The sequence below is a fragment of the Rhinatrema bivittatum genome, chromosome 8, assembly GCF_901001135.1.
Source record: "Rhinatrema bivittatum chromosome 8, aRhiBiv1.1, whole genome shotgun sequence".
Classification (NCBI taxonomy): domain Eukaryota; kingdom Metazoa; phylum Chordata; class Amphibia; order Gymnophiona; family Rhinatrematidae; genus Rhinatrema; species Rhinatrema bivittatum.
This window is the reverse complement of record NC_042622.1, coordinates 260467718-260539359: the sequence shown is the minus strand read 5'-3', so window position 1 is coordinate 260539359 and position 71642 is coordinate 260467718. Positions and strand designations below refer to the sequence as shown.

Here is a 71642-nt window from a genome sequence, read left to right as displayed (position 1 = left end):
GTCACCCACCCTTCATTGGCGGCCTCTTGACTTTATGGATCCACAGTGTTTATCCCACGCCCCTTTGAAGTCTTTCACAGTTCTGGTCTTCACCACTTCCTCCGGAAGGGCATTCCAGGCATCCACCACCCTCTCCGTGAAGAAATACTTCCTGACATTGGTTCTGAATCTTCCTCCCTGAAGCTTCAAATCGTGACCCCTGGTTCTGCTGATTTTTTTCCTACGGAAAAGGTTTGTTGTTGTCTTTGGATCATTAAAACCTTTCAAGTATCTGAAAGACTGTATCATATCACCTCTGCTCCTCCTTTCCTCCAGGGTGTACATATTTAGATTCTTCAATCTCTCCTCGTACGTCATCCGATGAAGATCCTCCACCTTCCTGGTCGCCCTTCTCTGTACCGCTTCCATCTTGTCTTTGTCTTTTTGTAGATACGGTCTCCAGAACTGAACACAGTACTCCAGGTGAGGCCTCACCAAGGACCTGTACAAGGGAATAATCACTTCCCTTTTCTTACTCGATATTCCTCTCTCTATGCAGTCCAGCATTCTTCTGGCTTTTGCTATCGCCTTGTCGCATTGTTTCGCAGACTTCATATCATTAGACACTATCACCCCAAGGTCCCTCTCCTGCTCCGTGCACATCAGCCTTTCCCCCCCCATCGAATACAGTTCATTCGGATTTCCACTCCCCATATGCATGACTTTGCACTTCTTGGCATTGAATCTCAGCTGCCATATCTTCAACCACTCTTCCAGTTTCCTTAGATCCCGTCTCATTCTCTCCACTCCTTCCGGCGTGTCCACTCTGTTGCAGATCTTAGTGTCATCCGCAAAAAGACAAACCTTACCTTCTATCCCGTCCGCAATGTCGCTCACAAAGATATTGAACAGGACCGGTCCCAACACCGATCCTTGCGGTACACCACTTAAAACCGCTCTCTCTTCAGAGAAGGTTCCATTTACCATCACACATTGTCTTCTGTCCGTCAACCAATTTGCAATCCAGGTCACCACCTCGGCACTCACTCCTAAGCTTCTCGTTTTATTCACCAGTCTCCTGTGCGGAACCGTATCAAAAGCTTTGCTGAAATCCAAGTATATGATATCGAGTGCTCTTCCTCGATCCAATTCCTTGGTTACCCAGTCAAAAAAGTCAATCAGATTTGTCTGACAGGATCTTCCCCTGGTGAATCCATGTTGCCTCTGGTCCATCAATTCTCCGGACTGTAGATAGTTCACTATTCTCTCTTTCAGCAGTGACTCCATTACTTTTCCCACCACCGAAGTGAGGCTAACCGGTCTGTAGTTGCCAGCCTCCTCCCTGTTCCCACTCTTGTGAAGCGGGACCACCACTGCTCTTCTCCAATCACTCGGCACCACTCCCGTTTCTAGGGATCTATTGAACAGGTCACACAGCGGACCCGCCAGAACATCTCTGAGCTCCCTCAATATCCTTGGATGAATCCCATCAGGCCCCATGGCTTTGTCCACTTTCAGGTTCTTTAGCTCTTCCCACACATTTTCTACTGTAAAAGGATTTATCTATTCCACTTCCCTCCAGTTTCTTGTTGTGTAGAGATGGTCCTTCTCCAGGGTCTTCTTTAGTGAACACAGAGCTGAAGTATTCGTTTAATATTTATGCCATTTCTTCGTCTCTCTCCACACATTGATCATTACCACCTTTCAATTTCACTATACCACTTTGGACCTTTCTCTTTTCGCTGATGTATCTGAAAAATGTTTTGTCACCATTTTTTATCTCCTTGGCAATCCTCTCTTCCGCTTGACTTTTTGCCAACTTGATTAATTTGTCTCCCTCAGTTGATACAAATATTCTTCTTTGTGCTCCTCCCTTTGGGATCTTTTATATTTCTTGAATGCTGTTCTTTTAGCTTTAATTTTGTCAGCCACCTCCTTTGAGAACCAGATAGGTTTCAATTTTCTTTTGCTTTTCTTTACATTTCTAACATATAGAGCAGTTGCCTTGATGATTGCTCCTTTTACATTGGTCCACTGCTGATCCACATCTCTCTCGTTCTCCCATCCTTTAAGTTCTTCCTGCAGGTACTTCCCCATTACCTCAAAGTCTGTGTTTTTGAATTGTAAAACTCGGGTCTTTGTGGTTCTTTTCCCTATTCTTTTAGTGATATTAAACCATACCGTTTGATGATCACTGCTGCTGAGGTGGGCGCCCACCTGGACATCTGAGACATTATCTGCATTAGTGAGCACTAAGTCGAGTATAGCTCCTTCTCTCGTGGGTTCCAACACCATTTGTTTGAACAAAGATACTTGCATGGCATCCACTATCGCTCTACTATTTTTAGTTTCTGCAGATGGGATTTTCCAGTCTACATCTGGCATATTTAAGTCACCAACGATCACCACTTCTCCCTTCTTACCTATCTTATGGATGTCTTCAACCAGATCTCTGTCCAGCTCTTCCTTTTGGTTTGGAGGCCTGTAAACCACTCCAATATAAATGGATGCTCCGTCATCTTTTTTTAGGTCGACCCATAGAGCTTCTTCCTTACCCCAACTTCCTTGTAGCTCAGATGCTTGGATGTTGTTTCTGACATAAAGAACCACACCTCCCCCTTTTCTATCCTCTCTGTCCTTCCTTAACAAGTTGTAGCCTGGTATTGTTGTATCCCATTCATGAGATTCTGTGAACCATGTTTCTGTGATAGCAACAATGTCCAATTCTGCCTCAGCCATTAGGGCCTGCAGATCTGGGATTTTATTTCCCAAACTATGAGCATTTGTGGTCATAGCCTTCCAGGTACTCTCTTTAAGGTTATTGCTTTTCCTGGACTCCTTATGAGATATTAGTTGAGATTTGTTATTCACTTCACTCTTTCTTTTTGTAATTGTGCCACTGTTGACAGAGTTATCCATCTCAATTAGATTTTTCTTTTGGTTATGGATCTTGAAATACTGCATGCATTGTGTTTTTTCTCTCTTTTCTGGTAACACTTCAATGTTTTTCTCAAGAACTTCTTCAGTTTTTAATATAGTGGAGGCTTGTTGTTCTTTTTGCATTTGGTACATTGTGTGTCTCCTCATCACAGGTCTAATTCTACCTGAGCCCACTGTATTCCTGGATTTTAAAGAACTTAATGACCTGTTTGAGTGGGGGGGGTGTACCTGTTGGCTGCCCATCTGTCAAGAATGGGTGACTGTGGGTCCTACCTGAGCCTAATGAATCTCCTTTTCTTGACTCCTGTTTTTTTTGTGATATTGGGGAATTATGTTCTGAGTAATGCAATGTGGGTGTAATACTTTTAATTGAAGCTAATTGATCTTTAATCTCAGTCAGCTCCTTTTTCAAGGAAGAGAGTTGTGCACAAATTGGGCAAGCTCTAAGTTTCCAGATGCTTTCCCTCAGAATAAAGGCTCCACAGCAGTTACATTGGATAGTCCTCATCTTGGTAATTTGTGATTTGTATTTCCTTGACTGTTACCAATGTACCAATTTATCTCGCTGCCAATGGTAAGTTAGGCAGTCTTTATTAGAAAACAAGCCCCAGGGGTGGGTGGGTAGAGGGGTAGGGTGGGATGGAGTCAAACTGTTTAGCCTGGGACAAGCTGAGTAAAGCAGGGCACTACTGGACGGTTGTCCAGTAGTACCCTGATGTGCTACTGGCCCACAATATGGAAGACAATTTGGCAGGACACCCAATAGATTAAATTTGTACCCTTGGTGGATGTTGGACAGAACCCACTGGTCCAAGCTTACACTGAGCCACTGGATCACAAAGAACCGCAGCCTACCCATGACTGGAAGGTCCATGCTCCCTGTGGCCCAGTCAAAACCCCATCCCTGGAGATGACTGAGGAGCCAGCTGGGGCTTGGGGGCTCTCTGCCGCCTGGGATGGCCACGATAGCCCTGATGGTATTGACAGAAGCAAGGAGGCAGAGGATAGTAATTTCTTTGGCAAAAGAAAGATTTCCTTGGCCCTGGTCTTGAAGGACTCCTGGATGAGGAGTACTGGCAGGGAATTGTTGGAGGATTTCACAGTGGTCCCAAAGTTGGGCCACAGCATCCCTCACCCTATCTCTGAAGAGATTCTCTGCAATAATGGCACGTCAGCAAGTCGTTCCTGTATCTCTGGTCAGAGATCCAAGGTCCACAGCCATGCCATTCTGCAGGCACCGATTCCCACTGCATAGGCTCTCGATTTCATCTCAAAAATCATTGTAGGTCTCGCAAACCTCGTGTTTTCTGCACTCCAGGCCCTTGTGTACCAGTAGACAGTTCCACAAATTGAAAAAGCAGTGGTGTAATATATGCTGCACATTGTCCTTGCAATAAATATTATATTGGTAACACCATTAGACCTCTACACAAGAGAATTATTGAACACAAATGGGCCATTAATAGGAAATTAAATGGCAGACCTCTGGTGTAACATTCTATCCTGGCTAACCACGTTTTTGATGATTACTAATTTGTTGTCATAAGAACATAAGAACATAAGAAAATGCCATACTGGGTCAGACCAAGGGTCCATCAAGCCCAGCATCCTGTTTCCAACAGTGGCCAATCCAGGCCATAAGAACCTGGCAAGTACCCAAAAACTAAGTCTATTCCATGTAACCATTGCTAATGGCAGTGGCTATTCTCTAAGTGAACTTAATAGCAGGTAATGGACTTCTCCTCCAAGAACTTATCCAATCCTTTTTTAAACACAGCTATACTAACTGCACGAACCACATTCTCTGGCAACAAATTCCAGAGTTTAATTGTGCGTTGAGTAAAAAAGAACTTTCTCCGATTAGTTTTAAATGTGCCCCATGCTAACTTCATGGAGTGTCCCCTAGTCCTTCTACTATCCGAAAGAGTAAATAACCGATTCACATCTACCAGTTCTAGACCTCTCATGATTTTAAACACCTCTATCATATCCCCCCTCAGTCGTCTCTTCTCCAAGCTGAAAAGTCCTAACCTCTTTAGTCTTTCCTCATAGGGGAGTTGTTCCATTCCCCTTATCATTTTGGTAGCCCTTCTCTGTACCTTCACCATCGCAATTATATCTTTTTTGAGATGCGGCGACCAGAATTGTACACAGTATTCAAGGTGCGGTCTCACCATGGAGCGATACAGAGGCATTATGACATTTTCCGTTTTATTCATCATTCCTTTTCTAATAATTCCCAACATTCTGTTTGCTTTTTTGACTGCCGCAGCACACTGAACCGACAATTTCAATGTGTTATCCACTATGACACCTAGATCTCTTTCTTGGGTTGTAGCACCTAATATGGAACCCAACATCGTGTAATTATAGCATGGGTTATTTTTCCCTATATGCATCACCTTGCACTTATCCACATTAAATTTCATCTGCCATTTGGATGCCCAATTTTCCAGTCTCACAAGGTCTTCCTGCAATTTATCACAATCTGCTTGTGATTTAACTACTCTGCACAATTTTGTGTCATCTGCAAATTTGATTATCTCACTCGTCGTATTTCTTTCCAGATCATTTATAAATATATTGAACAGTAAGGGTCCCAATACAGATCCCTGAGGCACTCCACTGTCCACTCCCTTCCACTGAGAAAATTGTCCATTTAATCCTACTCTCTGTTTCCTGTCTTTTAGCCAGTTTGCAATCCATGAAAGGACATCGCCACCTATCCCATGACTTTTTACTTTTCCTAGAAGCCTCTCATGAGGAACTTTGTCAAACGCCTTCTGAAAATCCAAGTATACTATATCTACCGGTTCACCTTTATCCACATGTTTATTAACTCCTTCAAAAAAGTGAAGCAGATTTGTGAGGCAAGACTTGCCCTGGGTAAAGCCATGCTGACTTTGTTCCATTAAACCATGTCTTTCTATATGTTCTGTGATTTTGATGTTTAGAACACTTTCCACTATTTTTCCTGGCACTGAAGTCAGGCTAACCGGTCTGTAGTTTCCCGGATCGCCCCTGGAGCCCTTTTTAAATATTGGGGTTACATTTGCTATCCTCCAGTCTTCAGGTACAATGGATGATTTTAATGATAAGTTACAAATTTTTACTAATAGGTCTGAAATTTCATTTTTTAGTTCCTTCAGAACTCTGGGGTGTATACCATCCGGTCCAGGTGATTTACTACTCTTCAGTTTGTCAATCAGGCCTACCACATCTTCTAGGTTCACCGTGATTTGATTCAGTCCATCTGAATCATTACCCATGAAAACCTTCTCCATTACGGGTACCTCCCCAACATCCTCTTCAGTAAACACCGAAGCAAAGAAATCATTTAATCTTTCCGCAATGGCCTTATCTTCTCTAAGTGCCCCTTTAACCCCTCGATCATCTAACGGTCCAACTGACTCCCTCACAGGCTTTCTGCTTCGGATATATTTTAAAAAGTTTTTACTGTGAGTTTTTGCCTCTACAGCCAACTTCTTTTCAAATTCTCTCTTAGCCTGTCTTATCAATGTCTTACATTTAACTTGCCAATGTTTATGCTTTATCCTATTTTCTTCTGTTGGATCCTTCTTCCAATTTTTGAATGAAGATCTTTTGGCTAAAATAGCTTCTTTCACCTCCCCTTTTAACCATGCCGGTAATCGTTTTGCCTTCTTTCCACCTTTCTTAATGTGTGGAATACATCTGGACTGTGCTTCTAGAATGGTATTTTTTAACAATGACCACGCCTCTTGGACATTTTTTACTTTTGTAGCTGCTCCTTTCAGTTTTTTCTAACAATTTTTCTCATTTTATCAAAGTTTCCCTTTTGAAAGTTTAGCACGAGAGCCTTGGATTTGCACACTGTTCCTTTTCCAGTCATTAAATCAAATTTGATCATGTTATGATCACTATTGCCAAGCGGCCCCACCACCGTTACCTCTCTCACCAAGTCCTGTGCTCCACTGAGAATTAGATCTAAAATTGCTCCCTCTCTCGTCGGTTCCTGAACCAATTGCTCCATAAAGCTATCATTTATTCCATCCAGGAACGTTATCTCTCTAGCGTGACCCGATGATACATTTACCCAGTCTATACATGCTTACCTGCCCTTGCCCCTTAGTGTATGTTGGCAAGACTGCACGGATGGTTAAAACCCGGATTATAGAGCATTGCTCTAATATCCGCTTGCAACGCGTAAAAGAACCCCTAGTTGATCATTGGCTTACAAAATCACACTCACTTTCAGATCTCTCTTTCTGTGTCATCGAAGTTGTTCCACGCCCTCCTCGGGGAGGTAATTATTCTGAGATACTTGGTAGGATTGAACAACGCTGGATTTTTACCCTAGATACAGTATCTCCGAAAGGTTTAAATCGCGAGATTGAATGGTTTTTATTTACTTGAAGAACACTGTCTAGCAGGATTGGTTGGTCTTGGTGCTGTTTGGGTGCCTCGCAGGAACGGTAGCCAATGAATGGAGTCTCCTGACTCACGTGGCTACCTCTCCTGCTGTTTTGGCGCCAATTGCGATCTTTAAATACCTGGCACTTTGTAAGGGCATTGCGCTCCCGGTTATCTTTATACGCTGCAAACAGGTATGTTAATCTCTGTTTAACGAATTATGGTCGGTTGTAAGTCCCTCTATTTCCTGACATTGGTTTATTTTCATGTTACAGCTCTCAGTTTGAATGCCTGAAGTGGTGATCCCCCCCGATGCAGCCCACGGCGAAACACGGGTCCGTGTCGGGGGACGCCATTAAACTGCTGCTTGCATAACTTTGTGGAGTTGCCAGATTGAAGAAATAAAACACTTTCACATTTTATATGTTTGTCAAGGTGCTTTGTCAGGACTGTATATTCATCTGCACCATCATTATTCTACGATATTGCATTAGGTGCAGTAATTGCTCATTGTGTTTTGCTGGTAATTGAAGTCTCCCATTATTACTGCACTACCAATTTGGTTAGCTTCCCTAATTTCTCTTAGCATTTCACTGTCCATCTCACCATCTTGACCAGGTGGACGGTAGTATACCCCTATCCCTGTAGTCTTCCCTGATACACAAGGGATTTCTACCCATAAAGATTCAATTTTGTATTTAGTCTCATGCAGGATGTTTATCCTGTTGGACTCTATGCCATCCCGGACATAAAGCGCCACACCTCCTCCCGACTGCTCCTCTCTGTCATTGCGATATAATTTGTACCCCGGTATAGCACTGTCCCATTGGTTATCCTCTTTCCACCATGTCTCTGAGATGCCAATTAAGTCTATGTCATCATTTACTGCTATACATTCTAATTCTCCCATCTTACTTCTTAGACTTCTGGCATTAGCATACAAACATTTCAAAGTTTGTTTTTTGATTGTATTTTTATTCTGCTTTTTAATTGATAGGGATAAGTTAGAATTTTTTTTAGCTCAGGTGAGTTTTTAGTTACAGGCACTTGGACTACTTTTCTAATTATTGGAACCTCACTGTCGGGATGCCCTAATTCTAATGCATCATTAGTATCCTTTAAAGATACATCTCTCCGAACCATGCGCTGCTGAGCGACTGTCGGCTTTCCCCTTTGTTCTAGTTTAAAAGCTGCTCTATCTCCTTTTTAAAGGTTAGCGCCAGCAGTCTGGTTCCACCCTGGTTAAGGTGGAGCCCATCCCTTCGGAAGAGACTCCCCCTTCCCCAAAAGGTTCCCCAGTTCCTAACAAAACTGAATCCCTCTTCCTTGCACCATCGTCTCATCCACGCATTGAGACTCCGGAGCTCTGCCTGCCTCTGGTGACCTCCGCGTGGAACAGGGAGCATTTCAGAGAATGCTACCCTGGAGGTTCTGGATTTAATCTTTCTACCTAAGAGCCTAAATTTGGCTTCCAGAACCTCCCTCCCACATTTTCCTATGTCGTTGGTGCCCACGTGTACCACGACAGCCGGCTCCTCCCCAGCACTGTCTAAAATCCTATCTAGGTGACGCGTGAGGTCCGCCACCTTCGCACCAGGTAGGCATGTTACCAGGCGATCCTCACGCCCACCCGCCACCCAGCTATCTACATTCCTAATAATCGAATCACCAACTATGACGGCCGACCTAACCCTTCCCTCCTGGGCAGTAGGCCTTGGGGAGATATCCTCAGTGCGAAAGGACAATGCATCACCTAGAGAGCAGGTCCTTGCTACAGGATCCTTTCCTGCTACATCTGGTTGGTGCTCTCCCATTATGAGACCTTCTTCCTCCAAGGCAGCACCAGGGCTGCCAGTCTGAAGTTGGGACTGGACTACTATGTCCCTGAAGGTCTCATCTATATACCTCTCTGTCTCCCTCAGCTCCTCCAGGTCTGCCACTCTAGCCTCCAGAGATCGGACTCGTTCTCTGAGAGACAGGAGCTCTTTGCATCGCATGCACATGTACAACTTCTCACCGGTGGGTAAAAAATCATACATGTGACACTCGATGCAAAAGATGGGAAGCCCCCCTCTTGCTGCTGGACTGCTGCCTTCATCTCAATTTTGATCAGTTCCTAGTTAAGTTTTAGGTTGCTATGGGAGTAGGAATGTGTCTAAGTTCCTTTAAATGTATTAGTGAATTCACTATATGTCTGGTAGTGGCCTACTGGGGTCTGATCGAATTCTCAATAAAGTTTTTGTTGATTTTTTTTTTTTTGTGAAAGTTGCACCTGCCTATAAATTAAGGGATGAGCTTGGGGTGGGTGGGCGAGGGGTGGGAGGGTTGGGAATTACAAACAGTCTAACTTTAGTTAGTCAGCCTGAGTGACTCACAGCTCCCTTGATTAACAAATGTTGTTCCCTATTCAAACCTAATCACACAACCTCAACACCTTTCCAAGGTGAGTAACTGAGCTGAACTATTCAACTTTTTTACTTTGGTATACACTGCTCCTAGCTTATTTCTAGCTTCTGGCTACTTTTTTTTTGGGGGGGGGGGGGGTTTGTGTTTTTTTTTGTTTTTCAATACAATGCACTCAGTTATTTATTAAATAAAACACTTAGCTCTTTAAAAGTCTGGAGGACACTTTAATAGTCAGGCAGACTTTTAAAAAATAAACACACTACCTACTGCTACCTTATTGACTGACTAAATACAAACAGTCTAATTTGTTTATTTATTCACTGCCAACCTACTGCTACCTTATTGACTGACTAAAAATACAAACAGTCTAACTTGTGTATTCACTGCCTACCTACTGCTACCTTATTGACTGACTATTTAAAAATGCAAACAGTCTAACTTGTTTTAGTCACTGACTGACTATTAAAGGCACAAACACACTAAATAATATTCCCAAATAGTTAACTTTGCCCCAATACTTTTAAAAAAGTCAATGTCAATGTCCCAAGCAAAAACTTACTGATTCCTTTCAGCCACCAGCAAGGTGATCCTCTCCTCTCATTTCTAAACCAGTGTTGAACTGGAGAGGAGGTAATATAGACTAAATTTTATTAAAATTAGAACAAGAATACATTTTTTAATTCAATACCTTACAATTCGTTGGACTCAATCAAGAAAGAGATCTTTCCATTTTTCTATAACCTGTATACACATTATAAATCACCGCAATTGTATTTGAACCATTTCACCGATATTATATATGTTCTTGTTGGACAATATTCGAATTCAGCGCGTATTATATTATATTTGTTTTCCTTATCCCCTTCCCGCTCCCTCCTGTTCCACCCCTCTTTCATCTTGTTTACCTCTGCGGTCCATCACCCCCTCCGTTTGTAATAGTCTTTTCTTCTTCTCCTTCCCATTCCATCCGCGTTTTTCTTTTTTTAATTTTTTGTTGTCATCCACGCTTACTGGCATGGACAATTTTATTGGTCACGCTCACTTTTCTATTCCTTCATATTGGCATGTATCTTTTTATTTTTTAATTTCATTTTTATAGATTTTCAGCATATACAAGTAGGCTAAACCTTACTATAAGTAAATGAAAATGACATATCATAAGTATCAGGAAAATATAACATTCACAAAAATCTAATCTAGATAATACATTTTCTGTATAGGAAATACATTGGAGCAAGGGGTACATATATTAAGGGAGATATAGGTAAACTGAAAAAAAAGAAATCGGCCTAATGTGGCTACGGCAACCCTTCTCTTATGAATATTGTCCAACAAGAACATATATAATATCAATGAAATGGTTCAAATACAATTGCGGTGATTTATAATGTGTATACTGGTTATAGAAAAATGGAAAGATCTATTTCTTGATTGAGTCCAACGAGTTGTAAGGTATTGAATTTATGAATCTTCAGACCTAGGGATTACCAGGAATCAAAGCACATGCTCATAGAATTAATAAGGGATTTAAGTTGTTCCGGAAGGAAAAACACAAAGCATTCAGTAGGGGGCATAGCCAGTCCCCTTTTTGCAAAAGGGGGATCGAGGTACTAAGGCAGGGGTCAGGAACCTTTTTGGCTGAGAGAGCCATGAACGCCACATATTTTAAAATGTAATTCCATGAGAGCCATACAATATGTTTAAAACTAAATACAAGTAAAATGTGTGCATTTTATATAAGATCACACTTTTAAAGTACAATAAGTCTCTGAAAATATTACACCAGGCCTTAAGACACCAATACATCTCCTATTGGGAAAACGGACCAAGTCAGGCTGCTATAGAGTCCTACACAGAAACTACACGCCAGCAGAAAACCTCACCTGAATCACGTGCTGACCCTCACCTAACATAGAATAAAGAGACCAAAACGCATAACTAGAAGCATGCAGAAAAAACTGAATTGGAAACCGCAACAAGCCAGAGTCTCTGTATGCAGTGTAACAAAGGAAAAAAGAAACATCACCCATCCTTATAAAACAAATCAAGAAATATAAAATCATCAGCAGTAAAACTGTACTAACAAAAAGAACATATTTCGAAACAGCTGATGAGTGGAATATCCAATAATTAAAAACTCATATAAAACATTTCCAGATACCAACAAAATATTTCAAAATAGCAGACACAAAGACCCAGTAATGAAAAATAATAAGGATACAAAATTTTTTTTGCTCTGCATACCTGCTCCATTAGCAGTACCTCCTCATGCACTACCGACCCCCAAAATGGGCTCGGAGGGCAATTTGGCGGGACACCCAATAGGCTCAATTGGTTCCCTTAAAGGACGATGGAAAGAGCCCACTGGTCTGAGGTTAGACTGGGCCACTGCTTTGTGAAGAACCACAGTCTGTCCCCGACTAGAAGGTCCAAAGTCTCAGGTATGGGTACCTGGCCTAGTCAAAACCCTGTTCCTGGAGTTGACTGGGCCTTGGGGGCTCTCTGCTGCCTGGGATGGCTGTGGGAGCCCTGATGCTGTTGATGGGAGCGATGGCGTGGAGGATGATACTTTCTTGGGTGAAAAAAAGACTTCCTCTGCCCCGATCTCCCCGATCTCCTAGAGAAGGAGGACAGGTCTGGAGTGCTGGTGGAGAGTTGTTGGAAGGTTTCATGGTGGTCCTGGAGATGGGCCATCTTGTCCCTCACCCAATCTCCAAAGAGATTCTCCCCAGTACACAGCACATCAGCGAGTCTTTTTGTGTACTTCCAGTTGGAGCTCTGAGGCCCTCAGCCTTGCCATTCTGCGAGCGCTGATTCCTGCTGCAGAGACCCTTGATGCCATTTCAATCAACATCGTAGGTTTCTCAGACCTCGTGTTTTCCGCACTGCAGGTCTTTATGCACCAGCGAGTTGAGGGTTTCCAGCCACCTCCTGCTCCTGCTTCCAGATGTCCCACGAGTACTGGCTCATGTAGAGCTGATAGGAAGCTATGTGAACAATGAGCATGGCCCCCTGAAACACATTTCTCCCAAGATCATCCATTGCTCTGTGGTCCTTCCCCGGGGGCACCGAGGAATGGGTCCAAGAACACTTGGCTCTCTTGAATCAAGCTAAACAAGCCACTGTCCCCACACCCCAATGGTGTAGCGAAACGCCCACCTTAGACCTTGTGAATGCCCAGAAAGGAGATCCTACCCTGGGAAAGTTCTATGCCTTCATTCAGGCTCCTGATGTGAATCTCCTCACAGAAGCAGATTGTCAGACAGATGAAAAGTTACAGCTCCTCTATGCTTCTAGAAATCAGTTTCAGATAGTAAAAGATTTACTGATATGGACCAGTAAGAATGGAATCATACAGTGGGTAGTCCTGCAGCCCTATAGGAGGATCATGCTACAGCATCTCATGATGAGCAATGGGCCGGGCACCGAGGTGATCAGATCACTTATGAAGCCCTGAAAGAAGTAGCCACACATGTACCAGGATGTGAAATCATAGTCAAAAGGCTGTCTCACCTGCTGCAGGTTCCAGCCCACTTCACCCGCACACAGAGTACCCTTATGAACCCAAGGTATTACTAGGCCCTGGTCTAATATTCAAGTAGATTGGGTGCGGCCAGTTGTCAGATCCTCTAGAGATAACAAGTATATGTTTGCAGAGACCTGCCTGTTTACTAAATGGGTGAACTGTATACCTGCCCCTAACAACACTGCTGAGACCACAGCCACCTTACTCTTGAATCATGTGTTCAGTCTCTGGGGTCTGCTTATGAAAGTAGACTTGGACCATGGCCCCCATTTTACTGAACAGTTAATTGAGCATATGCGGAAACTGTTGGGTGTGAAAAGTAAGCTCCACATATCATATCACCCACAATTGTCTGATCAGCATTCTAAAGAAGTAATACAACTGGATCCACATCAGGTAAGGACTGGGACATCAAATTACCCCTAGTGTGAATGGCTATCCGAGCCACACCACACTGTACTACTTGGTTTTCCCCATTTGAGATGATGACAGGAAGAGAAATGACCTTACCTATGCATTTGCTTTACAGGACACAAGATGCTAATTTGGCTAGTACTACAACTGTACATGAATATGTTACCAATCTGTGGGAACATTTGCAAAACACTTTTGCCTTTGCCCAAAAGAATTTGGAGATGAATGGTAGAGGTAGAGAGACCTATTATAATTTAAAAGCTACCTCTGGAGGTGGAGGAGTGAGGGAGTGTGGACTTTTTACCTCTATTCAGCTGCAGAGGCCATCTAGGGGTAAGGAGCTCTGGCTAACGCACAAGTTAGGCGGGGAGAAGAAGGCGGGCGAAGCTAGGCAGAAAGAAATGGAGGAAGAAAGAGGGAGACAGACGGAGAGATTATCAACCTCATAAATTTGTGGATGAATATATCGTGCCCAGTGATACTGACATTAACAATAAAGCAGAAGAGTAGTTCTCTACTGTTTTCAGATGAAGAGCCAGTCCCTGAGGGTGATCATCCTAGTGCTGCTGATGACAGAAGCAGAAGCTGCCAAGCTGATCAAGCCTGGTCCTTCCTCCAGCATCATGATGCAAGACACCCCTGGCTTCCTCAACATGCAGTCCCAGATTGTCAACCAGAATGTCTTTGTGTCACTGGACTCCCAACATGTGATCCAGAAACATTTTAACCTCCCTAACATGCATTTGCCTGCAACTAAAGCTTGGTTCAAGGATCATCTGAAATATGCTACCCAGAATGTTCAGAACATTCTTAGCTAATTGGACAAAATTATAATCCAGCCAGTTAGAAAATACTTAGACTGTCCCAAAAGGTTTATTGGACTAATTGCTGGATCCATTATCTTTTCTGTCCTGGGTTCCCTCTTTGGTGCATTCATATCCATTGCAAATGCAGTTTCCGTAAAAAATTTGCAAAACACTGTTAAAGAGTTGCAAGACAATAGGAAACGTATCTCTAAACAGATATGGCACCAACAAGAACAGTTAACTTCTCAAGGTAAAACATTAAGGGGGTCATTTTCTATAGCTTATCGCTTGCGATAAGCGACTATCGCACACGAAAAGTCCCTTTTCGCGTGCGATAGCTTGCCGGGGAGTGGAGTCAGGGCGGAGTCGGGGCAGCGAGGGGAGGAGGCGAGGCGGCGAGGAGGCAATCACTGCGATGTCTTCGCTGGCGGCGATAAGGTAAGCACCGTTATCGTAGCCAGTAGTGAACCCAATAGCACCACCTTTCACGGTGGCGCTATTGGGTGCGAAAGCCGGCAGCGATAAACCGCGATGGTGCGATGGCTGCCGGCTTTCGCAGGCCCGCCCCCCCCTTCGCCCTCCCATCCCCCGTTTTCGCTGGATTCACCATTCTGCATTAGAATGGTGAATTCAGGCCTAAGTAACACTGTCACCTTGGTTAACTTACATTCTCAAGCGACTGAGCATAATCAAGAGGACATTACCAGCATTAAAACAGTACTGAGCGAGGACCACACTTTTATCCAGCCCATTCAAGCGCTCGCCAATGACTTGTTTAGAGAGCTGGACAACAGCATGAGTAACTTAATGAAAGGTCAGATTCCATAGTCTCTCCCGATGTCATTACAGATGCTTTTGCTAAAATTACCCGAAGTAACATCGAGCCTATCCAGGTCCAGATTGCTTATCATATGGGTAATGCTGTACCTCTGTATGTGGACATTGAGAATATGGAGGTTGCATATGTTGCCTTTCATTTTACCTGAGAATGTTTACCAATTGAAACAAGTAATTAATATAGGTACATGAACAAACAATATATACCTACGTGTAGACACCCCTGCCCTTCTAGCCTATCAGAGCAACAACCCACAGCAATATTTAGTTCCTAATTTAGGCCTATGCCAACAAACAAAGAACATATATTGGTTGTGTGCCAATAAGCATTTCCTAAAGGACATTACAGAAGCTCTGTGTGGTTTGTCCTTGGACAATGGCCAAAAGAAATGTAAGATTACCATGACAAAGTATGATGAATTCTCTGAAACCAAGGTTGCTGTTGTAAATAATGTTTGGTTACCAATAACAAGCTCCTTCAGAGGGGTGCTAAGCTAACTAACAAGCATGATGTTACCAGTAAGGTTTTCTTAGTCACAGAACCTAAGAACTCAATAGTTACTGTAGGGGGGGTGTCCTTATACTACGTAGAACCAGACCCGGTTCCCACAGAGGTGGAAATCCTGGGTGTGTTTCGGGGCCATGAAATCAACTTTGATGAAAACCTAGTATATCTTTTACGCTATCAAAAGACAAAATGTGTGCTGTGATAACACTTATGAGTGGATTGTAATTGGGAACAAGTCAGACAAATGGAGATACAAACAAACAGGTCTATCCAGTACCGAGCGGTAGGAAGAGCTGCGTTAGTGCCCGGCGCACCCGCGGTTGCCGCACGCACAGTGCAGCTCACCTACCGCTCGATCCTGAACTATAATTTCATGTAAATGTAAACCGCGTCTAAGAAGGGTCCGTGAAGCGTTAGGCCCGCGCAACCCATTTTACTGGATAGAGCGCCTATACAGTATCCTGCGTGCGCGGACCTAACGCTTCACGCCACGCTGGTATCTGTCATTTCAAATGTCATTTGAAATGACAGATACCAGGAAGTCGGGACTGCCAGTCCCCCCTCCCCTCCCCCCGAAGCAGGGCGCGAAAAGCAGCCTTGCTCCGGGAGGAGGGGAGAAGGGACTGGCAGTACGAAGCGACTTACTTTTTGCAGCCCCCTCCGGACATCGGACGACCTCTCCTGCCTCCAGCTGCTCGCGAAGATGGACGCCTGCAAAAAGTAAGTCGCTTCGCCGCTTCACACTGTCAGTGTCTCTTCTTCCCTCCTCCCGGAGCAAGGCTGCTTTTCGTGCCCTGCTTCGGGAGGAGGGAAGAAGAGACACTGACAGTGTGAAGCGGCGAAGCGACTTACTTTTTGCGTCCATCTTCGCGAGCAGCTGGAGGCAGGAGAGGTCATCCGATGTCCAGAGGGGGCTGCAAAAAGTAAGTCGCTTCGCCACTTCGTACTGCCAGCCCCTTCTTCCCTCCTCCCGGAGCAAGGCTGCTTTTCGCGCCCTGCTTCGGGAGGAGGGAAGAAGAGACACTGACAGTGTGAAGCGGCGAAGCAACTTACTTTTTGCAGCCCCCTCCGGACATCGGACCTCTCCTGTCTCCCGCTGCGCGACTTACTTTTTTTTGCAGCCCTCCGGCCATCAGCAGGAACGGATCGTGGCTCCCCTGCCTCCCGGCGAAGATGGACGCCTGCACGGGGGAAAGCGGCCCCTGTGTGTGCAATTGGCCGCTCAAGACGTGACGTCACGACGTTTGGCGTCACGGCATGTGACGTCACGTCTTGAGCGGCCAATTGCACGCACAGGGACCGCTTTCCACCGTGCAGGCGTCCATCTTTGCCGGGAGGCAGGGGAGCCACGATCCGTTCCTGCTGATGGCCGGAGGGCTGCAAAAAAAAGTAAGTCACGCAGCGGGAGGCAGGAGAGGTCCGATGTCCGGAGGGGGCTGCAAAAAGTAAGTTGCTTCGCCGCTTCACATTGTCAGTGTCTCTTCTTCCCTCCTCCCGAAGCAGGGCGCGAAAAGCAGCCTTGCTCCGGGAGGAGGGAAGAAGGGGCTGGCAGTACGAAGCGGCGTACTGCCAGGAAGAAGGTCGATTGGTCAATCGAACCGACAAAGAGGCGGGAGGAGATCGACCTTTTGTTTAGAAAATACATCCTCATAGGCAGCATATGGAGGAGGTATGCCAGAAGAGGTGGTAACCAAAGGAATCGTCGAAGATGGAGTCATCTTGTGAAGACAGGATTGGTGACAGGCTGAACCCCGCTCTACCAGTTTTGCGAAGTCCAATTAAATTGGGGGGAATGTTTTTGTAACCAAGGAAGTCCAAGCACAATGGGATGGATTGACTTATCCAACACCAGTAACTCGAGTTCCTCAAGGTGTAAGGCCCCTGTATGTAACTGGACAGGTTCGGTGGTCAAAGAGGTATGGCCAGGAATTGGCTCTCCATAGATAGAGGTGATACACAAGGAAGAGTTAAGCGAACGGGTTTTAATACCCAGGAGTTGCACAAGACCTTTGAGGATAAAATTATCTCCTGCTCCGGAGTCTACCAGAGCAAGAACCGGAAAGGACCAAAAGTCCCAAATTAGTGTGACTGGAACTGAGAGTTGGGGGGCCGGAGAAGTTGCATCCAAATTCAGGGCCCCTACTGAACTTGGGCCCTGGAGTTTTCCCGGACGGATGGGACAATTTTGTAGATGGTGGCCTGGGGCACAAGCTGGCCTGTCTTCGCCGGAGGCGTTCTTCCGGTGTCAGTCGCCCTCGACCCAATTGCATGGGTTCTTTCGCCTTGACCACTCTGTTGTCACTAGAAGCAGATTTAGTAACGGGTGGTGAGTGGGAGCAAACCTGCACGGGCCTCTTGGGCATCCAACTCTCCCAGTGAAGCTCTTTAAGACGGTGGTCAATTTGGCCTTTCAAATCTATAAGGTCCTCCAAGGAGGGAGGGAGCTCCCGAGCACCCAGCTCATCTTTTAACTGCGAGGAGAGACCATCCAAGTAAATAGCTCAAAGGCAGTCCTTCTGCCAAGCAAGCTCAGTAGCCAAAGTCCAAAACTCTATTGTATAATCAAAAAGACTTCATTGTCCTTGATGAAGATGTAGTAGACTGGTGCTTGCTACAGCATGCCGCCCTGGATCATCAAAGGTCCGTTTGAATACAGCCACAAATTGAACCAGTTCTCTTAGCAAGGAGTCCGAGCGTTCCCACAGGGGGGAAGCCCAGACCAGGACCTTCCCTTCGAGGCGAGACAGGATAAACGTGACCTTTGTCAAGTCGTCCTGGAAGACTGAAGCAAATTGCATATAGCACTGGTTTATAAACCCTCTGCAGAGCTTGGAGTCGCCGTTGAAACGTGGAGGCGCTGTAAGTGCCAACAAGGCATGTGGTGATGATGGAGGTGGCTGTGGAGAAGGAGAAGCCAAATCATTGACGAAGGCATTGACCCGGGTGTGAAGACGATCTATTTGAAGAGGCCAGTGCCTCGAGGAACTACTGCTGTTCTTGCACCTTGGAAGCCAGGCCTGGGATGGCCTGGAGGGCACGCAGCTCCACCGAATCCATGGCCTTTGCAACCTGTTGCAAAGAAGGTGGATCCTTGGACTGAGGTGGGGTTGACGCAACCCGTAGGCAAGGGCCTAGGGGTCCCCACCATCAGCAGGCAGAGTGGGCTGAAGTTGGAGGCCACTGGAGCTTCACCTATACCAGCCCATGTTCCCCTCAGGTTGAGCCTTTGGGTGCCAGGGCTGGCAGGACTTAGGCAGGCCTCAAGGTTAAGTACAGGTAGTAGATGGTTCAGCCCAGAGACAGCAGCCAGCAGGTGGCGTGGTCCTATCCCGGACGGGATGTGGAACAGGAACTCAAGCACCAAGGAACTGAAGGTGCCTGAGCAAAGGAAGGCCAAAGCCTTAATAGTCTGTGTCCAGAGGATAGGGACAGAGGCGTCACTGTTAAGCTTGAATGGAAGCTGGCGGCACTTGGAAGGTGTAGCAAGCAACGTGGAACTCTGGACTCAAGAAAGTCTGAGGCGAAGTCGTTCGTAGCAATGGTCAAGGCACGGAGAAGGCAGACGTGGTCAGAAGTAGCAATGGTCAAGCTTGGAGATGGCAGGCAAGGTCAGGCGTAGCAGTGGTCAGGTTTGGAAAAGTTAGGCAAGGTCAGGCGTAGTGACGGTCAGAAACAGGAAGTCAATCAGCACTCAGAACATGGAACAGGAACCAGGAACTTGGAGAAACAGGAACATGAAGCAAGGCTCACGGAGAAGCAACGAGTAAGAGGAAACCAGGAACAGGAGACCAAGGAGACCTGTTGCAAAGGCAACGCTTCAGTGCGAGGCCTGAGCATTTAAGCACTGAGGGAACTGATGTCAGCATCCGAGTCTGCGGCCAAGTTCCTGCCGCAGGCCCTTTAAAGGTTTCACTGGGGCGCAGTGCCCCTGGTGGCGTCTCTCCACGAACCCCGCGGAGAGGCTCGACGGATGGAGGCATCCTGGCTGGAGGTCCTGGGAAGCAGAGCAGGGCTGGAGGTGCTGGCGGAAGTTAGAGGTTGGGACTGGCGGCCCACCGCTGCCAGCAACGAGGAGCTGGAGCCTGAAGCTTGTGTAGAGAGGTGAGAGGGCTGCACCGCAGGGCTGCAGTGGGCGGCGAGCGTAACAGGTGTTTTATGGCCTAGTGGAATATCTGTAGTGTTGCCTTTCATAGGTAGGGTTGTTGCTGTTTGAGTGCTGCCAGTCAATTCTGTTCTAGTTTTAGAGCTATATTATAATTGAGGGGTGGGGGGGGGGGGCACCATCAAAACTTTTCACCCAGAGTGCCATTTGCCTTAAATCTGGCCCTGGTTTCCACCTCTTTCAGTCTTGCGATAGATATTTTTTAGTTTTCCGTTGTGGTCTGAGTATCAGGATGTGAACTGGTTGGTGTGGACTGGTCTTTCTTTAAGAGGAGCCCCTTGATCCAGGATGATCTTGCATGACTTATTCCAGTGTTGGCTAATTCTTCGAAGTTCTTCAGATTAGTCAGGGCCCTAGACCTTAGGCGAACCTTTGGCCATGCACCCCCGTATCTCTGACTTACTTATTGAGGATGTGGGAGGGGCTCCCTTCTATGGAAGTATTGGCTTTCCCCCTCTGGGCCTTGTGCTGGTGGGATTTTGCTGCCACCAAAATTTTAGCATGCTAGATGATCATCTAGTTTGTCTAATGGAAGTACCAACCCTGAGTTTAGTTTTGAGAGATTCTAAGAAAAAAGGTCTGTTGATCTTCCCTATAATTTTGACCATCTGGTTTTGGGATTGTGGATCTTTTATCCCTTACCTGGTGTTTGGATAAATGAGATCACTGAGTGATCAGACCAGACATCTGGCGTGATGTTTATCTTGTGTATAGATCCACAGGCTTTCATTGAGTTGGCAGTGAGTTACAAAACAGTGATTTTTCTGCATTTTGCGTGGGAGCAACGTTCATTTGTTACAGGCCAGGGATTGTATGGCACTTAAGAAATTTGAGACTGCATTGTGTTTTGGGTCAGCAAAATGCCAATTGAAATCTCCCAGTTGTTAAGATTTTTACAATACTTGGATGTCAGACATGGAAAGTGGGGAAAGAGAATCCCGGGGGGGGGGGGGGGGGGGGGGGGGAGGTTACAGTTAGAGAACTGATAAAGAAAGAAACAGAAATTGAAAGAAGTGATGTTCTACAAGCAGTCATGCTTCTGTGGCTGTGTAGCATATTTGCCGCAGGAGTACAATAAGACTGAACTAGCTTAGTTATGGTGCAGGTATTTATTTACAGTGCTTCAAAGATACAAGAATCAAAATAGTAGCTCACTTTGCATCAGGCACAACTAACAGGTAAACGTCCACCATCTGGGTGTATCCTGAGGTCCTACTGAATCCCTGGGGCCTCCCCAAGCTTTCTAGGCCTGGCTTCTTCTTCTGCCTTAAGGTTGACTGGGTTAAAACCCTGAGTTGGGCTTTTAAAGATAGAATGAGGGAGTTGTCAGTCCACGCCATCACAGGCTGGTCATTGAGACATATCCTTACAGTGCAGACAGGAAAACTGGGCAGACTGGATGGGCCAAATGGTCTTTTTCTGTAATCACCTATTATGCTTCTATAACAATAGAAGTGGAGATTCTCCCAAGCTTGTGGAGCGCTAAGGAGGAGAAAAATAAAAGCTGTTTTTCCCAGGTATTCCTGTGCCTGCTAAAATTTTCCATGAAATCTGTGGTATATTTACCTGTCTTTCTCTCTCCAAGAAGCCCAGAGACCAGAGTTTCCACCCCTATCCTGCAATAAATGAAGTGGCCTTGTTGGAGTTGTTTTGGGGGCAAAGGCTAGGGAAGAAATTACCTTCAGGAGCCCCAGCAGCTCGATTTCCACAGAAGCTGCATAGTTGAAAGGGAAAGGCTGCCCCCTGGTGCCTGCTCTGCAGCAGTGCAACCCAGAAACTTGGTCCTACAGCTGTTAAACTTTAGGATCAAGAACAGGGTCATCCAGATTAACCTGGAGAGGCTCACTCAGGCCTGATTTTGCCAAGCTGCATGCATGGAAATGTAGTTTCTACTTTTTTTATGTGGAAATAAAGGTCAACAAGCAAAAAAGATATATAAAGTGATATCTTTCTATTGTACTAACTTAACACATTTTTTGACTAGCTTTTAGGAGCTGATACTCCCTCAGGAACAACCCATTGGGACCGATATAGACCCGCAGAGTGGCTAGTTAAGTTAGCCGGATATAGCTATCTGGCTAACTTAACAGGGTTATTGAGTGGTGCGGCCGTACCGCTGAATATCCCGGCTATCTTAAAGTTAGCCAGATAAGCCTATCCTGGACAAATTTAGGACAGCCTTATGGCGCAACCAGAGGTAGCCGCATAAGTTATATGGCTAACTCTGTTCCTCCTGGAAATGCCTCCCGCCTGCCCCTGGAACACCCTTAACTTATGCAGCTAAATTCTAGCTGCATAAGAATCCAGCTTTGAATATAGCAAGGTAGCCATTTAGACAGATAAATGTTCAGTTATCCATCTAAATGACTTCTGAATATCAGGCTCCCTGTAGCTTGCTGATACCAATTTATCTACCCCATGGCCTGCACAAGCAAATCTTTTTCAGTGGAAAAGAAGTTGGAGAAGAAAGGGTCATGATGTGAAGCTCCAAGGGGTTAAGTTCAGAAAGGTCAGAAAATACGTTTTAACGAAAAGAGTGGCGGTTGTTTGGAGTGCCCTTCTGGAGGAAATGGTGGACACAAAAACGATAACGGAATTCAAAAAAGCATGGGATATACGTAGACGATCCCTGGTGGCAAGAGGATGGGAATGAAGCTCTGAAGTAACCTGCACAGAGTGGCGGGCACAGTACCATACAGCAGTGTAGTAACTGAACTGAGCCTTCAGGAAGGCTGCGGGACCTCTATGCAGGGGCCACGGATAAATGCAAACTTTAGAGAGCATAGGGAGGATGGAGATTTTTTTTTTTAATTTTATTTTTATGCAATTAAAAAAATGAAAATACAAGAACTTCTTGCACAGAAATATGAGGTATATAGAAAAAGAGCAAAATACATCAATCCATTCCTTAGAAAAGGTAAAAAATAAAAATACCTCTAGGTATAGCCCTAGGTGGAACTTATTTTCTTAAGTTTCCCTGTAAGTGTATTGTAGTATACCAGGGGAATAAATTTGTTTTTCAAGATCCTCCTCATTTAGAAACCTTCCTGTTAGATAAGGAAAGAGGTTGAGTGACTGGAGCTGCAAAAATTGTAATTTCCAGCAAAATGTAAAATAATAATTACATGTTTCCTAGTTACTATTTGATGGTACCTCCCTTGATGTGGACTAGAAAAATTTTGTTTAGATGTTTTCTTTAAATATTGTATTTTTTGTTATTTCTATGGACAACATTTTGATCTTTGATTTGTTGACATTGTAAAATGTTTGAAAATCTCAATAAAATATAAAATAAATAAATAAATAAAAATACCTCACATATAGGAAAAGGGAGGGGGGGTGGGGGGAGAGACAAGAGAAAAATAAGCAGATATAAATAAACTACGAAATTAAAGAAAAAGAAATACTGAGAGAAAAAATGCCAACTACATTTTACTTGCCAGACTTATTAAGGTGGAGAATCTAAAAGCGCCAGAAGCTGAGATGGTTCAAAGAAAAGATAATTAACATTTTTATATCTAATAGAACATTTACAAGGATAACACAAAATAACTGACCACTTTTGGAGAGCACCTCAGAACGAAGAGAAAGAAATTTCTTTCGATGAAGTTGGGTAACCCTAATTAAATCAGGGTATACCCATACCTTTTGACTGTAAAATAGCAAAGATCGATTACGAAAGAAAAAACGTAAAACATTATCACGATCAGAAGAAAAAGCAAATGTCACTAGTAAAGTTCCACATGTGAAATCTCAGTTGATTGAGAACTTTGAAGAAAATTATGAAGCTTCTAAAGATGAATTATCTCCACGCACTTGTTCAGGCAAAAAATGCACCTTAGTTATTACAGGCATCACTGCATTTGTAATCCTGAGAATTTGAGAAACATAATTTCGAAATAATAATTTTCAAAATAATTCAACTGGAGAAACTTTTTTTATAACTGGAAAATTAAGAACTCTCAAATTTAGAGAGCGCATTGCAATCTCAATATTCTCAATTTTCTTTGAGTAAATTATATCCGATTGAACTAGATGTTGCTGAACTTTTTCCAAAGAGTTAACTCGAGTGTCCAACTTCGAGATCTTAATGTCTTCAGAAAATATCACATCAGAATTATGCTGAAGTCAATTATTAGTGTCCATAACAGCTGTAGTTAACGCGGAAATAGAAGACTCCAAATTCAACAAAGCATTCCAAACAGCTTCCAGGGTGATTACAGGTGGTTTAAAAAGTTTAAACTTACCAACCTGGATGTTTAGTACTTCTCCACAAGACTGGGGCTTCACTTCACCTGGGCCCTCGGGGGGAGGGGGAGCTGATATCAAGCCCAGAGGCGGGGAGATGATCACGCCAAGATCTCCAAAGTCGGGGATTTTTTCTCACCCAGTGCCTCTACCGCAGCCACAGTGAGAGACATGACGCTCCCAGCCTCTTCCATGCCTCGAATGCCCTCTGAAGGATCCAACGAAGTCGCAGTTCCATACCAGGGGGGGAGATGGTGTTGCCGGCACTCCCAGGCTAAGAGAGATCTCCTCAGCCAGCAGAGAACACTTTGCTCTCCGTCTTTCTCTGCAGCGGCCAGGGAGGATGGATTTTAATATGGAAGGGGCCTACCATCAGAGATGCTGGAGGCCATTGCTGTAACAGATTTTGGGCATGTTTGGCAGGATAGAAAAAGAGTGTGAAGGTCAGTTAAAAGATATAGGGAGAGGAAGTTGGTGCTGGGTTGTACATGGGAACTCGTGTGCATCTATCCAATGCATAAAAATCAAATGGGCAGAGTAGATGGGCCACTTCAGTCTTTATTGTCATCACTTGCAACCATATTTGAGGCTTCCTTTATCCTCCCTATGTTTTGTCTTTATTGTCTCCCCTTGCCTCTGCTTTGAAGGGAGTGAAAGACAGGTAGCTTGCAATATTGTAACCCTCCAACTCTGCTCCTACCTAGGGTTGACAACTTTTCCACAGACCAGGACTGGACCTCTTATTTGCATAAATTTTAGATCCTGCCAGTGAACTGCCTAAACAGTGTGTCCTTGTATGCATTAAAGGGCAATAATGGGCGGACAGGCTGCACACAAGCAACAGTTTATCTTCAGACTCTCAGGGCAAAGAAGGGGGCCCCCTGCCACTCAGCTGCTTCCCATTTCTTATCTCAGGGATTATTAGGAGGTGGAGGGCACACATTTTCTCTTCTGTCTCTCTCTCATACACATTCATTCTCTCACACCCATAATCTCAGAGGGTCAGAAGCATGCTGGGCAATAAGGGGAGAAAAGAGAGGAGCCAGGGCTGTTAGGAGGGACAGGCAACTGCCCAGGGTGCACTAACAGGCATAGGCAGAAAGGGGGAGGGAGTCACTACAGTGCACTATCGGCCCGGTTTTTAATGGCCCTTGCGTGTAAAGCACAGGGATTACGCATGTGGCCAGGCCTTGCACGCACCGTGCGCATTTTAAAAGGGACCCGGCCACACGCATATCCCCTGTTACCCGCACAAGAGCCAGGCCTCGGCAGAGGGGCGGTCCGGCGGGGTGATGGGGCTAGAAGTGCCCGGTACAGTGGCCATTTGCTGCTGTGCCGGCGCGCACAACTTGCTACAGCTCCTTTGGCAGGAGCAAAATGTAAGTTTGAAAATGGGGGGGTGGACCTAGGATAGGGTTAGGGGGCAGGCAGGAGAGGGGAAGGGAGGTTAGGGGAGGGGGAGGGAACTGGGGAAGCCTGCCGATGCATCGCTGTGCGAATTAGCGAAATCCCACCCCCTCTTGCATGTGCCGACTGGGATTTTATAATCGGTGCGCGCATGTTATAAAATTGCACATCGACGTGCACGCGCCGGGTAGCGTGCGCACATGGACGCACGCGTGTTCTTTTTTAAAATCTACCCCTACATGTTTTTGTTTAACACCAGATAAATTCCAAGTTGCTAAGAGACAAGGCATGGGTCCAGAGTGAGATGTCCGAGAGGAAGGTACAGCCTACAGAGGAGCAACCCAGACAGCTGCAGCTGAGCCTTGTGACCCTCCCTCCGTGCCCCGCCATTGTATCTCCCCTCTCCTCCCTTTTTGTCTCTGTCCCCTCTACGTCTCTCTCCATCTGTCTGTCTGTTTCTCTACCTTCTCCTCTGTGCCTGTACCTGTCCCGACGGGCTCACTGCAGCAGGGTGCAACCAAGAGGCGCATTGCTACCGAGCTTGGTGGAGCCAGGGGGAAGTGAGGGCAGCCCAGATATCCCGCCGTCCCACCCCCCGGGCCATCCAATCACAGCAGACGGTGAGAGAGGAGGCGGGAACCAGAGAATCGGGTCTGCCCCGGCTGCGCTGAGCCCCAGGAACTGAGGGAGGGAGTCTGCTGGACTCGCTTGTCTGGCACAGCAGCCTCACTTTCCCTCCTCCAACACAAACCTCCCTCCCTTTCCCTCCCCAGGGAGCTGTTTTTTTTTCACCTGTAAGGTTAAGAACATAAGAACATAAGAAATTGCCATGCTGGGTCAGACCAAGGGTCCATCAAGCCCAGCATCCTGTTTCCAACAGAGGCCAAACCAGGCCACAAGAACCTGGCAATTACCCAAACACTAAGAAGATCCCATGCTACTGATGCCAGTAATAGCAGTGGCTATTCCCTAAGTAAAATTGATTAATAGCCATTAATGGACTTCTCCAAGAACTTATCCAAACCTTTTTTGAACCCAGCTACACTAACTGCAATAACCACCTCCTCTGGCAACAAATTCCAGAGCTTTATTGTGCGTTGAGTGAAAAAGAATTTTCTCCGATTAGTCTTAAATGTGCTACTTGCTAACTTCATGGAATGCCCCCTAGTCCTTCTATTATTCTTATGTTCTTATGTCCTTCTATTATTCGAAAGTGTAAATAACCGAGTCACATCTACTCGTTCAAGACCTCTCATGATCTTAAAGACCTCTGTCATATCCCCCCTCAGCAAAAAAGCCTCTAAACTACCCCCTTTCCTCTTGCCATCCTTCGGGCAGTTTGATGATAACCCAGCGATTAAATTATTTTAAATGCTTCAAACCTGCCTCCCTATGCCCCAAAGGAATTATGGAGATTTCTGACTTACTCTCCTAGAATCTTTAAATGTGGCTGTAGTATTTCAGCTGGGAGATAGGGTGGTACATTAGACAGTATTACTCTTGTCCCTGGCTCTTTCAGGAGTTTAAGTTGTTTAACTGTACCCATGAATTGAATTTCCCCTGCCCTAGCTCTTTTCACTGCAGTGTCAGAGGCAAAAAGAAGAACTGCTCTCCATTTGCCTTCATAGCTGCTAGAATATCTTTTGGGCTCACCAGTTTTGCTACAGAGGAAGCATATTGGTGCGTGTTGGAACCTGGCAGCATGTGACAGGTTAGCAGGGTCTCGCTGCCAGGGTAGGTTTTTCCTCTGTGCATCAAGGGACTGTAACTCAGATTTCTCTGGTGGCTGTCCCACATCATCAGTACTGGTTCTCTTCTGGCCTTTTTCTACCATCAACCCTTGTTTGGCCTGTGTTTCGATTCTATTCTTCAAAATGCCAGTTGTTTCCTTTGGCCTTTCTCTAATACTTTCTGGAGTTATTTGGCACCTCCCCCTTCCATCAACGGTGACGGCTGTTCCTGGGCCTGCCCTGAAGGTAATTACCAGGAGCTGGGGACAGCCCGGGTATCTGGAAGGGAGGAGACACTCTGGATATGACATCACAGGCTCTCTGGGGACTCTTTTCCCCTGGGCCATGATATTAAGTCGGAGGTCGGAGGGTACTTTCCCGGTGCCTGAAGAAATTAGCGCCTACCTTTGGCTAGGCGCTAATTTCTGAAAGCAAAATGTGTAGCTTGGCTGCACATTTTGTTTTCTGAATTGCACGGGAATACCTAATAGGGCCATCAACATGCATTTGCATGTTGAGGGCGCTATTAGGTTCGGCGGAATGGACATACAGTACAGTACAGTACAGTGCGCTCTGTCGGAGCGCACTGTACTGTATCAGCCCGATTGTAGGGCATTGAGGCGTTTTGGTTGGTTCTATCCAATACTGCAAACCCCCTCCTCTTCTTCGGTTGAAGGGTTCTGCTATGATGACTAAAAATCAGAGATTCCTTTCCACCCCGTGCAGTGTATGTTGATGAGCAGACTGAATCCCCTGGTCTCTTTCCTTCCCTTACCTTTCTTGTTTGTTTTTTGAAAGGTATATTGTCTAGAGATGTGAATCGTGTGATCGTCTTAACGATCGATTTCGGCTGGGAGGGGGAGGGAATTGGATCGTCGCCGTTTGGGTTTTTAAAATATCGTGAAAATCGTGAAAATCGAAAACCGGAACACTAAAACATCCCTAAAACCCACCCCGACCCTTTAAAATAAATCCCCCACCCTCCCGAACCCCCCCAAAATGCCTTAAATTACCTGGGGTCGAGTGGGGTCAGGAGGCCCCCCCAAGCTGGCCAAAAGTCCCTGGGGGTCCAGCGGGGGTCCGGGAGCGATCTCCTGCCGTGAATCGTTTTTCCGTACGGAAAAACCAAAGGTAGCGCCGGCGCCATTTCTACAAGCACCGGAGGTCCGAGAGTGGAAGATCACAGCGGGACCCTTCCTCTGGACCCCAGGTAATTTAAGGCATTTTGGGGGGGTTCGGGAGGGTGGGGGATTTATTTTAAAGGGTCGGGGTGGGTTTTAGGGTTTTTTTAGTGTGCCGGTTTTTTCGCCCTCCCCCTTCCCCCGATTTACGATTTTTTGACGATAAATCGGGGGAATTGTTATTGTATCGCGGCTCTAACGATTTTTGACGATTTAAAATATATCGGACGATATTTTAAATCGTCAAAAAACGATTCACATCCCTAATATTGTCCTTGAATATACCTGGCATTTTATGTTTTGGTACACTGTATATGTTTCCTTGTGTGTGAGCACACGTTTCTGAAATTTTACCGTGAGCCAAAGGACACTGACTAAAAATCAAGTGTTGTCTTTCTGCCCCTGTGCAGAGTATGGTGATGAATAGACTGACTCTACTGGATTCTCTGGCCGCCGCCTCTCCCTTTCTTTTGCACATACTAGGCATTTTGTTTTATTGGGAGACAGTTTCTGTTTTCTGGGTCTGTAAACACACGTTTCTATTATTTCCTTCTGACCAGAGAGGACGCCCTCAGCCGCACTCTGACGTCTGCTGCTAAATAGTGGGAGCCGAGGGCTGTGCCGTGCCCCGCCTCCTCTCCTTACGCCATCCAATCACAGCCCTGGGAAAGGGGGCGGGGCTGCATCACCGCTCTCCTCTGCTGGGAGCCGAGGGCTGTGCCGTGCCCCGCCTCCTCTCCTTACGCCATCCAATCACAGCCCTGGGAAAGGGGGCGGGGCTGCATCCCAGCTCTCCTGCCGGAAGAGAGGAGCCAGCTGGTCAGCAGGGAAGCTCTTTGGTGGGGGAAAACTGTTTTTTTCCTTTCTTTTTCTGTACTGCAGCACCGGTTCTCCCCCCCCATCTAAAAGAAACAGCCCGGCTCGTCTGGTTTCTCTTCCTTTGGGCTTTGCACTGCTCTTCTTCAGGGCTCTGAACTCCCCTGCTGCTCCAAGAACAAGAAGGTAAGTCCCCCACTTTTTTTTTACCACCTTTCTTTGAGACCCCCTTCTGGGGCAGCAGAGACAGCTGTGTGGGTGGGCGGGAATCTGGGGGAGAGCAGATAACAGCCAAATAAGTTTGCCCCCTCCCTCCATTCATTTTTTTTCCTTCTTTGTCTGTAGCAGGTTAAACCTCCCCTCCCCATCCCTGATCCATTCACTCTCTCCTTAGTTTCCTGTATTCTCCTTTTTGTTAGCTTTATCCACAAGTTTTCTTTTTCTTCAATCAGAGGGTTTCCTGTTGCTTCCTCTTGTGTGTATGTTTACTGAGTTAAAGCCTATATGAGTTCCTTTTTCTTTCTCCCCCATATAAAGAGGCTTGAAGTAAGCAAGCCTTAGCCCCTGTGTTACTCCTGTGGGAATTCTACGCAGAATTTGGTAGGTCCTGGCGTACCACGAGCGGGCCTGTGTCTCCTATTCCAGATCCTTCTGTCCCTGAGAAGACCAGGGTCAGAAGCACATGAAGGAGGAGGAGACTACCATGACCAAAGTGCCAAAGAGAAGCAAGGGACAAACCCCCAGCATACTAGATAAATAGTTGGGGACGAGAACAACGATGCCAGGCCATCCACAGGGATCAAGCATATTTACCAGGATGCCCTGCTGCCCCTATGGATGCTGCCACCTGGGCGGGAGGACAAAGTTCCCTTAAATATTGACTTCACGGTCCCTGTTTCCCCAAACCGGAGCCAACCATGAGCCACTAAGTGGCGAGTCCAAAGCCACAGAGGGTAGGACTTCCCAAGAGATTCCAGAGGGGGCCTTCAGCCCGAAATCCCACAGAGCCGTTTTCACTCTGGACGCCTCCTACCCTCGACTTACCCCTCACGATCTAGAGCGGTTCTTGAGGGAACATGCCAGGTAGAGTAATAGAGTGGACAAGGCTCTTAAGAGGTGGCCCAACCCAGGGCAGCTCTGCGCTACTGGGAAAGCCCTGGTGGACCACCTCAAGAAGGAAGGGACCGAAGGCCTGTAGGGACCTGAGGAAAGCAAAGGTTCCATTCAGTGGCGTAGCGAGGGGTGGGCGGCCGCCTCGGGCGCCGGGTCTAAGGGGTCGCCAAAAAGCTATTTAAATAAAAAAAGAAATCGGGCCGTGGGAGTTTTTTGCCGGTCCGCAGTGCCGCCAAGCACCGGCAGGTGTGTCGCGCGCTCCCGGTCTCTCCCGCTGCCGTTGCCGCCGGGCTGTCAGCACGTTCAAGCTCAGTGGGAACGGCAGCGGTGCTAGAAGAAGCTGTGGCACCTGCGGCTGGCCTTTTCTTCTTACCGCGCCTGCCCCCCCCCTCCCGTGACCCGGAACAGGAAGTGATACGCGGTGCGCGGGAAGGAGAAAGAGCCGTGCCACGTGATAAAGTAGCAGCGGCGGCTGCAGCATCGGTCCCCGAGCAATTGAAGCAGCCGGTAATCGAGAAAGGAGTCAGCAGCATGAGCCTCCCGCGGCTGATGGGATTCTTCTTTCTTGGCCTGCAGGGGCTGCTGCAGCTCCCATTTGTGCTCCGGGGGAGGGGAGAGGAAGTGAGTGAGAGAAAGAGAGAGAAGCAGCCAGCCAGCCTGTGTGTGATTACTGGTCAGAGAGCTGATGTGTGTGTGTATGTGAGAGACAGTGAAAGTGATTGCTCAGGGAGATGACTGATGTGTATGTGAGAGTGTGAGACAGTCAGGGAGGTGACTGGTGTGTGTGTGTGTGTGTGAGAGAGAAAAAGCATGGAAGTGAGAAGTCTGGGTATGTGGGAAAGCATGGGCGTAAGAAGCCTGGTGTTGTGGGGGTGAAAAAAAGCATGGGAGTGAGAAACCTGGGTGAGTGTGCATGCATGAGAGAGAGAGACTGCTTGGTAAGGTGACGGTGTGTGTGAGAGAAAAAGACTGGTGTGTGTGAATGTGAGAGAATGTGATTCAGGGAATGAGAAGCCTGTGCACGTGGAGAGTGAGCATGGAAATGAGAGAGACTGGTGTGTGTGTAACAGAGAGAAAGTGATTATGGGAATGAGAAGCCTGTGCATGTGAAGAGAGTGAGCATGGGAGTGAGAAACTGGGTGTGTGTGAGACACTGCATGGGAGGGAGAAGCCTGTATATCTGAAAGAGAACATGGGAGTGAGAGACTGGTGTGTGTGTGTGTGAGAGAGAGACAGAGAAAGTGATTATGAGAGTGAGAAGCCCATATATGTAAGTAGAACACGGGAGTGGGAAGCCTGTGTGTGTGTGTGTGTGTGTGTGTGTGTGTGTATGGCATGAGAGAAACTGTTCAGGAAGGTGACTGGTGTGTTTGTCAAAGACTGGGAGATGATTGGTGTGTGAGAGACAGAAACTGGTCATGGGGGCATGACTGGTATGGTGTGTGTGTGAGACATGGGCACTAAGGAAGAGGACCATAAGTATAGAGCTTAGCTTCTACTGCTGCTTCTGGTGTGTGCCTCGGCCTGCAGGGAAGGGGAGTAGGAGAGCTGCTGGAGGGGGTAAGTAAAGGTAGCTTTTTAAGTTTATTTTTCTTGATTGACTGCCATTTTAATTGTGTGATGTCTGCTTTTTTGAAATATTTTATTGGTGTTTGGAGAATATTTAATAGTTTTTATGAGTTTTTAATTGTTGGATGTTATTCTGTTCATAGTTTATGTGCATTACTACAGATCCTGGGATCTGTGGGGGGTACCTGGTCAGCAAGGCTAGGTCTGCTTGTACCCGGTGGCTTGCTGGGATTTGTAGTTCTTGTTTTCTCGGCGATAAGCAGAACCAGGCCTGGCTCCCTCGTACATCGGGAAGTCGCAGTTCCTGGGGTTTGCCGATCTGTTATTGCTTTGTTCATCCACTCCGACTAGCTCACTGAATAGCTTGCCAGAGTTGACCTCAGAAGGTGTTTATATTTTTGTAATAAAAACCGTGCACTTTCTCTTACAGCTACACTTCGTCATTTTGAAACATTTGTTCTGCTCTACATCAGGGTGGTGACTAAATAGCGCGCTTTCCAAGAAAGATCAGTGCAGCAACTTTGGTGCTTTCATCATGTAAATTACCTAGATAGAAAGAAATATTAGTAGTTATAGTAAATACTGTACAGTATGAATCAGAGCAGGGGCTAAGTTCTTGCATTGACTTGCAATGTTACCGTCAATTTTTATGCAAGATGCAAATCATTGATGGAGGGAGGGGGCGCCGAAGAAGTCTCTTGCCCCGGGCGCCAAATTGTCTAGCCTACGCCACTGGTTCCATCTGCAACTGGAGACTCTCCTGAGACAGACTCCAGCACTGCAGTAAACCAATCCTGACGGAGGATGGCTCTGACTATCAGCACCTTGAACACCAACAGTTGCAGGGTCAGTCTCTGCAGGAGCTGGGTGCTCTCCTTTCTTCTTAGGGGAGGGTACTCCGTAAGTCTCCTACAGGAAGCCCATACCACTCAAGAGAGCAAAGCCAGCTGGCTCTTGGAGTGGCATGGCAGGGTGTTTTTCAGCCACCAGATGTGCCAGGGGAGTGGTGGCCCTGCAGGCTGATGTGCTGGGAGTCCAATCTGTCGTGTCAGGCTGGATGCTACACTTGCGGATCCAGGTCGAGGGCTGCACGATCAATGTGTGTGCCCCGATCAAAGAATCCACCAGGTTAGCGTTCTTTCACCCGTTGTCAGCCCTATTGGAAACTCTGAATGCTATGGAGGAGGTGGTGTTCAGGGGTGACTTTAACTGAACCCTCAAGAGCCTCGACCATTGCGGTTGATGGAATTGCGCCCCCTCCGCATGCTTGGGGGAGATGGTTGCTGCTTCTCCCTGGCAGGTACATCACCCAGCTGATTCCACCTCTGGCACCTATGTCCAGGTGCTGGAGGGACGAATCAGCCACTCTCGGATTGACCGGCTCTACGTCACAGGCTACTTATTATCATGGACACTTTCGAGTGCCATCGAGGTGGCAGCCTTGGACCACCACCTGGTGTCCGTGAGCTCAACTTGGCCGGGCCTCAAGCCACCCACTAGCATTTCAACAACCCCTTACTAGAGGAGAAGGGTCTCGTGGCAGCAGGCCAAGAGTTCTAGTGAGATGTCGCACCTTTGGGGTGGACTTTGCCTCACTGAGCCAGTGGTGAGATGTGGAGAAAATCCATCTCAAATGGCTCTGCCAGGATTATGCCAGGGGCGTTAACAGGGAGCGAAGTCGTGAGCTCAAGCGCCTATATGGGGAGGTGTTGGAGCTCGAGGCGGAACTCTGTTACAGACCAGGCTCTGCAAAATGCGTGCATGGAGAAGAAGTGTAATCTGCGTCACCTCGAGGAGTGGCAGGGCCAGGGAGCCTTCGTGAGGTCACGCATCCCGTTCCTTTGGGAAATGGACTACGGCTCACAGTGATTTGCTTCTGGTTATCCCTCCTCTTCTTCCCTGTTTCGTAGGTTTCTCCACCTCCTGTGCTCATCTGCAGAGAGCCTGGTAAAGGTTAACTGGTCCTTAATAGCGCCCCTGGCATTCAAGGGAGGAGTACATCAGGGTTGCCCCTTATCCGGGCTACTGAATGTGCTGGCCATTGAACCCTTCCGGTGGCTCCTGCGCAGGAACCTCATTGGCCTGTCGCTGCAGGGGCTCGGACTCGGTGTCACCTTAGTGCATATGCCGATGATGTGCTCCTTCTTGTCCAAGATCTACTTGATCTGGAGAGGGTGCGAATCTGCCAACAGGTTTATTCATCCGCATCCTCCTCTAAGATCAACTGGATCAAATGCTCAGGACTTGTGATGAGACCGCAGCATGTGGACGTGCTTCCGAGCGAGTTTAGTCATTTTTCCTGGAGCCAGGAGACCTTGAAATATCTGGGCGTTCACCTCTCAGTGGAGGAGACCGCAGCCTAAGTCAACTGGTGAGAGCTTGAAGAGAAAGTAGTAGCTCGCCTGAGGTCGTGGGTGGGGCTGCTAGGGCTGGTGTCCTACCATGGGAGAGTCTTGGTGGCAAATCAACTGGTGTCCAGCATACTGTGGCACCGGCTGACTGCCCTGAGCCCTCCCACAGAGTTTCTCATCCAGACCCAGAGGAAGCTGCTGGACTTCAGGGCCGGCAAGATGCACTGGGTCTCTGCGGGCGCCCTGGCACTATCCTTTGGAAGAGGGCAGACAGGGTCCAGTGTGCCTGCAGAGTCAGGTGCACACCTTCTGCATACAGATCCTGCAGAGGGTCAGGTTAGGAAAAGGGATACTCAATTAACGAGCGTCTGTTTTCCTCACCTGCTGCCATCCTTAGCAGAAGTAAAGTTACACGATAGGGGACCCTGGTGTGTGCTTATGCATGTAAATACTTAACTTGAAATGTGCATGTATCTTCCCGGAATGCCCATGCTCTACCCAGATCACACCCTGTCCCTTTTTGATTTGTGCGTGTACTCGCACTTCTTAAAATCCATGCAGCGTGCGCTGGCCCAAGACACTCGTATCTCCCAGGCTTGGCGCGTGTAGGGCTTTTAAAATTCGCCTATGTGTCTGGACTGGTCTGGTGGGATAACAATGAAGAAAAATGTTCTTACTTGCTTATTTTCTTTCTTTAAGTCCTACCAGACCAGTCCAGGATTCTACTCTTCAGCCTGAAGCCTGGTTAGCTGTGAAATTCAAGGATTTTATTGTCTGTAGTTTTCTTCCCTAACTGTTGTTGAAAGGGATTGAGTTCAGTTGTGCCCAAATGTACCTCTTCTGCTCATTTGGGAGGAATAATGTTTTTTGCTTTCATACAGAATTACTGAAGTGTTGGACGTGGTGGCATCAGCAAAACAGTAGTTCTGTCTCCATCTGCTGGTAGGGGAGGAAAACTGATGCAACTGGACTGCTCTGCTAGGACTCGAAGGAAAGAAATTTAGCAGATAAGAACCAAATTTTTCCTTTTATGTATGGCAGTTTCTGGTCCACTAAAGGAATACCCAATGCAACTTGCAAACAGAATAAAATACTTCATTAAAAACTATTAGGAATGTAAGAAATGCAATGTTGGGTCAGAGCAAAGTTCATCGAGCCCAGCATCTTGTTTCTTACGTGGTCAATCCAGGTAGCGAGTTCCTGGCAGATCCCACAGAGCTAAATATTCAGCCATTATTTGGCTGAGCAAGTTAGCCAGGTAAAATGATCTGGCTAGTAGATATTTATCTGGCTAACTTTAGACTTGCTGAATAGCAGATGCAATTATTTGGCTAATACTGGCATTTATCCAGCTAACTTAGCTGGAAAAGTAGCTCCGCCCCAGAATGCCCCCATCCTACCCCTCGCTTAGCCGGATAACTATCCAGATAAAACTAAAACTACAACCAAAGCAGTTGTCAAACCCCATGCTTAGAACAATCTAACAGCAGACCATGTGAATGAACTGACAGATGCTACCTTTTTCAGCCAGATTATTGCCAGGGCCAATCTATTATTCAGGACAACAATAATTATCTGGCTAAGTGGCAGCCGCTCAATGTGGCTGAATATGGAAATAGCACCACTTAACTGGATAAGTATGAACCTATCCAGCTGATTGGTACTGAATAGCAGCCTGGTTAAGTAGATCTATTTCCTTTTACTCCCAGGGATAGCAATAGTTTTCTTTAATCTACCTGGCTAATAATTTTTTATGGACTTTTCTTCCAGGAACTTGTCCAGACCTCTTTCAGTTCTCTTGCTAGTCACCCTGACTGTGTCCTCTGTCTACAGATTCCACCGCTTGATTATATGCTGAGTGAAAAAGTACTTTCTAAGATTTGTTTTGAATTTGCTGGTTAATTTCATTGAGTATCCCATTGTTTTAATATTATTTGAAAGAGCAAATAACCATCCTTCCCACTCATGATTTTATAAACTTCTATCATGTCTCCTCTCAGCTGTCTCTTTTCTAAGCTGAAGAGCCCTAACCTGCATTGTCTCTCATCTAAGGAGAGATGTTCCTTCCTCTCTGTTGTTTGGTTGGCCTTCTCTGACCCTTTTCTGTATCTGCTTTCTAATTTTTTGAACAATGTCCTTTTGGCTTTAACTGCCTCTTTCAGCTCACCATTAAATTATGCTGACAGTTGTTTGGTCTTCAACATTTTTTAATGCATGGAATACAATTTATCTGAGCTTCCAAGATGGTATTTTTAGACAATGTCAAAACCTCATGCAAACTTTGAACCTTTGTAACCATTCCTTTTAGTTTTTTCCTAACTAATTGCCTCATTTTGTCATCATCTCCATTTTTAAAGTTACGTGCTGCAGTAGTAGTTTAACTTAAATCAAATTTGACAATCACTGGCGGGAGGAGAATTTATTATGATTGTATTGCTTAGTTATGCCACTACAGCAGTGGCGTAGCCATGGGTGGGCAGGTGCCCACCCAACTTAGACCCAGGCCCACCCAACTGGCACCGGAACTGCAAGGCTGTCGCGGGATCTCATCCCCGCGACAGCGAACAAGAGAACCCACGCCTCGCGCGCCATCACAGCACACATGGGGAAGCGCTGCTGCGGCCGTATGGCCAACCGGTCTTCCTGTTCGGGGGGGGGGGGGAGCGGAAGCACCGCGCGCAGCTTCCGCTTCCTCCCCCCAATGCAGGAAGATCAGCTGCCTCTCCTGCTGCCACCCGTTCTCCTGCTATCTTCGGGCCAAACGGCCCGCCGAACTTCCTGTTTGGGGGTGGGGGAGCGGAAGCGCCGCGCACAGCTTCCGCTTTCTCCCCCAAAGCAGGAAGATCAGCTGCCTCTCCTGCTGCCACCGGCCTCCTGCTATCTTCGGGTGTCGGGCCGTACAGCCCGCCGATCTTCCTGCTTGGGGGGGGGGAGGGAGGAAGTGGACGTTGTGCGCTGCGCTTCCGCTCCCCCCCCCCCGACAGGAAGTTCGGCGGGCCGTAGGGCCCGATGCCCGAAGATAGCAGGAGTCCGGTGGCAGCAGGAGAGGCAGCTGATCTTCCTGCTTTGGAGGAGGAAGCGGAAGCTGTGCACGTGCCTTGAATGTGTATGTGTGGATGAGAATGGGAGTGTGTGGTGGGTGAAAAACTGGAGCCTGGGTGTGTATGTGGGTGAGAATGGAAGCTTGAATATGTGGATGAATGGGAGCTCGAATGTGTGTGTGTGGTTGAGAATGGGAGCCTGGGTTTGTGTGTGGGTGAGAATGGGAGCTTGAATGTGTGTTTGTGTGGGTGAGAATGGAAGCTTGAATATGTGGGTGAATGGGAGCTTGAATGTGTGTATGTGTGGGTGAGAATGGGAGCCTGGGTTTGTGGGTGGGTGAGAATGGGAGCTTGAATGTGTGTATATATGGGTGAGAATGAGAGCCTGGGTTTGTATGGGTGGGTGAGAATGGAAGCTTGAATATGTGGATGAGAATGGGAGCTTGAATATGTGTGGGTGAGACTGGGAGCATGGGTTTGTGGGTGAGAATGGGTGCCTGGATGTGCGTCTGTGTGTGCATAAGAATATAAGCCTGGGGAGGGGTGAGAAAGTGAGAACTTGTATGTGTGTCTGCAGAGAATGTGAGCTTGTGGGGGGGGGGGGGAGAGCATATGAGAGTGAGAGCTTGAGTGTGTGAGAGAAAGTGTGTATGTGTATGTGTGTGTGTGTGTGTGTGTGTGTGGAAGGGAAGAAGACAGTAATAGAAGAAAGACACTGAAAAGGAATTAGGAAATGAGCTATAAGGGAAAAAGAGACCAGGACCAACTGATTAGAAAAATACAAAGATCAGCCAACAAAGGTAAAAATATATATCTATATTTTGAGATGTTAGCAATTTAAATATAAGCAACACAACCGCTCTCTCAAAATTTATGGACAGGTAGGAGCCGTGTATAAAATCGTAATAATAAGAAGGCTAAAGTACCACAAATCACCGTGAATTATGTTTGTATCATTAAGTAAACCTCATACTTAGGCGTAGATGTGAATGCTATGCTGCATAATTTGGAATTATTTATCAGTAAAAACACAACTAGTAGACCTGCATGCCTACAGCCCACCCATGTTAACCTTGTGCCCACCCAAAAAATCAATTCTGGCTACGCCACTGCACTACAGTAACCTCTTACGCCAGGTCATGCATGCCACTGAGGATTACATCTCAAGTAACTGCCCCTCTAATTGGTTCTAGGTCCAGCTTCCCTATGAAACTATCATTTTATGGAATCCAGAAACTTAACCTTTGTAGTGTGTCTCACTAAGACACTGACCCAATCGGTGCTAAGTCTCCCATTATTGTGTTGCCAAACTTATTTGCTTTTTTAATTTAACATTTCACATTCTTTCTTCATCTTGGCCAGGTGCTCTTACGATATACAAAACCCACAGTAAATACAAATTTAATACAGTCAAAATACGTATTAAATTAATACAATCCCTGGCCTAGCAGTGCTTAACATTGTTGCCCATCCTCCCAGCTCCCGCTGTGGTGCATTTCAAGCTGAGGTGCGCATGCCACTATCACCAATGAAAAGGAAAGGAGTGGACATCGAGTATGGAAGATCTGTTCCAGTCCGCCCAGCTCCTGCCCCTGCCCCAAAGGTGCTGCGTTTAGAACAGGATGGGGTTAGGCTGCAATAGCTACAGCAGGGCACAGAATGTTCTCTGCGGCTCCTACCTACCCACTACCTGTTTTCTGGTGCTGCTAATAGGAAATGGAGCAGATACAGTAGCAATACTGCCAGGATGTCCATAAGTTAAAAACAAAAAAGCAAGCAAGTAAACAAAAAAGTACAAATCAAAGCAGAAGCCATCTTTCTCTTTTGGCAATAGGTACACCAGGTTTTGAGTATCAAGATCCCACTAAAGAAGCCAAGAATAGGGAGTGTGACCTGGGAGCAATCAAATCATTGTAAGGAGATACATATGAAAGTGGGGAAGGACAGAAACATTTTGTTTTTTTGAGGAGGATATTTTGTTTGTGTGAAGATGCAGTTATATTAAACTATTCTGGTGAAGACAGACATCCTGCTAAAGGGTGGCCTTTTCACCATCTTGCATCTACTATACCTGGCCCACTCCTGGTTATAGTGTAGGTTGCAAAGCAATAAGTATTATCATAGGGTTCTGGTAGGACAATGTAGGTGACTTTACCCGAAAGGACACAAGGACTGAATGTTTTGCAATTTGACTTTTTCAAGGTAAACCGATCGTAAGAGACTGATGAAATGAATCCTGCAAGGGAACAGCATATGAATTCTTCCAGTGAGCCTGGAGCTGGGCGAAGAAGAGAAAGCAAACAGCCTGGGCATCCCAGGAGATTCCAGGTGCAGGTCCAACCTCCTTAACCTTATGAGCACTAAAATAGGGCCTTGGAGAGCTTGGACTGAAAGCCTGAGTGGGAAAGAGAAAATTCAGTGATGTATTCCTTAAACTGAATACATTTTCCTGTTCATACCCCAGTTCAGTGCAGTCCCAACCCGCAGATAGAGACAGAGAAGAAAAGTTTAACTGACACTGCTACTTAACCTAGTGCCCCACCTGCCGTGCCACAGTATTCCTCTGTCTCCAGCAGATGGTAGAGGTGCAAAGCCTGCAATCTGGAAATTAAAAAAAAAAACAAAAACCCCAAACAAGAAATAAAAGGAGACCTTTGCTCCTGGGGGTGTTAGGTGCCACGGAGGACCACTCCCCGGGTAGAGCAAGGCGAACAGAAGGGTTGGTGACCCTGTTTTTGTCTCAGCCCGTGGACAGTGAGGAGACTGAAAGCCTGTGGTCTGGTTCCCTCAACTTCCCTGCACTCACTCTCAGTTTTGAACCTTGCAGATAGACTAAAAAAAAGTCCCAGTCAGTTGACTTTTCAATGAGCCTGCATCAGGAGGAACTTATCTTTAAGGTGCAGTTGCTCCAAGTGCAGGCTCTTCAGAACATCGGCTGACATCGGGGCAATTTGTTTGTCTAGGAGCATTTTGCTGGTCTATTTGCATGGGTCAAAAATGACTACCATTGTTTGAAAGTAACATTTTGCAACTTGCATTGTTTTTGAGATGTTTCTACATGCAACAAAAATTTATTTCTGAAAAATAAGCTGTAGAAATATGGGTGAATGATCAAAAGGACTTGGGTGCCTCTGTAATGGAGAGGTCTTGCATTTCTTTCCCAGCTTGCTGACACCCAATAAATAATGCCTAGCGTGCATTACTATCTATTCATTAATGTTTGCCTATGATTTTGGTTGATGCTTTGTCCTTCCTCATCATTATACCACAGATCAGTCCAGAGTCCCATCCATTCTGGAATGCCTGATATCATTTTTAGTGTGTAAATAGTACAGAGTTGGTTGCTGGTTGGAAAGTTCTATCACCCATACTTGTTGGAAGAGATCCAGTTCAAAGGGCTCCACTTTCCTCCTGCTTGGTTTAAGGGAGGGAGTTGAAGTTTAGTGTTTTCAGTTAATCTCATCTTGGCTTGGGTACAGGTCATACTGAAGGACAGTAGGTGGCACACTAGGTTAAGTAACAACAATTTCAGTAAAGCTTTTCTTCTCTGTCTCCATCTGCTGGTTGGGAGGCAAAACCCATGCATCTGAACTGATCTGTGGTATTTCAGCAGGTAAGAACCAATTTTCCTTTCCAATTGTGTTCAGTCTTCTGATGTGGCATTCTTCCTAGGATTCAGGAGAATTTGTGGTTGAGGTGTCTGTGCCTGGATCATCAGAAGATGTTTCTGCTACTTATTGAAAATTCCTAGACATTATGATGGGGGGGGGGGGGGGGAGAAGAGAAAAGCCTCATGTGACAAAGGCATGATTGCCAGTGGGTAAGAAGCGGGTAAAATAGACTGCAATTATTAGGATCAAGCACCTCAGTATTTCAGTTCTTTAAAGAAACTTAAATAGTCCCCACCTCTCTTCAAATGCATAGATTGGATGGGCTGTATGGTCTTTATCTGCCATCATATTTTCTATTTCTATTACTTTGGTGGCTGTGTTTATTATTTATTTGATTTATATTCCGCCTTTGTAGGCTGATTGACCTGTAATTGTTTTCCAGAACCCAGATGTCCGTTTGTCGAAGGCATTGTCTTATGCCCTGCGCCATGGAGCAGCCACCCTTGGCCTTCAGATGGGGACAGGTATGTTCTGGGATGTGTTGCTGGTGAATGTAATCTCTCCAGCTGATGCAGGATGGAGGGAGTCCTCTGGGGTATCCACTATATATATATGTAAGCAGTCACCTGGCATCTTTCTCTATAGTATTGGAGCCAAGTATATGAGGGAGGGAGGTGTTCTGGAGTGCGGACATTTATAAATCCCTGAGGAGAAGCATCAGAAACTCCCTGTATACTTCTGCTTAATTTACCGTTCCCCATAGCTATCTCTTTCTTAGTTTATCATCTGTTCTACCCACTGTATTATAGGGATTATAGGCATATGCTCCCTATGGCTATCAGACTTCCAACTCTGCTGGAAGGAACTTGGTTAAAGGGGCTTCCAAGCAAGAGGATGGGAGATCTGCAAGTTCCAGAAGATTTGTGTGATCTTGGAATTGGGGAATCTGAGGGGAGCAGCTTGTGTTACCAAGCAGTTAACTCCATGCCTATTTCCAACAGTGAGAAAGCAGAGTTGCTTACCTGTAACAGGTGTTCTCACAGGACAGCAGGATGTTAGTCCTCACAGATGGGTGACATCATCAGGATGGAGCCCAATCACGGAAAACTTCTGTCAAAGTTTCTAGAACGTTGACTGGCACCTACTGGGCAGGCCCAGCACAGCACCAACCCTGCATCCAGCAGGGGTCCCCCTTCAGTCTCATCTTATAGTAAAAGTACATGCGAAAAATAAGAAACGTAATGAACCCAACACCGTGGGGTGGCAGGCGGCTTTCGTGAGGACTAACATCCTGCTGTCCTGTGAGAACACCTGTTACAGGTAAGCAACTCTGCTTTCTCACAGGACAAGCAGGATGGTAGTCCTCATATATGGGTGAGTACCGAGCTGAGGATGCCCAAGCAATGCACCAAATGTACCCAAAGACGTGCAACAGGCACAGCATCTGGGGTGGAATTTGGAAGAGGGCATCCTGAACCCTAACAGGTTGGCAGAAGGATGTTGGTACATCAGTTCGCAAATAAGTTGCGTAGCACAGACTGGCCGAAGATGGAATCTTGTCTGCCAGTCTTGTCTAAACAATAATGGGCTGCAAAGGTGTGGAGAGAGCTCCAGGTAGCAGCCTTACAGATGTCAGCAATCGGCACCGAGCGTAGGTACGCTACTGATGTTGCCATAGCCCTGATAGTGTGCCTTGACACGGTCTTGAATTGGAACGCCTGCCTGCTGATAGCAAAAGGAAATACAGTCTGCTAACCAGGAGGAGAGGGTCTGCTTACACACAGGTTTACACAGGTTGATGGAATCGAAGGAAACAAACAATTGAGTGGATTTCCTGTGGCCAGCTGTACGGTCTAGATCAGGGGTGGGCAATTAATTTTCCCATGGGGCCGCATGAGAAATTGGGATGGTTTTAGAGGGCCGGACTAATATAATTAACTCAGTTCTCAATAGCCCTACTTATGAAAAGACAGCAGTTTACCACCAATGCATGTCCTCTGAGAAAACACAACAAATAAGACCGATACAAACGCTTACATGCTAGCAAAATATCTCATCTCGGTAACAGACACAGAACCGACCTAACATACTCCCAGTATCTGTAGTAATGCACATAAACTAATCCGCACACAGTTACACCTGTATTATGGAATACACTCAAACAGGAGCAACCCTATCTATGAAAAGGCAACACTACAAATATTAAATCAGGTCCTAAAAACCAATACACCTCTTATTAGGAAAACAGAACTAGCAAGCACTATAGATCCCCACACAGAAATAATTGTAAAACTATACTAATAAGCAGAATAAATGTTTCAAAACAGCTATGAACAGAATAACATCCAACAATTAAAAACTCATAAAAACTATTAAACATTCTCCAAACACCAATAAAATATTTCAAAAAAGCAGACATCACACAATTAAAATGGCAGTCAAGAAAAATAAACTTAAAGCCATCTTTACTTACCCCCTCCAGCAGCTCTCCTACTCCCCTTCCCTGCAGGCCGTGGCACACACCAGAAGCAGCAGTAGAAGCTAAGCTCTTTACTTATGGTCCTCTTCCTTAGTGCCCATGTCTCTCACACACACACCATACCAGTCATGCCCCCATGACCAGTTTCTGTCTCTCACACACCAATCATCTCCCAAACAGTCTTTGGCACACACATACCAGTCACCTTCCTGAACAGTTTCTCTCATGCCATACACACACACACACACACACACACACACACAGGCTTCCCACTCCCGTGTTCTACTTACATATATGGTCTTCTCACTCTCATAATCACTTTCTCTGTCTCTCTCTCTCACACACACACTCGCCAGTCTCTCACTCCCATGCTTGTTCTCTCCACATGCACAGGCTTCTCATTCCCAAAATCACTTTTCTTTCTCTCTCACACACACACACACACACACACACACACACCAGTCTCTCACTCCCATGTTCTCTTTCAGATATACAGGCTTCTCCCTCCCATGATGTGTCTCACACACACCCGGGTTTCTCACTCCCATGCTCACTCTTCACATGCACAGGCTTCTCATTCCCATAATCACTTTTTCTCTCTCTCTCACACACACACCAGTCACCTGATCTCACTCATGCATACACACACAGGCTTCCCACTCCCATGTTCTCTTTCAGATATACAGGCTTCTCCCTCCCATGCTGTGTCTCACACACACCCAGGTTTCTCACTCTCATGCTCACTCTCCACGTGCACAGGCTTCTCATTCCCTGAATCACATTCTCTCACATTCACACACACCAGTCTTTTTCTCTCACACACACAGTCTCCTTACCAAGCAGTCTCTCTCTCTCATGCATGCACACTCACCCAGTTTCTCACTCCCACAACTCCAGGCTTCTTACGCTCATGCTTTCCCACATACCCAGACTTCTCACTTCCATGCTTTTTCTCTCACACACACACACATCAGTCACCTCCCTGACTAGTGTCTCACACTCTCACATACACATCAGTCATCTCCCTGAGCAATCACTTTCATTGTCTCTCACATACACACACACACACATCAGCTCTCTGACCAGTTTCTCTCACTCACACACATGCTCTCAATCACACGCAGGCTGGCTGCTTCTCACTCTCTCTTACTCACTTCCTCTCCCCCCCCCCCCGAGCACAAATGGGAGCTGCAGCAGCCCCCGCAGGCCAAGAAAGAAGAATCCCATCGGCCGCGGGAGGCTCATGCTGCTGACTCCCTTCTCGATTACCGGCTGCTTTAATTGCTCGGGGACCGACGCTGCAGCCGATGCGGCACGGCTCTTTCTCCTTCCTGCGCACCGCTCCGTGTATCACTTCCTGTTCCGGGTCACGGGAGGGGGGTGCAGGTGCAGGAAGAAGAAAAGGTCAGCCGCGGGTGCCACACTTCTAACACCGCTGCCGTTACCACTGGGCTTGAACGTGCTGACAGCCCAGTGGCAACGGCAGAGACCGGGAGACCGCGGACCGGCAAAAAACTCCCGCGGACCGGTGGTTGGGGACCCCTGAAAAAAGACCACGAAAGGCGGAACTGTGACATACCGGTATGTAGGAAAGAAACTCGAGCGAAGGCACGCTGCCCGATTGGCCGGTGCTGGGCAAGGCTTGCCCAGCACTTGCCCAGCACCGGCCAATCGGACAGCGTGCCTTCGCTCGAGTCACTCCCTCCCCCCACCGGACGCTGTAAAAAAAAAAAACCAGTTCATTCTCCGCTCCCTCGCTCCCCCGCTCCCGATTGGCGGGCAGCAGTTCATTCTCCGCTCCCTCGCTCCCCGATTGGCCGGCCAATCGGGGAGCGAGGGAGCGGAGAATGAACTGCTGCCTTTCCTCTGCAAGGGAAGGCAGCGTGCCTCATTCCCCGTCTGCTCTCAGCAGTGGGCGGGCCGGATTCAGCCCGCGGGCTGCCCCTTGCCCAGGTCTGGTCTAGATAGAATGCTAGAGCCCGTTTGCAGTCGAGGGTATGCAGAGCCTGTTCTCCTGGGTTTGAGAGGGGCCTGGGAAAGAAGGTGGGTAGTATAATGGATTGATTGGTTTGAAGCTCCGATACTACCTTTAGGCAAAAACTTAGGGTGAGTGCGGAGTACTACCCTATCGTGCAGAAGTTTAGTGTAAGGTGGGTAGGTGACTAAGGCCTGTAACTCACTAACTCTGCAAGCGGATGTGATTGCCAAAAGAAAAATCACTTTCCAACTGAGATAGCGGAGATCACAGGATTGGAGAGGCTCAAACGGCGGTTTCATGAGCCGCCCCAAAACCATATTTTCCGTGATTGGGCTCCATCCTGATGATGTCACCCATATGTGAGGACTACCATCCTGCTTGTCCTGTGAGAAACAGGTAATGGGACCATCCATGGCTGACTAATGCATGGTGATGTCCTTTTCCATTTTCCATAGATGGCTTCCTATACCTGGATGAGCTGCTCCACCACCCACAGTTCCGCTCATACACGCAGAAGGATGTCCTGCACGTGGTGGAGACAAATAGCAAGCAGCGGTTCACCCTGCAACCGCACCCTATTGATGGCAGGCTACAAATCCGGGCCAATCAGGGCCATTCTATCCAGGTGTGCTCTGCGCTTCTGGATGTACCAGACAGGAATGAAAAAGGGAAGATTTGGCAACTTTTGCACCTTAAAATAAGGACTATCCCCCTCCCTGAGTCCTTGAGAGACACTGACTTTGTGAAACATCATGGACCTGTTTTCCTATTCATTTTTGCAGTCTCTGTATTGAGCACTAAAATATTCTGCTCTCGTAAACGACTCTTAATATATCACTTAATGAAAATTTAAAGTGACCATCACATGGTGTCTCTGGTGCTAAAAGACTTATTTAATGAAGCCTTTAAAGCCCGAGGACCTGATATCTGGTGCAAATGGCTTATAGGTGAAGCTTTAGAGTGTCCTTGTGCTCTAAGGCTTCACCTATAAGCCATTTGCACCAGAGATATCAGGTCCTCGGGCTTTAAAGGCTTCATTAAATAAGTCTTTTAGCACCAGAGACACCATGTGATGGTCACTTTAAATTTTCATTAAGTGATATATTAAGAGCCGTTTACTATAGCAGAATATTTTAGTGTTGAATTCTTGATTTCTGCTTCTTTTTGGGCTTAATTATACTTGTCTCTGTATTGAGAGCATCTTTACTGTTCTTTTCCGAAAGCCATCACTCCAGTTCCAGGTTTCAGTTTTTGTTGCTGTTTTATAGGTAAGGGACTTAGAACTGGTTCCAATTGAAGATGGACCAGAGTGTCCAACGACTGCTGTACATGGAACGTACCTGCGCCACTGGCCATCTATCCGAGCCAGAGGCCTGTGCCGCATGTCCCGCACGCACATCCACCTGGCTCCTGGACTGCCAGCGGAACATGAAGTCATCAGTGGTCAGTCTTCATTCCTAACCCCTGACCTTTAACCCTGCAAGTCCAGATGGGAGCAAACAAGGGAGTGTAGTGTAGCAGGAGAAGTATGCATGGATTAGATATTGTTGGCAGGCAGCTGTCCTGCCTTTATCTTTTGAAAGAGGGTTTGAGTTAGACAAATGTCACAGTATTTTAAGGCAGTTGACTTTACCCATAATCCTTTGCTTTTTAGGCCGCCCAGGACATGCCAAAGCTTTTCCACTCAGGATATTATCCTGCAGCATGTCCCCATAGTTATGATCTCAGAGACTGTTTCTTTCTCTAAAATTGTGATGTTAGATTCTTTTGCCATTACCCCACTGGTAGTATTGGTAAAAGCAGGAGAATAGGCCAACTGAGATGGACACTTTTGCTTTAAGTACAGATATTTTTTTAGGAGTGCGTCATTTGCTGTGATATACTCCTGCCTACAACTTTAGGAAAGCCAAGGGGGGGGTGGGGAATGGGGAAGTATAATCTTCCTGATAGAAATCTTGGCAGATTAATGATCAGAACGGACTCTCATTTGGTTCACAGGAATGCGGAAGGACTGCAACTTGGCCATATTTATAAATCTGCAAAAAGCTATATCTGGTGAGTACAGAAGTGGGGACATAGGATCATGGGATGATCATGCCATGTTCTGTGCTGGGCATCCATTATGCTGATGTTACGAGAATACTGCTGCCTATGTTTAAAGAGTAGTATATGGATAGATTTTCTGGCATTGTCCCAGAGGACAGGAGGCTTTCAGAGGCTGTTCTTGCTCAGATTTATAGTTTGGAGCCATGTTGTTGAAGCTGGTTTGGTCCTCAATCATGGAATCTCCTCTGATGCCATTGAGTAAAAGTTTCACCTTTCATCTGCAGACGGAATTAAGTTTTTCTGGTCTAGTAACAGAGTCATCCTCACGCCGGGAGATGAAGAAGGCCTTCTGCCACCAAAATACTTCCAGAAGGTTCTGCAGTTGAAGCCCGACAGTGAGTTTCTGGTCTTGGCTTTATAGTTGGGTAGAAGAGGGTCTCAGGAGCTCCAGGGCAAGAACTGAAGAAATTACTTACCTGATAATTTTGTTTTCCTTAGTGTAGACAGATGGACTCAGGATCAGTGGGCAGGGCTGGAGAGAACGGGAATTAGGCCCGTACCAGCTAAGAAAAGTAGACCCCTATGTCAGGTTCTGATGATACTTAATAAAATAAATAGTTTTCTAAATTTCCCACGAGCTTGTTAGCAAATTCTTCAATTACAATTGAAATTTTTATTTATACATGTTAGAAATAGATATATTTTGCTTTTTTTTTTTTTCTTCTAATTTTGCCCAACAAAAGTAGACCCCTTGAACATTGTAGGCCCTAACCAAATGGCCATGCTGGCACCCCCTCTCTCCTGGAGTGCTACTGGGTTATGTTCTCCTCTGCTAGCAGATGGGAGACGGAGTCAGATTTCAAAGCTGACATCACTCTAGATATACCCCTGCAGTAACCTCACCTCTTCAGTATTCTCTTCGAAAAGCCATTGTGGATATATCTTTGCTTAAATAACTTGATTAAAACTTGATTTCAAAACTGGAGACCGCCAGTGCACTCAACCAATTAACGCCGACACTGGACAAACTGTGGGTGTCTTTAACAAGGGGAAGGCAACGACTTACCCGTATTACTTAGTCTCGAGGTTCACTTTCCGAGGTCCTCCTCTGAGGCAGCCGTGGGCGGGATGCTGAGTCCACCTGTCTACACTAAGGAAAACGAAATTATCAGGTAAGTAATCTCAACATTTCCTAGCGTGTAGCCAGATGGACTTGGGACCAGTGGGATGTACAAAAGCTACTCCCAGACAGAGCGGGAGGCTGCCCGTGGCCCACTTAGTACTGTCCTTGCGAAGGCTGCGTCTTCTCGGGCCTGAACATCCAGGCGGTAAAACCTGGAGGAGGTGTGTACGGAGGACCACGTCGCCGCCCGACCAATCTCTGTGGGCGACAGCAGCTTGGTTTCTGCCCAAGAAACTGCCTGGGTACTTGTAGAATGAGCCGTAACCTGTAGTGGGTAAGGGCTTTCCTGCCTCCAGGTAAGCTGCCTTGATTGCTTCTTTGATCCAGTGGGGTATGGTCGCCCGTGAGGCCGCTTCTCCTTGCTTCTTCCTGCTATGAAGGATGAACAAGTGATCCGTTTTGCGCACCGGTTCCGATCTTTTCAGGTATTGCACCAGGAGTATGCTGACATTTAGATGGCAAAGAAGGCGTGAATCTTCTAAGTCCTTATGTTCATCTGGAGATGGTAGGGAGATGGTCTGGTTCAAATGAAACTCTGAAACCACATTCGGTAGGAAGGAGGGGACGGTGCGTATTTATATGGTTCCAGGAGTGAACCTAAGGAACGGGTCCTCACAGTAGTGGTTCTCAACCTTTTTTCTGTCGGGACACACCTGACAGATGGGTCTCACATGCATGACACACTGAACCCATGATAGTCATGGGGCTAGATGTAAAAGTACAGTTTGTATCCATGGGAGCCTCCCTGACCCACAATAATGGATGTAAAGCAAAATTACGACATTCCCCATACAACTCACCTACAAAAAAAGATGTTGTGATGTCATCTCAGTAACAGCAACTCAAACTGCTTCTACTACCAGGCTCAATAGCTCTACTTATGAAAAGACAGCAGTTTACCACCAATGCATGTCCTCTTGAGAAAACACAACAAATAAGACTGATACAAACGCTTACATGCTAGTAAAATATCTCTGTAACAGACACAGAACCGACCTAACATAGTCCCAGGATCCGCAGTTATGCACATAAACTAATCCACACACAGTTACACCTGGTTATGGAATACACTCAAACAGGAGCAACCCTATCTATGAAAAGGCAACACTACAAATATTAAATCAGGCCCTAAACACCAATACACCTCCAATTAGGAAAACACAACTAGCAAGCAGCTATAGATCCCCACACAGAAATAATTGTAAAACTATACTAATAAGCAGAATAAATGTTTCAAAACAGCTATAAAATAGAATATCATCCAACAATTAAAAACTCATAAAAACTACTACAAATTCTCCAAACACCAATAAAATATTTCAAAAAAGCAGACATCACATATTAAATAATTAAAATAGCAGTCAATCAAGAAAAATAAACTTTAAAAGCCACCTTTACTTACTCCCTTCAGCAGCTCTCCTACTCCTCTTCCGTGCAGGCCATAGCACACACCAGAAGCAGTAGTAGTGTCTAAGCTCTATACTCATGGCCCTCTTCCTTAGGGCCCATGACCAGTCTTTCTGTCTCTCTCACACACACCATACCAGTCACACCCCCATGACCAGTTTCTGTGTCTCTCACACCAATCATCTCCCAACCAGTTTTTGACACACACACCAGTCACCTTCCTGAACAGTTTCTCTCATGCCATACACACACACAGGCTTCCCACTCCCGTGTTCTATCTTACATATACAGGCTTCTCACTCCCATACTGTGTCTCACAACCCAGGTTTCTCCCGCTCATGCTCACTTTCTCTCCACATGCACAGGCTTCTCATTCCCATAATCACTTTCTCTCTCTTACCACACGCACCAGTCGCTCTCTCCACATGCACAGGCTTCTCATTCCCTTAATCACTTTCTTTCTCTCACATACACACACACACACCAGTCTCTCTCTCTCTCACACACTGTTACCTTACCAACCAGTCTCTCTCTCATGCATGTATACACACACAGGTTTCCCACTCCCATTCTCTCTCTCACATATGCAGGCTTCTCATTCCCATGCTTTCTTGCACACACACCCCCACCAACTCCAGGCTTCTTACTCCCTTGTTTTCTCACATACCCAGATTTCTCACTTCCATGCTTTTTCTCTCTCACACACATACACACACCAGTCACCTCCCTGGCCAATCTCTCACTCTCACACACACTCCAGTCATCTCCCTGACCGGTCACTTTTATTGTCTCACATATACACACACATTACCTCTCTGACCAGTTCTTCTCAATCACACACATGCTCTCAATCACACACAGGCTGGCTGTCTTCTCTCTCTCACTCACTTCCTAACCCCCCACCCCCCCGAAGGCACAAATGAGAGCTGCAGCAACCTCCTCCAGCCCCTGTAGGCCAAGAAAAAAGAATCCTATCGCCCGCAGGATACTGCTGTCTCCTTTGCCGATTGCTTGCTGCTTCGATTGCTCCGGGGCCGATACTGTTGCTGCCGCCACTACTTTTCCATGTGGCACAGCTCTTTCTCCTTCCCATGCACTGCACTGCGTATCACTTCCTGTTCTGGGGCAGGTGCGGGAAGAAGAAAAGTCCGGCTGCAGGAGCCACAGCTTCCTCTAACACCGCTGCCGTTCCCATTGGGCTTGAACATGCTGTTAGCCCGGTGGCAACAGGAGAGACGGGAGCACGCGGCACACCTGTCGGTGCTTGGCAACATACTGATGTGTCACGACACGCCAGTTGAGAAGCACTGCCTTACAGGATAGTGCCTGTAGTTCGGAGATGCAACGAGCTGAACATGCTGCCACCAGGAATACCATCTTCAATGTTAAGAGGCATAGTGACAGACCGCGCATTGGTCTGAAAGAAACCCCTGCTAGGAAGGCTAATATCAGATTGAGGTTCCATAGGGTCACCGGCCACTTTAGGGGTGGACAGAGTAGTTTAACCCCTTTCGGGAAGTGAGACAAATCTGGATGAGTTGATGGCCGTATACCGTCCACTTCAGCTCTGAAACAGGACAGTGCGGCTACTTGGACCTTGAGGGAGTTGAGTGACAACCCCTTCTTCATACCGTCCTGTAGGAACTCCAGAATCATGAGGATCTTGGTCGTCCATGGGAGTATCCTGCGGTCCTTGCACCAGGCTTCGAATATTCTCCAGATCCGTATGTATGCCAGAGATGTTGAGAACCTGCACGGGTGGAGCAGGGTGTCAATCACGGCCTTCTTCAGGTGAGTCCTCTCAAGGGCCAGACCGTAAGAGAGAATCAAGACGAATCTTCGTGAAGAATCGGGCCCTGCTGGAGAAGGTCCCTGTGTGGAGGTAGGCACAGAGGGTTCCCCGAAAGGAGTCTTTGCATGTCTGCGTACCATGGGTGTCTTGGCCAATCCGGGGCCACTATGATGTTCTATCTTGCCCATTAGTGGCCATGGGGGGGAAGGCGTCCAGTAAGTCTTCCTCTGGTCAAGAGCGTCGATCCCTTGGGAGTGTGGCTCTAGTCTGCGGCTGAAGAACCTGGGGACTTGCGCACTGAGATAGGTGGCCAGTAGATCCATGGCTGGGAGGCCCCAGCAGTTTACTATCAGTTGGAAGGCTGTGGTTGACAGTGTCCATTCCCCCGGGTCCAGGCTCTCTCTGCTGAGGAAGTCTGCTGAGATGTTGTCTTTCCTGCGATGTGGGAGGCCGACATCCCTTGTAGGTTTATCTCCGCCCATTCCATGATGGTCTATCTCAAAATCTGCTGGCTCTTGGTTCCTCCCTGGCAGTTGATGTACACAACAGTTGTTGCTTTGTCCTCCACTTATCAAATCGCTTTTCCTCGGAGTCTGTGGCTGAATCGCAGGCACGCTAGGTCTGACTGCTCGAGCTTCCAGGCGGTTTATGTTCCATTCCGCCTCTTCCTTGTTCCACCTGAGCCACAGTTCCTGACAATGGGCTCCCCACCCTCGCATCCATGGTGAGCAAGATCCAGTTCAGTGGGGATAGGCTTACTCCTCTGCTTAGGTGGTCTTCCTGTAGCCACCACTGAAGCTGAGAATGTACCTCTGCTGGTAGTTGGAGGCGAAATGGGTTCCATCTTGACAGTAAGGAGCGCTGGAGTGGTCGCATGTGGGCCTTTGCCCACGGGACGACTTCCAGGGTTGATGCCATGAGGCTGAGGACTTGATGATAGTCCCATATCTTGGGGCGTGCATTGGACATCAATCATCGTAATTGTTCCATCAGTTTCCTTCTCCTCAGGGGAAGAAAGAAGGAAGACTTTGTTCTGTTTGGTGTCGAAACGGGCCCCCAGGTACTCTAGAGATTAAGAGGGCTGCAGACTGCTCTTGCCCATGTTCATGATCCAGCCAAGTTCCTGCAGTAGTTTCTTGACTCTGCTGGTCACCTACCGGCTCTCTTCCAAAGACTTTGCCCTGATCAGCCAGTCGTCCAGGTAAGGGTGTACCAGGATCCCTTCCTTCCTCAGTGTTGCCGCAATGACCACCATAAATTTGGAGAATGTTCTGGGGACGGTTGCTAGGCCGAACAGTAGTACTCGGACCTGGTAATGGTGACCCAGTATCGCAAAGCGTAGAAAACGCTGGTGATCTTGATGGACTGGAATGTGAAGGTAGGCTTATGATAGGTCCAGGGAGGTTAGAAACTCTCCTGGTTGTACTGCCATTATTACAGAGTGAAGAGTCTCCATGCAGAAGTGTAGTATCCACAGATGACTGTTGACGTCTTTGAGATCCAAGATGGGTCGGAATGATCCTTCCTTCCTTGGGAACAATAAAATAGATGGAATAGCGCCCGTATTTTGTTGGGAGCGTAGGAACTGGAGTTATTGCCTTCAGACTGAGTAGTCTTGTCAGAGTGGCTTCCACTGCCATTCTCTTAGTGTGGGAGTGGCAGGTTGACATCAATTTGTCTTGAGGGATACTGCGGAACTCCAGAGAGTAACCTTCTCGAATGATGTTTAGTACCAATTTGTCTGACGTGATCTCGATCCATCTTTGGTAGAAGAGGGCAAGTCGGCCCATTTTCATGTTCCTCTCTTGTCTGTCTGTTCCAAAAGGTCTGGAACCTTCCAGAGGGACGAGGTGCCTGGAACTGCGAGTTCCTGTAGGGTCTAAAGCGTTGTGAGCCTCTACCCTTGGCTCTTTTGGGGGAGGGGCACTAAGACCTTTTACTCCTGTCTTCCAGTAGCCGAGGCACTGAGGATTCACCCCATTTGCTCACTAACTTCTCCAATTCACTTCTGCACAAGAGAGAGATCCTTTAAAGGACATTCTTGTGAGATTCGCTTTAGAGGTCGTGTCAGCAGACCAATTCCGCAGCCATAGTTGTCTTCTGACTATCACTACCGAGGCTACTCCTCTGGCTGAGGTACGCACCAGATCTGAGCTTGCATCCGACAGGAAGGCTGCTGCAGTTTCCGTTGTCTCACCAGTATACGTTCTGGAGTTATTTGCCTCTCTCTCTAGAGGAGCAAGCAGGAACGTGCCATCAGTGAGCAACAGGAAGCAATGTGCAGTGTCATTGCTGTTGTGTCAAAGGCCTGCTTAAGAATGGATTCCAATCATCTATCCTGGGTATCCTTCAATGCAGCCCCTCCCTCAACGGGAATAGTTGTTCGCTTTGAGACGACACAGACCATGGCATCCACCTTTGGGAAACGCAGGCGCTCCTTGGTCACTGGTTCCAGAGGGTATAGGGCTTCCAAGGCCTGACCCCCTTTGAAGCTGGCCTCTGGGGCATCCAACTCCAGGTCAATCAGTTCCTGGATGGCTTCCATCATTGGGAAGTAGCATGAGGCTTTACAAAGGGACACCAGGATGGGGTTCTTCTTTGGTTCCACCATAGGATCCGTGCCTGGAATACCTAGAGTCTTCAGAGTAGGGGAAACTAGGGCTGGTAATTCATCCTTGTGGAAGAAGTGAAGCATGGTTCGGTATGGTTCCAGGCCTGGAGGGATTTCTCCTTCTTCCACCCTCATCTGAAGTGTCTAGGTCCTTGTCAGGGAAATTCTTGGTTAGGCGAGGCATGTCTCAAGGCATCTGAGCAGGGCCAGGAGGATCTTGTGCTGCCGGCAGGGGTTGAGCCCAGGACGCAGCTGGGGCTGATTATGCCTGAACAAAGGCTTGCAGCCCTTGGAAAAATTCTAACCAGGAGAAGGTCCCTGAGTCCATGTTAATCCCAGGGGAAGTCTGAGTAATGGCCCCTGAGGTGCCCTCTTGTGGAGAAGCCATCTCAGATATGCATAGGTCTGGGGAGCTATCGTCTGTAGCAGTTCTGGACCCGTTCCCAGACAGTGAGGGACCAGGCTTTGGTTCCACCTGGGCTTCTTCACAATGCTGACACAGGCAGGACTCCAGTTCAGGCTCACGGCTCTTATGTGGCAGACTGTGCAAAGAGAGTACCTTCTGGCCTTCTTGGACACCGGTGCCATAGCCTCTATGTCTAGGCGCACAGGTAATGTGCTTCAATGCATGCGTGTAGTTGTAAGCGCGGCTGTGTGTGTAGATGTGCGCTTGGTTGTGCGCGCGGCTCAGTTGTGCGCATAGCTGTGTGCGTGTAAGTATTGGACGCACACAAGTTAGGTGCATCGGCCACCTGGCCTGTCCCGCGCATACCGCTGGTCGAGAAGGGAAGATGATGCCGATGCTGCCCCCGAGGTTCTCCACATCTACCCCTGCACCGAATCGGGGCCTAGCCCCAACTAGGGCTGCTCAACCGATCGGTGCTCCCTTTTAACCTCGCTGGAAGAGAAACATAATCAGTACGGCAATCCGAGCCTTGGAGACCTGAATTTAAAGTTTTCTGCTTACCTGGTCTCGGCGCTTACCGATAGAGTACCAGCACGGTCTCCAGTTGCGGGGGGAGAGGGCTTTTACCTTCACCGCCACGCTCAGTTGTGCACCCACTGCCTTTCAGCCACTCTGGGGCTAAGTCCACACCGGGAACCGGCTACCAGACCAAGGCACACCTCTGAGGGATATCTGAAATCACCTCAGGAATTCTCAACTAGGGGAGGGACCCTTAGGTTTCACTGCAGGAGAGCAGGACTCTATCTTCTTTAAGGCAAAATTTTCTTTTCTTCTTTGCTGTAATTCTTAATACTATTCTAGTGTGTGAGATAGTGTCCGCATCTGCTAGGAGACTGAGAGATACTGAAGAGCTGAGGTTACTGCAGGGGTATATCTAGAGTTGACATCAGCTTTGAAATCTGACTCTGTCTCCCATCTGCTAGCAGAAGAGCATATAACCCACTGGTTCTTGTGACCTGATTTGGCCTCTGTTGGATACAGGATGTTGGGCTTAATGGACCCTTGGTCTGACCCAGCATGACAATTTATGTTCTTATGGTCCTGAGTCCATCTGGCTACACACTAGGAAAAACTGCATTATAATCTAGTGTGTTTCCAGTAACCTACACCATGATGAGTGAAGAAAGGTTCCTTAACCCACATTGTCATCTTAGAAATACATAAGAACAGCCTTGCTGGGTCAGACCCAGGTCCGTGCAATTCAGTATTCTGTCTCCGATAGTGGGCAGCCAGGTCACAAGTACCCTCTGATCCTCAGAGGTTCTTCTGTCGTACATGAAGCATTAGTAGAAAGTTATTTTTAAAACACTTCTGAAGATCCATTTTAAATATACTCGCCATTGTGCCCACTTCAGATTTTGCCAATTTGAAGGTGCCTTATTGATTGAATTGTTAGAGGCTAAACAGCAGCGGGAAGGAAGAAAGGGCCTAGAGTAATTGTAGATGCAGTGCTCAGCATCCAAAAAGGCAGAGTAGGCAGCCCAAGACCTTTTCTACCCAGGAAAAGAAGAGCTCCAAAAAAAAAATCACTTTAGCAGTGGAAAGAAGTGATATGTCCTAATTTTGTATTAAAATTTTCTGTGCTCTTGCTGTCTTATTTTTTTAAACTTGTCTTTTTTTCATATAGGATGCCTGCTCCCTCTAGAATGACCATGTTTGTCAGCACTACGAACAAATCTGGATGTGCTTAGAACAGACAGCTCAATCTGTCGTCATTAATGTGGAAGCGCAGAAAACAGAATCATTAACCTTATAGTGAAAGCAGTTTTAATAAAGGTTTTGAGTGCATTTTCTTGTCTAGTTGTCCTTACTGTTTACAGGAAGATTGCTAGTTAGTGCAGAGTCAGGGCTGGAGCTCTGTGTGGCCATGTCTCATGCAGCCCAAACAGTTCTGTGTGCAAGGGATATGCAGCCTCCAATTTTTCATTTTGGTGGTTATTTTTTTTTTTGTGTTTTTCCATTCATTGAATGTTTGGTTTGCCAGTCAAACTGTTAAAAAAAACAAACCCTTCCTGCCCAGCAAAATGTGGACCTGGGCTTCCCCAGCCCAAAGAACTCGTTTGGTCCGGCTGGAGCCTTCCTGGGCTGTGCATCTTCCACCCTAGTCCCTTATCTTTCTTTTTGGGTCCTACATGAGAGAGGGCAGGAGCGATGCCCACTCACCTAAAGGACAGCACCATTTTTAAAGGCCTGGGACATGGGCAGGAGTAGGTGGGCCTGGCTTCTGCTCTTTTTCACTCCTGATTAAGGAAGGGGATAAGCAGGGCTGGGATGGATGTTCCCTGGCTCTGGCATGTTGAAATAGGGGCGAGGGGAGGCAGGGCTGCAGCCATATTTTATTTTTTGGTTGGGAGTAGGGGGTCGGAGGGGCCCAGATCTACATTTTGATGAGTGAAAGGGAGTTTTCAGAGTGAGTGAGACTTTTTTTTTATTTTTTAAATAAATACCATGACTACAAAATACTTGAAAATTTTGTAACAAACTGAGAATAACCATTTATTGGTATTTTTTTGCATTGGTTTCAAACAAATTTGCAACCTGCATGGCAGAGGAGAGGCAGAGCAAGTAATGTGCAGTGTCCCCTCCAGCCTCACACCATTCCCTTTTTTGTTTCTATTTCAAGACCGGGAGAGGGGAGGGATACGGCCATAGTTTGCAGCTGTTATCCCAGGATTCAACCGAGGGCAGAGAGGAGAAAGAGGAAAGATGCACACTGGTGCACGGCAGGAAGCTGTAAATGATTTATAGGGAGGGAGAAAAGGTAATTCCTGTTCATACCCCCGATCCGTCCAGACAGGTTGATTTTGCATCTCTACCAGAGATGGAGTCCGAGAACTAAAAAGCTTTTGAGGCCCTGCTACTTAACTGAGAGTGGCACCTGCAGTCCCTAAGTATTTCTCTTGTCTCCAGTAGATGGTAGAGTGCAAGCTTGCAGTCTTAAACAAAATAAAATGACTAATGAGAGAGAAGAAGGTAAGAAAAGAAAATTAGAGGAGTCACTCCTTGAGGTGTTAGGTTCCTTCATGGGCCATCCCTCAGGTCAACCTGGGTGAGTGAGGGGTTGGTAATCCCTGTATGGCTTTAGCCCACAGCATCCAGGGGTAGGAAAGCCAGGGGATCCTAGTTCCCTCCTCCCCTGAGGACTTCTTCCCCAAGCCTTCAGCCAGCAGCTAGCAAGAGGGAAGTAAATCTTTTCTTCTGTCTCTGTTTTTACATGACTATCTTAAAAAAAAAAAAAAAAAAGGGAGCTTGCAGTGTAAGTCCTGCCAGCCTAAGGCATTGCAGGCTGCTGCTCAGGGGATAGAAGAGATGTGAGCAGTACTGTTGAGATTACTTACCTGATAATCTCCTTTTCCTTAGTGTAGACAGATGGACTCAGAACGAATGGGTATAGTATCCGCGTGCTAGCAGTTGGAGACGGATCTGACGTCAGCATGGGGTATATATATCCCCACAGGAAGCGTAGCAACTTAGTAATCTTCCTTGCAAAAGCTGTTATGGATGTGTGTACTGACGCTCAGTGAAAAGTGAAACAGGATTCCCCTGACCGATTGATAGTAGCTGGAGACCGCCAGCATTCCCAACCGGAAGGCGTTGACACCTGGTAGAGTGTACGCTCTTATGTAAACAAATGCCATGGCTTACCTTGAATCGGTGAAACCCATGTACACAGGCAGCTGGGCGGGATGCTGAGTCCATCTGTCTACACTAAGGAAAAGGAGATTATCAGGTAAGTAATCTCAACATTTCCTGGCGTGTAGCCAGATGGACTCAGAACAAATGGGATGTACAAAAGCTTTACTCCCAGCCTGGGCGGGAGGCTGCCTGAGGCCCATGTAGGACCGCCCTCGCAAATGCTGAGTCCTCCCTGGCCTGGACATCCAAACGGTAGAACCTGGAGAAGGTATGGAGGGAGGACCACGTCGCCGCTTTACAGATTTCTGCAGGCGACAGCATCCTGGATTCTGCCCAAGATGCCACTTGTGCTCTGGTAGAATGAGCCTTGACTTGTAGAGGCGGAGACTTCCCAACCTCCACGTAAGCTGCTCTGATAACTTCTTTAATCCAGCGGGCGATGGTGGGTCGCGAGGCCGCTTCACCTTGCTTCCTCCCGCTGTGCAGGACGAACAGATGGTCCGTCTTTCGTAGTTCTTGTGTCACGTCCAGATATCTGGGCAGCAATCTGCCAATGTCGAGATGGCGTAGCAAACGCCCTTCTTCAGATTTCTTCAAACCTGCCGTGGTAGGCAAGGATATAGTCTGATTAAGGTGAAACTGTGAAACCACTTTAGGTAAAAGGAGGGAACCGTGCGAAGATGGATAGCCTCTGGAGTGATTCTCAGAAAGGGATCACGGCAGGACAGTGCCTGTAGCTCTGAGATGCGGCGTGCTGAACATACGGCCAGCAAGAACACCATCTTCAAAGTGAGAGACCGGAGAGACAGGCCCCAAAGGGGTCTGAAGGTGGATCCCGCGAGGAAATCCAAAACAAGGTTGAGGTTCCATAAGGGCACAGGCCACTTCAGTGGCGGACGAATATGCTTGACTCCTTTCAGGAAGCGAGAAACATCTGGGTGCTTGGCAATGGTCTTACCATCCCTCCTGGGACCATAGCAAGACAGCGCAGCCACCTGAACCTTGATGGAGCTGAGGGAGAGACCCTTCTGAAGTCCATCTTGCAGGAAATCCAACACAACAGGGATTGTGGTCGCATGTGGATTGGCGCCATGAGTGTCGCACCATGCTTCAAATATTCTCCAGGTCCTTACATAAGTGAGGGATGTGGAAAACTTGCGGGCTCGGAGGAGTGTATCTATCACGAGCTCCGAGTAACCTCTTTTCTTCAGTCTAGCGCTCTCAATGGCCAGACCGTAAGAGAGAATTGAGCTGGATCCTCGTGAAGGATGGGACCTTGACGTAGAAGGTCCCGGAGAGGAGGCAGGGGAAGAGGCTCCCCTGCCAGTAGTCTTCTCATGTCCGCGTACCAGGGTCTTCTTGGCCAGTCTGGTGCCACCAGAAGAACTAGGCCCCGGTGTTTCTGAATCTTGTGGATGATGGCGCCCAGCAGAGGCCACGGAGGAAAGGCATATAGTAGAGTCCCTGGAGGCCATGGCTGGACCAGGGCATCGATTCTGTGTGAGAACGGGTCGCGCTTGCGGCTGAAGTATCTGGGTACTTGAGCATTGGACCTGTCCGCTAGTAAATCCATGTCCGGAATCCCCCAGTGATCCACAATCATCTGGAAGGCTGTGGGTGACAGCTGCCACTCTCCCGGATTTAGACTTTCTCTGCTGAGGAAGTCTGCCGTGGTGTTGTCCTTCCCGGCATTGTGGACGGCGGAGATGTCCTGAAGATTCGCCTCTGCCCAAGCCATCAGTGGGGCGATCTCCAGAGATACTTGTCGACCTCTGCTTCCACCCTGACGGTTGATGTATGCCACCGTGGTGGCGTTGTCGGACATCACTCTGACTGCTCTGTTCTTCAGTCTGTGAGCAAATCGAAGGCATGCCAATTGGACTGCTCGAGCCTCTAGACGGTTGATGTTCCACGCTGACTCTTCTCCGTGCCACCGCCCTTGTGCGGTGAGTCCTTCGCAGTGTGCTCCCCAGCCGCTCAGGCTGGCATCTGTGGTGAGCAGAGTCCACGTGGGGGAGGACATCCTCGACCCCTTGCTCATGTGGTCGGACTGCAGCCACCACCGTAACTGTGTCCGGACTCTGGCAGGCAGAGGTAGGTGCGTGGAATAGTTCCGTAGACGAGGGCTCCAGCGAGAAAGCAGGGAGTGTTGTAGAGGTCTCATATGGGCCCTTGCCCAAGGTACCACTTCCAGGGTGGATGCCATGAGACCAAGAACCTGCAGGTAATCCCAAACTATGGGCCGACTGACTCCCATCAAGTACTGGATACGCGTCTGAAGTTTCAACCTTCTCTTGGCAGTGAGACTGACTGTGTCTGCCTGCGTGTCGAATTGCACTCCCAGGTATTCCAGAGACTGGGAAGGCTGTAGGCAGCTCTTGCTGAGATTGATTACCCAGCCCAAGCTTTCCAGAAGGGCGATCACTCTGTCGGTTGTCCGAAGGCTCTCCTCTCGAGATTTCGCCCTGATCAGCCAGTCGTCTAGGTAGGGATGGACCAAAATTCCTTCCCGCCTGAGTGCCGCTGCCACCACTACGACCACCTTGGTAAATGTCCGTGGTGACGTGGCCAACCCGAAGGGCAGAGCCCGAAATTGGAAGTGGCGACCTAGAACCTTGAAGCGTAGGTAGCACTGATGATCCGGATGGATCGGGATATGCAGATATGCCTCTGACAGGTCCAACGCCTTGAGGAATTCTCCTGGCTGTACTGCAGCCTTGACGGAGCGCAGAGTCTCCATGCGAAACCTCGGCACCCGTAAGTAGCGATTGACTGATTTGAGGTCCAGCACAGGCCGAAAAGTGCCCCCTTTCTTGGGTACCATGAAATAAATGGAATAGTGTCCAGAATTCACTTCCCAGGCAGGTACTGGGATGATGGCTCTCAAGGACAGGAGCCTCGCCAAGGTAGCTTCCAATGCTGCCTTCTTGTGCATAGGACATGATGATTCCACAAACTTGTCCGGAGGGAGATGATGAAAGTCCAGATAATATCCCTCCCGGATAATGGCGAGGACCCACTGGTCCGACGTGATCTCGACCCATCTGGGGTAGAAGAGGGTTAACCTGCCCCCTATGGCTCCGTCCCCCAGATGAATCGGCGGATTCTCATTGTGAGGCGCGGCCGGGACCCGAGCCCGGGCCTGCTCCCCTCTTGCGCTGCTTGGTCCGAAAGGACTGATTCCTGGCCTGAGGACGTGGTGCCTGGTAGCGACCCCTGTAAGGAACAAAGCGCTGTGAACTTCTGCCCCTGGACGGCCTTGGAAAGGCGCGCTGGCCCCTTCTGAATCGATCTTCCGGCAGTCTAGGCACTGGAGAGGCACCCCATGTACTGGCCAGTTTATCAAGGTCGCTGCCAAACAGGAAGGAGCCCTTAAAGGGCAATCTGGTGAGACGTGTCTTTGAAGGCGCATCCGCTGACCATCTCCGGATCCAGAGCTGCCTCCTGGCGGCTACGGAGGATGAAATCCCCTTAGCTGTTGTCCGGACTAGGTCTGATGCAGCATCCGTGAGTAACAAGAGAGCTGACTCCATGTCAGCTGCTGGAGCATTGTTCCTAACCTGTGACAAACAGGCAAGCATCACCACTGTGCAGCAGGTCGCGATCCGCAAAGATAAAGCTGCCACCTCAAAGGTCTGTTTCAGAATGGCGTCCATTCGCCTGTCATGAGGCTCCTTGAGGGCCGTCCCCCCTTCAACTGGAATGGTAGTGCTCTTGACCACAGCGCTAATCAAGGCGTCCACCTGAGGGCACGCCAGCAGGTCCTGGATAGCCGGTGCCAATAGGTACATGCCCGTCAGGGCCCGGCCCCCTTTGAATGCAGCCGCTGGTGCAGCCCATTCTAAATCTATCAGTTGTTGTGCCGCTTGCAAGAATGGAAAATGGCAGGCTGTAGGACGAAGACCTTCCAGCAGGGGGTTCTGCGCAGAGGGTACCGGAGTGCTGGGACCTGTAATATCCAACTCCGCCAGGCACTGAGATACCAGGTCGGAGAGATCCTCTTTAGGGAAGAACCGCCTCATGGTTCTGTATGGCTCAATCCCTGAGGGAAGGTCCCCCTCGTCCGGGAGTTCGGACTCATCTGGTGAAACCTCCTGGTCTGATTGATCCGGACTGTCTAGCGGCGGGAAGTCCCGCTCACGATAAGGGCGTGAGGGTCCAGGAACAGGATCCAAAGGAGCCGCCACCGCAGCCGCAGCCGCCGTCACAGTCACAACCACCGCAGGAACCGCTGAAACAGCAGGGCCTGGATGGGAAGCCGTTTGCATCTGTACAAAGGCATGAATCCCCTTAAAGAGATCCACCCAGGAAATTGACGCAGCCTCTAATCGCCGGGGTACAAGATCCCCCGGGATTCCTGATTGGTCGAGACTGCCCGCTAAATCCGGGGTAGCCCCTGGGGAACTGTCAGCAAATCGTGGCTGAGACCGGTCCATGCCCGAGGGTCCCACGGCCTCCTCACATTGGGCACATAGGGAGTCTGGCTCTTCACTGTGCGTGGCTCTAAGCTGACATGCGGAGCAGAGGCCGAGGGCTTTAATGCCGGAGGCAGGTGGCGCCGCCGCTAAAGACGCTGCAGTGTTCTGATCCATTGAAAAGTATGCGCTGCGCACAATAATAACAATATGTGGCAGCAATAGGCACTTAATACAACAGGCGCACAATAATAACAATATGTGGCAGCAATAGGCACTTAATACAACAGGCGCACAATAATAATAATATGTGGCAGCAATAGGCGCTTAATACAACAGGCGCACAATATGAACAATATGTGGCAGCAATATGTGCAATATGCTCTCAGCAATAGGCGGCCATGAAAACAGCTCAATTGTATGCAATATGCACTCAGCAATATGCAGTTAGCAGTACACGCTCTATGGCTTTCAATAGGCGCTCAGCAATATGCAATTAGCAATACACCCTCTATGGCTTTCAATAGGCTCTCAGCAATATGCAATATGCAATTAGCAATACACGCTCTATGGCTTTCAATAGGCTCACAGCAGTAAGCGGTTAGCGATACACGCTTAATGGCATTCAATATGCTCACAGTAATATGCGGTTAGCAATACACGCTTAATGGCATTCAATATGCACTCAGTAATATGCGGTTAGGAATACACGCTTAATGGCATTCAATATGCTCTCAGTAATATGCGGTTAGCAATACACGCTTAATGGCATTCAATATGCTCACAGTAATATGCGGTTAGCAATACACGCTTAATGGCATTCAATATGCACTCAGTAATATGCGGTTAGGAATACACGCTTAATGGCATTCAATATGCTCTCAGTAATATGCGGTTAGCAATACACGCTTAATGGCGTTCAATATGCACTGAGCAACAGGCGGTTTAGCAATACACGCTCAGTGGCATTCAATATGCTCTCAGCAATAAGGCAATATACGCACAAGGAGGAATAGAGCCGTGCCTATTACGGGCGCTCAATACCTGAACAAGGCCCACAATATGGCGTCCTCCACGGCGTGCCACGCCGCCGATCCTCTGATTAGTTGGGATCTGATTTGATAGGACCTGGTCAGTTTTCTTAAACCAGGTTTCGGTGACTGCAATGAAATCAGGTTTTTGGTCCTGTAAAATGTCTGATATTAGCATGAATTTTTTTGTTAGTGACTGGTTGTTGAGTAGGAATTTCATGCTTTTTATAGTCTGGTTGACTACCAGTCTTCTGTGTTTTGCAGATTGGGGCTTGCTAGTAGCAGGCGAGGTCTTTTTTTGGGTGTTGTAAGACATGCTGAGCTTTAGGCGAGCTGACCCTCTATGTTCCTTATTTTTTTTGGAGGGTAAAGTGACTTGCCCAAGGTCACAAGGAGCGACAGCGGGACTCAAACCCTGGTCTCCTGGTTCATAGCCCACTGCTCTAACCACTAGGCTACTACTCCATTCCTCTGATGATCTGGAGGCTGAGAGGTGGCAGTACCAAGGGGCACACTAAGGGGCAGGCCCCTTAGTAGCGCTCCCTCAGTGCGCGCCGCCTACGGCTCACCGGGGCTGGCTTTAAAGGTCCTTCGTCGCTACGCTGACGTCGGTGGAGGGAGGCGGAGTCAGTCGCGGCGGGCGGAGGTCGGCAGAGCTCGGAAGGGCGGGCCTGGGAAGCTCAAGGTGCGTTTTTGCCGGGATGTTGTGAGATGGTAGAGTTGAAGGTTCTGCTGGGATTTGTAAGATTTTTGGTAGCCCCATGACCTCTACTTGTGGGTCTGGCTCCTTTCTCACATCTAATTTGAAGGCAAAACCTATTTTCTCTACAAACCTGGAGTAAGTTACATCCTCCAAGGGATGTGTGCTCTGGTAATCTGTGGAACTGCTCGGGAACTCCCTCGTGAATGATCCAATAGAGGGGTATGTCAGCGGAGAACGAGTTACTGAACATTCAATGGCAGAATGGGAGGAGGTGGTAACGTCTGGTAGAGGTGAGGCTGGTACAGAAGAACAAGAGAAAAGCAGGCAGTAGTGGTGCCCCTGGCATTATCTTATCTGCAGGTGGGAGAATCTGATTCGCTGGCAGAAACGATGGAAGAGGTACTTGAAGGAAGAAAAAAAAAATTAGAGAATAAATTTCTCACAGTATCTGTAATCTGTTCAACTACTTGCGATCTTTGCCCCAGTGATAGTGGCGAAGCATCCGCTTTAGGGACTAAAATTTGGTCAGGCTCCAAGCTCAGTGGTCTTGATATAGGAATAATTGAGCTGATTGGATCTGGAGCTTGAAGACGGAAGTCCTTTTCTCACAGGGTGGAAGTTAGTATTGGCCTGGGAATAGTGTTGGGTAGGGAAAACATAGGGTTGAAGGTGAGATAGGAGCCCGAAGGTAACCTGGGCGGATGTTTTGCTGCCTGTAAGATATCTTCTATCATGCCTCTTTGTAGGTATTATGGGTGGCTGTCGTCTATCCACGTAGGAAGAACTGGATCGAGATGGTGGCCTAGCGTGGTGTGTCTCTGATCTTTCTCTGCTTCCGTGCTTCTTTTCTTTGGATGTTTTGTTTCCATTAGCGCTGTGTGGTGACATTTGCGTTGTTTTGCACAGCGCTTTCTTCTTGTGCAGCGCATTATGCATCGAGTGTGCGGTGTCATGTCCTCCTTTTGTGTCATGGTCGTAAGATGTCATGCATCGTGGAGGAGGGAGCACCATGAATTGTTCCCTGTATGTACCCGGATCAGTCCAGACTCCTGGGTTTATGCATTCCTGCCAGCAGATGGAGACAGAGAAAGTTTTACTGACACTGCTTCATAAATCCCAGTGCCATCTGCAGTTCCTCAGTATTTTCTGTCTCCAGCAGATGGCAGAGGGTGCTGAACCTGCAGTTCTCTTTCACAGTTTTCTTTTGAGCCTTCCTCCCAGGGGTTTTTTATTTTTCTCTTTAGGATTCCTTGTGGGTCCTACCCCATCCGATAGAGGTGGACGGGCCGGGGGTTGTTACCCTTTTGTGAGCCCGTCTGTGCGCATGTGGGGTGTACATCTGGTTGTCCAGATCCCTCCCCTCACGAGGCCGCCCAGGCAGCTGCAGGCTCCATGGGGATGTTTTGGTTCCCCTGTTCCTGAGAGTGCTGTTTCTTATGTACATTGTGCGGCGCTTTTCGAGATGCTGTCTGCATATTTTGTGTGCCAGTTGTCAAAGTGCATTATGTGCACTGGACACTTTTTGTTTGGGAACTTGCTTTTTTGCCGCTGTGCCGCTCTGAGATGGGCATGACGTTTTCAATGCATTTGACTTCTCTGCTCATCCTTGAGACTCTGTATGGCACTTTTTAGCTTGGAAGTCCTTCGAGCTGGGTGAAGTGTGAGAGGACTTCCTCTTTTCCTCCTCTGTACTGCTTTTGCTGCCAGAGGAGATGCTACCTGTCAGGGACTCTGTTTCCATCAGGAGTTCAGCTATTTTGTCAGCCCTGTGGCTTTGAATCCTTGGGGACATGAGGCCGCAATCCTAACAATTTACCTGCTCATGTTTTGGGCCGAGGCACAAATAATAATTGTGGCCATCCGTGATGGACATTGTATGTCCACACGAGCAATATTTGAAGCCTGATGGATGAGAGGCCATGGCAGCACTGAAAAGTGCTTTTTGTTTGTCACTAAGAGCGATTAGATTGAGAGTTCTGAAAGACAGAATTCTCCTACGTTTGTGTGAAGTATAGATGAAAAGAGACTGAAGAGAGTTCTGGAACCTCTGGTTGTGCAGGAACACCCATGCATGCTCAGTACACAAAAACTTTAACTGACTTTGAGAGACAGCTCCACGTCATGCCACCTGACGACATCATTCAATGAGTATGGCTAATTCAGCCTACTTACTGATGGAAAATAAAGGTGATGGCCTAGAGAGAAGCTGCCCCGGTGGCAGCTCACAACCATGACCAGTTCCCTGCCGAGGCAGAAAACACACCGGTGGGAAACACTGTAGACTATCGTCCTGCTGCTGTGGTTCCCCTCCTGGGCAGCTACCAAACTCTGTTTTGTCCCCTTCCCTTGTGCCGCTGCAACATAATTCCCATCCAACTGCTGTGAGGGCCCGCCTATCTATAGAACTCAGGTTACCCACACTCTTGGAGTACCATGTCCTCACCCTGACAACGGCCCCAGGCTGAGGAAAAAAATCATATTTCACCTACCACCAACTGTCATTGTTAAACTTCCCGGTTGCTAGTTGCTACCCTGCTAAGCAGTAGGTTCTCTCCCTCTCCAATCACCAGCTTGTTGGCTTCATCAGTATTTTGTTTGTTTGTTTAATCTTTATATTGTGCATAAAAAAAAAAAAGTAGAAGGGAAGGGCAAAAACTGCTATTCTCTCCATTTCGAGGGTTTTTTTTTTTTTTATGATTGTAGAGGAAAGTGAAAAAAACTGAGGGGGAAAGGGAAAGTCTGCTAAAGATACCCTTCTTCCTAACCCACTGGAAATGCCTCCTGTCCAGGTCTGTGCTCAACTGAGGGACAGAGTATGCCACTCTCTCACCTCGGGAGCTGTTCCTTCACAAGCCAAACCTCATCTTCTTCAGGGACCTTGGTTGACTGAGGAAGGGAGTATGCAACTGTCATCTCAGGAGCTGCCCTCCCAACAAAAGTTACTTTCTCATCTGGCCTAACCAGGTCCCAGCTCCCAACAAGGATGCTTGCCTACCATCTGCTGGAGTCAGAATACTGACAGGCTGGTCTCAGCATGGAGATATATAAGAAGTGACATCAGTGAGCTTGTTGATCTCTGTCTCCATCTGTTGGTTGGTGTGCATAACCCACTAATCTGACTGAAGAGGAAATATAAATTGTCCTAGGATTTGCTGTCATTCTAGCTTTTTGTATAAGTGTGTGAGCTAGTGTGCAGTATATAGTGTGAAGTGTGCCAAAGCCTGTCAGAGAGAAGTTGCAGGATTTGGGCCCCTTTTGAGTTCTTGTGCATTAGCCACATCCATAAACTGTATGATACAGAACAGGAATTGTGTGAAACGGAGGGCAGAGCATAAGACCTGGGAAAGGAGTGAAAGAAAAAAAAAGTTGGTGAAAATAGGGTGGGAGTGCAAGAGGGAACCAGAGGGGGGAAGGTCTACGTGAAAGAAAGCTAGAAGTGGTGCGGTACGTGAAAGGTGGTGATAAGAGGGTTTGAGAGCCAGGTGGTGATAAGAGGGTTTGAGAGCCCTCTATTATCCTCCCTCCAGGGGGAGGGAGGATAATAGAGGGCTAGGGATGGTGATGGGGATGGAAGGCGTGAGAGAGAGCCAGAAGTAGTGATTGGGAGGGTGAGTGAATGAAAGACAAAGGAGTGATAGGAGAGGGCGAATGATACAAAGCCAGAGAGAACACTGAGGGGAAAGCGGAGAGTAAATCAGAGCAAGGGTGATGATGGAGTCAGCTGGGATGATAATAAACTGAAGGGAATGGGAGAACATGGGTCAAATGGATGAAATGAACTGGTTGAAAGGGGTGACAGAATATGAGTATGATGGCCGTTGGAAGAGAAGACAGCAAGATAGAGGGGAAACTGATGGAGGCAACCTAGTGAGAGGAAGAGAGAGGGCTGCTGAAGTGAAATGTTGGGAGAAGGAGAAATGAAGAGTGAGAGATAGTGAATATGAGAGGAGTGGGGGAGAAGGAGGGATGACATCCTGGCACAAGTGGACAAAATGAGTAAAGTGATGGTGATGTAAGGAAGAGATTTCTAGGCAGAGAAAAGTGAGAAAAACATTAGGGGGGGAGGAAGTGATGAAGACAGGAGAGAGAAGAAAAGTAAAATGGAAAGGAGAGCTTGAAAAATAAGTTAGGAGAAGACAGATATACAAGAGGAAATCAGAAGAAAGAGACCAAAACAAAAAACTCACCCAAAAAGGTAGAGAAAAGCATTTTATTTTCAGTTTAGTGATTGGAATATGTAACACAGTGATCTAGTAGCTGTATGGCTCCTGAAGTAAAGTGGATTCTCTTCCTGCTTTGATGGCTTTTATTAGATCAATGGAAGTATTATACAAATGTACAGACACTATTGAGACTATACAGATCCTGTCTTCAGATATGAATCATGTCTTTGATACGACATCCAAAGAAGGGAGCTATGTGGTTTCAAAAGCTCGTGCACAATATTTTTAGATAATTCGAATGCTGATCCACTAAAAGGTCTCAGAATCTGGCAAGAATTCTGTGATTGGGATGCACAGAATGGCAACTGCTACTACCCTTAACAGAAGACTTGGGGGTAGCTTACACAGAGCAGCAACTGCTACTACCCCTTAAGAAAAAAAACTACTTGCTGGGTAAACTGGATGGACTATTTTGGTCTTTATCTGATATCGTTCATTATGTTACTATGTTAATTTTCAATGACACTTTAGGTTTTATGTACAATTTACTTTTTGCTATATAGAGAAAGGTGGAGGAGGGTTAATTACTTTTGTGCTTCACTAAGTGGAACAGAGCTGGAAAGAGCCCCTTTTAAAGAAATTGGCAGCACATTACTGATCATATAAGAATCAACCAGTACAGCGTATCCCCTTGGCTCTTCCAGTATGGCTGGAGCTGATTTTCAAAACTGTCATCAAGGCCAGGAAACTCTCAGTAATACTAGTACCCTATGTTTCTTCTACAGGATCGTTCAAGGATGGCGGATGGTGAGGGTGGTGGAAGGGGAGCCAATTGTGATTGTTGAATTTAATTATCAAAATCTTGGGGGAGAGCATACAGGCCCATGCCCGGGGTCTTAAATACCTAGCAATGCCTCTGTTTACTTGTTCTGTGGCAGAGCAGTGTGTAGGGAAAGCAGTTGCATACCTCAGCAGGATGTTAGTCCTCTCAGATGGGCGACATCATCAGATGAAGCCCTGTCACAGAATACGTTTGACAAAGTTTCTAGAACTTTGACTGGCACATTGAGCATGCCCAGTATGCCACTAACCCTGTGACCACAGAGGGTCCCCCTTCAGATTCGTTTTATAGCAAAAGTATGAGCGAGAAATAAAATAACAAAACAAACCTAACTCCGTGGGGCGGCGGGTGGGTCTTGTGAGGACTACTACTATCCTGCTGTCCTGACAGAACACTTGTTACAGGTAAGCAACTCTACTTTCTCCCTGGAAAAGCCAGATAGTAGTCCTCCCAGATGGGTGAATAGCAAGCTGCAGGCTGCTCCCAGAACACCCTGGGCCAACAGACACCTAATAGCGTGCAACAAGCACAATAGGGGTGCTGTTGGCAACAACGGGGCAGCCTTAACACCAGACGGGGCCCTAGGTAGGAAGAGTTGGGTTGTTACACTGGAAACAGATTACGGAGGACAGACTGGCCAAAGACGGTGTCCTGTCGACCATCCATAGACAGTAATGGACTGCGAAAGTGTGAAGGGAACTCCACGTCGCAGCTTTGCAGATTTCAGAAACAGGGACTGCCCGGAAGTGTGCCACTGACGCTGCCATGGCCTTCATTGACTGCGCATTTACTTGGCCCTGTACCGGAAGGCCTGCTAGCTGGTAGCAGAAAGCAATACCGTCCGCCAACCAATTAGAGAGGGTCTGCTTGCCCACTGCAACTCCCAGTCTATTCTTATCGAAGGAGATGAAGAGTTGGGTGGCTGCCTGTGGGCTGCGGTGTGCTCTAAATAAAAGGCGAGAGCACGCTTGCAGTCCAAGGTATGCAGAGCCCGCTCACCTGGGTGTGAGTGTGGCCTCGGGGAAAAAGTGGGCAAAATAATGGACTGATTTAGGTGGAAATCAGTCACTACCTCAAGCAGGAACTTAGGGTGAGTGCGCACCACCCTGTCGCGGAAGAACCTCGTGTAAGGTGGCTAGATCACTAGGGCCTGCAGCTCACTGACTCTGCGAGCAGAAGTAACAGCCACGAGGAAGAAAACTTTCCAAGTGAGGTGCTTGAACTCGCAGGAGCGCAGGGGCTCAAATGGAGGCTACATGAGCCATTTCAACACAATTTTGAGGTCCCATGCCACAACAGGAGGGCGTAGCGGACGCTTTAGTTGTAGTAAGCCTCTCATGAAGCGCTTCACTAGGGGTTACACCGAGATTGGGGTCTCACCCACCCCTCGGTGATATGTGCTAATGGCACTCAGATGTACCTGAATTGAGCTGATCTGTAGACCAGACTCCAAAAGACACTAGAGGTAGTCCAAAAGTGTCGTCATGGGGCAAGAGAAGGGGTCAAGGCCTTCTTGCGTGCACCACGAGGAGAACCTTTTCCACTTCGCTCAATATGACTGCCGTGTGAAAAGCTCTCTCGAAGCTACTAGGACCTGCAAGACATTGGCCGAAAGGTTGAGGGGCTGGAGTATCAGGCTTTCAAAATCCATGCTGTCAGGGACAGGGACCGGAGGTTTGGGTGGCACAGGCTGCCCTGATCCTGCGTGATGAGGTCGGGCGAGGTGCCCAGGCAAATGGGTTCCTGAACAGAGAAAGTCGCAGAGGATGTGGAACCAGACCTGATGCTGCCAATGTGGGGCTATGAGGATCATGGAGCCTCGGTCCTGCTGTAGCTTCACGAGAGTCTTTGTTA

General features: G+C 47.4%; 1 protein-coding gene across 2 annotated transcripts; it reads left to right on the top strand.

Moving 5' to 3' along the window:
- The first annotated feature begins 29280 nt into the window (after nt 1–29280).
- On the top strand, nt 29281–56787 carry TRPT1 (tRNA phosphotransferase 1). 2 transcript variants are annotated; one of them, XM_029614753.1, is made up of 8 exons: nt 29282–29538; nt 39629–39754; nt 41480–41561; nt 45950–46119; nt 46763–46937; nt 47493–47549; nt 47825–47935; nt 56627–56787. In XM_029614753.1, exons 2-8 carry the CDS (start codon nt 39656–39658, stop codon nt 56647–56649), a joined length of 717 nt encoding a protein of 238 aa, XP_029470613.1. In that variant the 5' UTR covers nt 29282–29538; nt 39629–39655; the 3' UTR covers nt 56650–56787. The 2 variants fall into 2 exon arrangements, with proteins under 2 accessions (XP_029470614.1, XP_029470613.1); XM_029614754.1 differs by lacking the exon at nt 47825–47935 and having other exon boundaries at nt 29281–29538.
- Nucleotides 56788–71642: the final 14855 nt, after the last annotated feature.

Coding starts and splice junctions, on each gene's coding strand:
- TRPT1 (XM_029614753.1), top strand. CDS start 39,656: ATGAATCCTGCAAGGGAACAGCATATGAATTCTTCCAGTGAGCCTGGA. Junction 41,562..45,949: donor TGGCCTTCAGATGGGGACAG/GTATGTTCTGGG, acceptor CATTTTCCATAG/ATGGCTTCCTATACCTGGAT. Junction 46,938..47,492: donor GGAACATGAAGTCATCAGTG/GTCAGTCTTCAT, acceptor TTTGGTTCACAG/GAATGCGGAAGGACTGCAAC.